The sequence below is a fragment of the Cydia splendana genome, chromosome 9 (genome assembly GCF_910591565.1).
Source record: "Cydia splendana chromosome 9, ilCydSple1.2, whole genome shotgun sequence".
Classification (NCBI taxonomy): domain Eukaryota; kingdom Metazoa; phylum Arthropoda; class Insecta; order Lepidoptera; family Tortricidae; genus Cydia; species Cydia splendana.
In genome coordinates this window covers 14614514-14686602 of record NC_085968.1, presented here as the reverse complement: position 1 = coordinate 14686602, position 72089 = coordinate 14614514, and the positions used below count along the sequence as shown (strand labels likewise).

General features: G+C 36.5%; 1 protein-coding gene across 1 annotated transcript; it reads left to right on the top strand.

Annotated features, from left to right (window-relative positions):
- Positions 1-30322: 30322 nt before the first annotated feature.
- On the top strand, positions 30323-70076 carry LOC134793647 (uncharacterized). The gene is made up of 9 exons (XM_063765283.1): positions 30323-30629; positions 47566-47821; positions 57738-57946; positions 62057-62192; positions 65360-65493; positions 66139-66477; positions 68313-68436; positions 69006-69072; positions 69982-70076. The coding sequence occupies exons 2-9, from the start codon at positions 47779-47781 to the stop codon at positions 69992-69994; spliced, it is 1065 nt and encodes a 354-aa protein (XP_063621353.1). The 5' UTR covers positions 30323-30629; positions 47566-47778; the 3' UTR covers positions 69995-70076.
- Positions 70077-72089: the final 2013 nt, after the last annotated feature.

Here is a 72089-nt window from a genome sequence, read left to right as displayed (position 1 = left end):
CATTGTTTAAATTAACCCATTCAAGTGAAATAAAGTCATTGTAGCGTTTGCCGATAAAACAAATTAATCACGGTTAGATAAGTGTGTCGAGGCATACCAGGGGTGTCCCCCGGGTCGGATCCATCCACGCCCGAAGCCAGCTATAAAATTTTACGATCACACCGTATGAGCATTATGGTTCTTGTCGACGTCACTTGACTCTGTCTATGGTGCTTTGTTAAGGAAATTATTTTGTGAGGGACGATTCATAAGTGCAGTGGAGACGTTGTTGCCAAAAATCGTGTTTGTCTAGGATTTTTTGTTACAAGGAAATGCTTTTGTTAGTTTTTCATTGGTGCGAAAACATTGTTGGCTACGTTGGAAAACACGGTTCGTACATTTTGGAATAACGAATGCATACTTAGTGGAATATTTGAAGTAAGAATTATTAAGGTTAGATGTAGGTAACAGTGAGGTTCTATTCAGCTAAGGAGCTCATTAGGTGTATCTATCGTTAGTATGCGAGCACGTTAGTAAGCACATGCTCAATACGATAGATACACATAACATAACTACAGATTCTGCGCCTCAGGGTAATCGCCGAGTTGAGTTAACGAACTCTCGATACAAATCGAATGTCGGTGACTGGCATGGTAGAAATGTTGTGTGGTTTTATGGGTGGTGTCTCAATACTTTCAATTTTAATATTGTTTAGTCGTATTTTGATAAATCATCGGGTATCCTACATCACGTCTTGTACCTACTTATATTAAAGAAACTATTCCTCTTAGAACATTACGGTCAATATTTATTCATACTTTGGGCATTAACTGTTAATGTTATCCGCAAGTCACGTGTGGTGTAGTGTCCATGGTTGAACTTAATAATGTATTTAAAATTTTATTGTGTGGAGCTAATTAATTGTATTTTGATTTAGTGCTCCGTATCAACCTCTGATGGATTTTTCTGGATTTTTTAAAAATCCATCTCTATAATATGATTAATATAAATGCAACCTGAATGCACTACGAAGTCCACGAGTAGACTTGAAGCGTGTAATTCAGATACCTGATAATGATATCGCATGCCAAATTATAAACTACATGTATCTGTTTACCCATTAACATAAACTATATTACTGCACTTCGACGGTATGTCGATCTTCCTAGTTATATTCCGATTGGTAATTGAAGTCTAACATAATGCTGCAATATTACAATTCACTTAGCGACAAGAAGGAAAAATCTGGGAATAGTCAGTAGGTATTAATTGCTGTTGGATGAATTTACATAGTTTATTTTGGTTTTACCGCTTGTTTTGGTATCATTCAGTACCATTACTATGGGTTTATCGTAGCTGTAAGTAGACACTAGCAACTTTAAGTAAACTCACCTACCTAGAGTTTACTACCTACCTAGTTAGGTAGGCACAATTTTTGTACAGATTTAGGTTTTAGTTTAGAATGTCTCGTGAATCTATGCTAAGATAAAAAAATTGAAATTGAAAGAGACTTGTATTTGATTTCACTACAATTCAACAACTCTTGCCGCTTCCCCTGTTTTCACGTTTGAACCAAGGAAAAGTTAAGTATGAAATATTCACGTTACGAATAAAACTGGTTGGAAGCGGCCGACCGGAATTGGCGTTCAGTGGCAATTAAAACTTCTCAGATCCAACTTTAGCAGTCGCATCGCGACGCCTCGCCACTCCGAGTTAAAGGTGTTTCAGGAGGTATGTTATGACATTCTTTAAATTCCTACAGAGTTTCACTTTAACGGCCGAAGTCTAGGTATCAAAGACGCCTAAGATCAAAGGTTTTCCATTTATAAGTTTTCCTTTTAATTATTATGTCATTTTATGTTAAATTTTTGTATTCCTAATCTATACTTGCCGCAAAACTAAGTAGCGAGTCAGGTAATAATGCCATCTCTTTTACGTTTGGTTGGTCTTAACAAGGGTAAAGGAGATAGCATTATGACCTGACTCGCCACTTAGTTTTGCGGCAAGATAATATAATTATCATAGTTGTATGTTCCCCTGGCTCTTCCATTCTGAGGGCTAAGTGGACATTAGTGCACCTAACTAATCAAATCGAATATTTATGCATTTCGGCATTTGTTTAGGTTCTCACCTTCACTTCTGCTATCATAAGATAAAACATTGTTAATAATTATATTCTACACAATTATTTGATCAATAGGTATAGGTAAAACAAATACATATTATTTAACACATTTATGAAAATTATCAGTTTTGTTGGATTCCTTCCTAATCTAAAGATCTTGTTAACTATTCTATGCATAAATTACACACAACACAGCTTGTATATTATGTACCTATACAACTTGCTTATTGGAATTTACTCAAAGTCTGCGAAAAATACATCGTTATAATACTGTAACTTCGCCACGGCAAACTGCAATCTAGCCAGCGCCATACCTATTGATATTTTGCGAAACTCGAAAAAGCGCAGCTAAAGCCGTTCAAATTCAGACAGCGGCTTTGCTGTTTTGAAAGCGAGTGTTTGCTGAATGTAAACATTTTTACATCCGCTCACTGCACACTTCAAGTATTTTATCACAAAGAAAACCTTGTTTTGTCAAACATGCACTTGTATAGTCTATTATTTGACATACATGCCCTTTCATTTTGTGATCAATATCAGTGGCACAGGCGGCACAGCGAATGTGTTAGATATCAACGTTCATTAGAAGACGTAACATAACTATGTTTCATGCAGTTGAATACTTTAGGTGAAGGTGAAATAAAAAGGTTACAATGATACACTTATACTTAGTGTTAAAATATTCAATAAAGGTGAAGGTTAGATAAATCTTAGCTTAGTAGTGTTTAGTGACACTCAAGACTGAAGAATGCGAGAAGTCTAATATTTTTTTAAGACAACAATTTTCTTTTTTAAGAAAGACCGTATTTTTGTATTTTGTTAAGATCCAACAACCTATTTAAAAGATTTACGCCGGGGACGACTCGATGGGGGCTTTTTGACTAGGCTTAAGCTATATAGTCTTAAGTTATACCTAATATTGTTGTTATTTTGTACATTGTTGACATGATTTTATTTGAAATAATAACTTATATTATTCTACTTAAAAAAAGAACAACCGTCCCGTATATTATATACCTACCAGTAAACCTCACGTTCTCAAACCACGCATGTTCCCGAGATTCATTAGATTGATTAGGGTCGTGGTTTAAAATTGAATCGGGGCATGCAGGCGTCACAGCATATACGCAGCGCACCATCAGTCAGGACTGACGTGCCGGTTACTCCCTCAAATCCTTGTAAGCCGCGGCCGACGTTGTCTCGTAAGACGCAGCAGTGACAGATTACTCGTCAGTGTCTGGCTGTGATACAGGGTGGCGTGTATTACTAGTATTACGATGTTTTTGTAACGAGATTAGTATTGAGTTATCCTGAGTGTGAAAAAAATTGTTGTCTTTTTGGTTTTAGATTACCAGTAAAGAAAGATGATAGAAAGTTTCTGAGACGAGGAATTTTGTTTTTTGTCTAAATGTTTGAACATATAGTACACTAAATCAGTGGAATGTATATCTACATACATACGTCGATACTAATTATTCAGTTCGGTAGTTACTCGTTATCCAACTGGATCAGTTGGATTGGACTACCAAAGTTCTGATTATTTGAATCACAAATCGTTTTTGCTTTGGTTCATAAACTATACTGATTTTGGAGTATTATGTACATAAACATATTAAGCATATCCGTTGCTTAAACTTACGGTGAACAGAGAGATATCTTGATTAAAAACAGCACAAATTTCTTGCGCCTATTCGATGACCGTTAGCTCGTGTATGCGTTTCTGTATAAAACTTTAAGTAACTATATATGTATTTATAAAACTCTAGAAGCAGAAAATGGAGCCGATGTTTTAAAAGGCTAGAACGCCGGAGCCAAGTTTTTAGATTTGATGTATGTATGTACGTGGGCGTATAACATTTCTAAAAAGTATGTCAGGCATTAACTACTCAAACGAAAAGAAAAGGAAAAAAAGACATAAGGTAAACGTACTGGTGCTCGACGCGGTCCCAGTACATGCCATCTTGAAACTTAAGTCATTGTCAATAGAGGTGATAGCAAGGTGTCATCTATTGGGCATTAACATGTCGAGCACTAGTACGTTTACCTTAATACGAAAATGAAAATATGAGTAGGGTATTCCAAAATTTAAGAGCTTCATGTTAGCTAACACTTACTATAATATTACATTAGTATATGACAAATAATTTGGGGATAGGACGGTTGCACCGTATTTCGAGAAACAGAATGTGGTTCTTATTACCCGAACATTGCGGAAGGTAGACATTTATTTCGTCGGTCTCCGAGCCAACTAACTATATACGGGATATTTCAGATAAGAAACCCTTTTCGGTCTACCTGCCTTCATGCCCGGTGAACGTCCGAAGCGCTAACGCAGGTCCAGATAATATACTATTCTTACTACTGGCATTATGTGTTCTTTTTTTCACTTAATATTTTTCCTGCTAAAGGTCCCCGGAGGCGATTACATAAACAGGATTCAACCACGACCTTAATGCGGCTAATAAAGTTTTACGAGGGACCCTCGGCAAAAACGTAAACGCTTCAAGGCGACAATGCTTTTATCTTTTCTGTTTTACTGATTGTTTTGGTCTCCAAGAATTAGGGCTAGTAGGTACTGTACTTGCGTAATTACGATGTTCTACGTCGAGCAACTTTGTATCGATAGGCCAGGGGCCGACTCGTGCCCTGGAACGGAATGTTACAAGGACTTGAAATCGTTTAAAATTCCGGAGCGTTCGGGTTTTCTTTTGGAAATCACTTCTTAGCTTCGCCGCGTGGCTGACGTTGATGTATGGTATTTCCCTCTCGAGGGTTAATGCAATCGATTTTGTTTTGCGGATTTTTTATTCTGAGTGTGTAATGGTAAATAAATTTTTAGTTACTAAAAGCGTGCGATTGATGTTGCTCATTTAGTACAAACGACAGGAATATTTATTCGTAGGTTGGTACATAAGGGTTAGTTATTCATTTTAGGTAATCCGTTTTTTTTTGGGAATAACCGGCCAGTCAGTGCCTTTTCGTGATCCCTACTAATAATATAAATGTGTGTGAGTAACTCTATCTGTCAGTCCGTTGTCCGTTAGGTACCTCTTTACGAGACAGGTTTACCGATTTAGATGGAATTTGGGATGGAGATAATTTGATTCCCCGGAATGGACATAAGTAGGCTGATGGAGTATGGAGGGTGTTTTATGACGGAAAACATCATTCTACGCAGACGAAATCGCGGGTAGAAACTAGTAAGAATATATTTTATTATCCGTCTATCAAAGGACGGTTATTTTTTAATACATTCTACCTATGTCCTGTCTCATTCAATAAAATTAAGTATTACGCTTCGTCGGTAGGATATATTTTCATAAGATACCAGGGTTCATATAAATGACCGGTAATATTTTATATAGTTATACCCACTCATAAAAGACGGGGAATTCTTTAGAACTAGGAATACAATAGCAGATTACTCTGCCTCGTAAACATTTCATAGGTTTCATCTGCTCACTTTAAATTCTGCCGGTAGTTTTAGATTCTAGTCACAGAATTTGCCAGTAGTAGGCAATTATGGCCAACAGGAGTCGAGGAATTAATACGATAAATCAACGTCAGGACATGTTTACGAGCTAACAGAGTTAATTCCTGTGTGACATGACGGTTATATTCATTAATAATCGTTGGTTGTTTATAACTATCATAGATCATGCTTATTCAAATAAGATTGCCAGAGCTGAACCAAGTCCAGTGAAAAATGGTTTTTAAGTAACAATGTGCACATTATTATAAAATATAAATGTCCGTAACGATATTTCCGATTATTTAATTCCTGTATGTAGAATGATAAAATTTAAGCACGAACAAGAGCCCTGATTGCGAAGGCCAACATTCATCACATGCATATATGCTGCACGGTGTCGACTATTTAAATTTATTATATTATAATACTATACACGGTGGCCAAAAACTAAGTGCATTCCCGTTGTAGTGGAAGTTTTGGGATTATACTGAGCAAATTTTACTATGGGACCAACCCCGAAATCGAGAAAAAAAAGGCTGCTATTTAACTGATCACCAGATATAGTAAAATTTAACACCAAAAAAATCTATTTTACCACCCTAAAATAATAAATGATCACCAAAATGATACCTCCATTTTAATGTGAAGTGATTGCCAATTGTATTACATTTTGCTATCCTATTAAAGAAAATGACACCAAAATAATAATTGTAAACCCAAAAATAGTAAATTACCACCAAAATTAGAACTCCGTTTCAATGTAAAATTATAACCAAATTTTTAAATCTTCAAATGACTCCAAAATAATCATTGTAAACCCAAAAATAGTAAATTACCACCAAAATTGTAACCACATTTTAATTAAAAATGTGCAAATATTTAATATATCTTTATCCCATTACATTAATTAATCCACTTCGTCACCTTTTTCTAAAAATAAATATAAATAAAATAAATTTAATTTCGTTTCTGTAAGGGTCGCAGTTCAAACCTAACCTAACCCACTTTTCTAGTAGCATTTCTTTTCTGTAAGGGTCGCAGTTCAAACCTAACCTAACCCACTTTTCTAGTAGCATTTCGTTTCTGTAAGTGTCGCAGTTCAAACCTAACCTAACCCACTTTTCTAGTAGCATTTCTTTTCTGTAAGGGTCGCAGTTCAAACCTAACCTAACCCACTTTTCTAGTAGCATTTCGTTTCTGTAAGGGGCGCAGTTCAAACTTAACCTAACCCACTTTTCTAGTAACATTTCGTTTCTGTAAGGGTTGGAGTTCTAACCTAACCCACTTTTCTAGTAGCATTTCGTTTCTGTAAGGGATGGAGTTCTAACCCAACCTAACCCATATTTCTAGGAGCATTTCGTTTGTGTAAGGGTCGCAGTTCCAACCTAACCTAACCCACTTTTCTAGTAGCATTTCATTTCTGTAAGGGTCGCAGTTCAAACCTAACCTAACCCACTTTTTAGTAGCATTTCCTTTCTGTAAGGGTCGCAGTTCTAGCCTAACCTAACCCACTTATCTGATAGCAGATCGGTTCTGTGAGGATCGCAGTTCTAACCTAACCTAACCCACTTTTTTAGTAGCATTTCGTTTCTGTAAAGGTCGCAGTTCAAACCTAACCTAACCTACTTTTCTAGTAACATTTCGTTTCTGTAAGAGTCGCAGTGCTAACGTAACCCACTTATCTGATAGCAGTTGAAACCTAACCTAACCTACTTTTCTAGTAGCATTTCAGTATGCTACAAGAAAAGTAGGTTAGGTTAGGTAGGTATGACTATGACTATGCGGTGCGGCGTACGGTGGGTTGTGCGGGAGGGGCTAGTAATTTTGGCATCATTTTACTTTATTTGGTAATAAAGATTTTTGGTGATCATTCAATATATTTGGTATTTGAATACAATTTGAAGTGCAGTCGTTATTAAAATGGTGGTACTTTTGTAATTTTAGGCCTTCATTTTTTGGTCTTCTGTAAGTTTTTTTGGTACGACAGATTTCTTTATTTAGGGTACTAAAGTATTTTTTGGTGGTCATTATATTTGTAGCCAAAAAAAAACCCCTCGCATAGAAAGAAAGAAATTTTGTACATTACAACAACATGTGCATAGTACGTATAAGTATAGTTATAAAAGTATCAAGATATTATGAAGTATGTAAAACATGTCGTGACAAAGAGTAATTCAAAAACCCAGCACTAAAATAAAAAAAAAGCATTCCAGCCTTACGAAAACCAATGACAATACAATCAGATTGTCGTATCAAAGCTAATGGGAATACTGTATACCGTTCGGCGATTCCGTTCTGTCATAATTATCATACAGTCTGAAGTTTTATCAGATATTTCACAAAGTTCCGGGGTGATATATGACTGTTCGCAATTACTTGCCTCGGGTATAATCGGCTGGAAATAAGCCCCGTTTTGAGGTGCTAATAATAATATTTCAAATTTTGTGATAGAGTTAAAGATTAGGGATTGGTTATATCTTATACACATTTGAAACAGTATTTAAGCTCTAAGCATTTTTATCTTATTTGAGCAGCTAAGGGTTTTTAATTTCTGGCACCTATTACTGCTAGTTCTCGGTTTGACCCGAGGACTAACTGGTAGAGAATGGCTTCTGGCATTAAGGTTGCCTTTTGTACATTTTTTTACTGTGCAATAAAGTTTAAATAAATAAATAATTATGTATTATTATTTCCAGTGTTTGTTTTGGGTAACTAATTAGAGTAGTGTTAAGTAGTGGGTTTAAGAAAAATTTTATTAAGCGAATTTACCAATATTTTTTTCTTAGTATTGTGTTCCGGATTAGATACATTTGATTACTCTAATCCAGTTCAAGCATGGCTTAAAGATATTTATTAAATTCTGTTTTAAAGTTATGATATATATTTATTAAGGTTTTACGAAAAGTATTTGTTGCGATAGTTTTAAGTCACATTTTACCCTTTAATTAAGTTTGTCTTCAGTTTCAAATTCAACGCTTCAGTTGCTTTGCTTCTGATGTTTCAAGGAGGGGCGAAGCTAGGAGTAATCTTAAAGCCACTCACTTGTTTTGGTAGTCGTAGGTACAAGCCGTCACTCTTATTATCTAATTAATAGAGTATATAGTGGCTCAGCTAATTCGTCTGTAGTAATACCGGTTTAGCATATTTAGTGGTTTTGCCTTTTCAAACATCATCACAAAACATCGTAGACATTTTACGTGTAAATAATGTTTCCGTCTTAAATATTCAATAATTAAATGTAATTCAACTTCATAATTATTTATTTATTTATTTAGAAATTTATTTCAGGCAACAAGGCCCATATTACAAATACCTTACAGACTAACATACATATGTATTTTATAAACTATAATATAATTAATAATTAATTATTATATAATTATATTCAGGATCTGAAAGTAAGTAATTGAATTACCTTACGATATATCCATATTTAATGTTTTAAAAGTAATAATGTTACAACCCCTTAAGTTACCACTTTTCATATCTTGCACTTCATAGCCTTGGGAGAGGGAGTTAGCGGTAACTCTGTAGTGGTTTTTCTAAATCGTCTGTAGTCGGTTCAGTCTCTATGGGATGTATTTCATAATATTTCTTTTTTTTATTTACTTAACTTAATTTTTATTAAACACTTACTTGTAATGTAAAGGTACCAACTTAATAATGCAATTTCGCTGTTTCACCTTGGACTTTAAGGCTATGGGAGGCGTAGCGGTAATCCTGTGATGTTTGTTAATTCGAGTGCAGTTTAACCGGTTCAAGCTCTGTGGGATGTATTAAGTCTTTAGTAGAGATGCCACGAATATTCGGCAACTATTCGGTATTCGGCCTATTCGGCCACTTTGCCAAATATTCGGTATTCGGCCGAATGTTGCCTACTATTCGGCCGAATACCGAATATCTGTTGTACCAACCTAAAAAGAAAAATTACACAAAAAAGTAACCAAAAACTAAGCATATTTAATATATATTTAAAATGTATTCTTGGAAAGTAGTTAAATCGAACGTTTTTGAGCATTTGTTGATTACAAAATATTTTATTTTTATCATGGGTCTGATTTGATTGACGCTAACTACATTAATTAATTCTGTTCAACATAAAAATATATCTTAGCAAACATTGTGCTTTGTTGGCGAACAGTTTTCATAATAATTGTGACTCAAAATGTTCGCACGTCATGCCGAATATTCGGTATTCGGCCGAGAGTGGGGCCGAATATTCGGTATTCGGTATTCGGCCAAATTCACTATTCGGGGCATCTCTAGTCTTTAGTATTATTGACATTTTTAACATCATCAATTCATCACATAACATCTTAAACATTTTAACTTGTAGGTAGGTACTTAATACTTGTATTCAATGTCGCTTTTCTCATCTTGTACCTACTTTAGAGCCTTGAGATGCGTAGGAGTAACCCTGTAGTGGCTCATCTAATTCGTCTGCAGTTTAGCCGGTGCAGGCTCTGAGGGATCAGGTGCGACCCGAGACGCTACTCCCACGATCACTCAGGTTTGTTCAGAATTTTAATGGATCTTAATGCAAGTGGTTACAGCTTTTATAGTCTGGCCAAGTCCTTAAAGTGACTTTTAGTAAGTATGTTTTAAATGACTTACGTCTATAAAAGTGTCTTACCTGTATATCTACGGGGCGTCTTACCTGTACTGTATAAGTAGAAGTGTCATACATTGACTAAACAAAAATAAAAATAGTAGCTACTTTTATTTACAATGCAAACAAATGTATCCGTCTTTAAAAACTAAGTGTCCAACAAAACAGCTGCAGACGCGATCCTTGCAAGAAGCCGGTCAAAGAATATGCGTTGTTCAGCAATAACTGACTGTATCTTGCACATGACACGCTTTGCATTTTAGCTCGGTGTCGCGTCGCAACGGAACACCCGCTATAAATTGTAGAAGGAAGCTTTGTGCCGTGAAAGAAATCGGTTTAGTAGTTTCCTCGAATGTACCTGCTAACAAAAGAATTTATGATTTACAAGAATTCCGCTTGGTATTGGTAGGTTGGGCGGATGTGGGATTTTATTTATTTACTGCTCGATACGCAATTTATGATTTACCAGTTATGATTTGCGAGACATTGTCATTCGCAAATTTTTATTCACTCTACAGCAAACCGTATACATATAAATATGAGTGAGTTTATTATGATTACTATTGGCTAGCTTGTTAAATTTAATAATTTCGAAAATAAATAGTTTACCTCTACATATAGACCAGCATTTGCGACTTTTTTAGTTATTGCAAAGTTCCCTATTGATACCAAACTCATAATAAATTACCTAACATAAATTATACTTCGGTAGACTTCATCATAGTTTAATAGGAGTAGGTAAGTTTATTTAAGGACCTCAATAAATTGTATAAGAGGATTAAACTCGAAACAGTAAGAGATGGTCAAACCTACTTACTTATTCACAGACAAAATATTGTTTCATCAATTTCTGGAATATTAGCGTGCTTGAATTCTGTAGTTAAATTAAATGTAGAGTTGCGATGGACGGGTCCCAAAAGGGGATTATCGGGAAACACATGTTACTCGTAACTATCGCTTTATAACGGTCACGCATAACGCGATTACTTTACGACCGCGTACTAGCTACACACAACACAACTATTATATTATTATTATTTAAAACTATGTGGAATATGCCTTATGTTATTATTTAATGTCAACATTAAATACATAGTAAAAATAATCAATAACTAACTTAAGTAACAAAATAAAAATAAGTACTTATCTAGAAAACTTTGAATTTAATTGCAATTTTCAGTATTTAATATGTACTTTCATACTTGTTACATAGCCTGGTGTATTAAAACTCCATTTAAAAGCGACAAGGCTTATCGAAGGCACTTTGGATTTAACATATCGACCTGTAAATACCCGTTTCCAACAAGTCCGATTCGTTATTTAAAGCGTAATGTCACTCAAAAAGTATTTCACCTCGCGCCGTTTCGGGAAAGTTTCAGTATACGAGTATTTTCTCAATTTCAGTTTGCAACAAAATCAGTTTATTTTCCAACTGACAAATTGAATTGAACTAAACAAAGTACAATTCTCCTTTGAGAATAACCTGACAAAGTTTCGAGGAAGGCGATACTGAATAACGAGTATGATATTTTAGTACGTATGTTGTAAGTTAGGTATTTACCTAAGTAAGTACATATTTACCTAACTGTACAGTCTCGCGAGATGGTTTGTTGGAAGTTATTTTGGAGCGCGTGTAACTAGATTTCCGTTTTGCGAAATCGTTTTCCGAGCGGTAATTTACTTGTGCCCGGGCCGGTATGTTTCAATTACAGAGGTAGCTCTCCGGACGTCATTATTTCCTGCGCTGGCTGGACGGCGCTGACCCTGCATTGGCAGTCCGCTCCTCGCGCGCGCTTGCCTCTTGCATTAGGTAATCTACCGGGGCTGTTCCTCTAATAAACATTCATCGACTTGTTACCATGCAGATCTTGTTATCACGCTACCTCGAATGTATGTATTCTACACCAACGCTTTTAACATTGAAGTTACGGTTAATTCTGGTGATTCTTAATTTCACACAGTAAATTAAAGTAAGGTGTGTTTATGCGCCTCCCTAAGACGTGTAAACAAAAAGAATGGAAAGATTCGCACGCTTCTGGTAAGCTTTGGTAGCTCAGTTGGTTAAGAGCGATAGGACCAGTGTGCAGTGTTCTAAAAGGTCGCAAGTCGATTCTTGCCTGAAGCGCTGAATTTTTCCATTTTTCTTTTGATATAATATTTTGGAATTATGATTAAGAATACGGGCGATACACTTTTTTAGTTTTGACACGCATAATATTTGACCACGTACCCGACTCACACAAATGACTTGAGCCTTCATCCGAGTGAATTTGAATATTCGGGCCAACCAAATCTAGAAAACGACTTCAATAACACTTTTAAAAAAGCCAGATTTCATCGCTGTAATTGAATTTAAAGTGGATAAAAAGAAAAATAGTCTAGAGTCGAGACGGTGAGTCGAAAGTCCGTGTGCACGGACCGTTCCAATTACAGAGCGGCAGTCATTATTTCCGCTGCCATGCGATGCTTCTATGCTGGCACTCCGCGCTGCCTCGGTGACCTCCCGAATTTCACCTATGAAACTCTACTCTAATAAAATCTCCCCTGCCCCCTCCGCGTACCTTTCCTACACTCCAAAGAGGGGCATGCCAGTGCAATGCGGGAGACCACATTTGTTTGACGCTTTATATCTTTTTGTTGAATATTGCGCACTGCTAGGCCAATTCGTTGCAATTCCTTCATATTTCAGAAGTACTGATAAGAAGTTACATTCATAATACATTTTCATGGTTAATATTTAGGTACGTAGAGCACAGTAAAAGTCTTAAGGACAAATTTATTCGTAAGTATGTCCTATCCTATTGTTGTCCCAGACTGTTTATGCAGGGGATCTGTAAATAAACCCTCGTCTCGAGTTTACGATAGAAGGATTGCCTTGTAGTGACCCATATAATATTCATTAATTGATGACAATACTTCTCGAGGACAAAGAGTGGTTTGAAACACTGATCACGATAATTTACTACTTAATGATAGATGACTACATCCTGATGTGACTGAATAAGGTCAACTACGAAGATGATTATTAACATGGCCAGAGTCTACGTGCACACTTGAAGGTAATCGGCCAGACGATTGTCTAACCTCATTATTGGAATTCAAGAAGAAGAAGTAAGAGTGCGGACTTTCGCAAGTAAACTTAAAACAGCGAAAGCGAGGCACCTATTTATGTACTTATATAAGCTTAAATATCTAAGTATTTTTGCGGTTACTAATAAGTACGTTCACTTTTCTATTTTGCTATTGATATAACTTATGGTGAATGAAACTGTGTGTTACCGTATTTCGCAATAAATTAATAATCATCATTATATAATAATCAATACGGCCCATATACTTAAAAGTACCATTTATAACAATAGGTCCTAGATATAACTATTAATAGTATTTTAACATATTTGTGACTCATTAGACATTGTTGGTGTGGAAATTATAATGAGTGTGGCCGCAAACAAAGGGACCACAATACGCGCCCACATACGCCATTGTTTTCTGCTTTTATTGAATCCGATGCTCGTTAAAAACTTTCATTATTATGAAGCGATTTCACGCGTTTGTTCGCCTTTCATTTCGAAATAGCAGTCGCAAATGGCCACATTTCATTTTGAAGGTGTTGTATTCAGAGGGGATTGATGGACTGGTAAATACTGGCCATTCGATAATAATCAAATAATAATTTATTTTAAATTCATTCCAAATTAACCCTTCATTTTAAATGCGAGAGAATGATAAAATGTAGAACCTGTCAATTAATAATTACGTGCAGGTACTTATATGATTTATTTATTTATTATAAAAATGTTTTATTGACCGAAGCGAAGCGAAGGTCTACGTTTTGACTCGGGCATTTTGCTTTCGTATGTCCGGATGTTCTCCTCTACAGGTCGCAATTCTTAACCGATTCTCGTGAAATTTTGTGACCGAATTTTATGACTAAATAAAATTTTTTTGTCAATCCGGTTTTTGGAAATTTTTAAAAATGGCGGAGTCGTGATACCTGGCGCCTAAACAAATAGTCGTATCGATATCATAAGACTTTTTTCTTTTTGAAACATGTTTACAGAGTTAATAGCAAAAAATGCAGAAAAAAATTATCGCTGGTTTAGGCGGTATTTAGATATTTAATTTTAACTAATTTTAATTTGAGAAGGAGTAGCTAAATTTCGTCAACCCATCTAAGAACTATTTGGCTCAGTTTGTAAACGTTCGCTTTTTCTGTTTGCACAGAGGGTCTGGGTTCGATCCCCAGTAATTGTATGCTGGGATATTATAACTTTTTGTATTTTTTTACACATAAATTTCGTATTGTTTTTCTTTAATTTACTATACACCGTGTTTTTATTGAATTCCGTTAACTTCGGGGTATAGTTAAGTACGTTTATAAGAACTAAATGGCATAGTTAATTTTCAAAAAAAAAATTTTTTTTTGTTTTCTTTTTTGTTTTTTTTTTTTGTTTAAAAAGTAATTAAATGTAGCATATAGCGTTGTTGTAACACGGGCATTACATTTAGCTCAACCAAACAATTGAAATCTGTGACATATCAATGTCATTTCGTACATCAATCGACCGAGATTGTACTTAAGTTTAGTAGCAAATGTATGAACTCATTCTAAACACTAATCAATATGTAAGCCGGCCCTAAGGCAAGTGTACACGCTTGTAGAGGCCTTATAGTAAAAAAAAATATGGATTATCTCCGAAATGGACTTAATTAGAACATCGGTGTCTTTGAGAAAGTTACTTGATTTAAGCTCAGGAATGCACCCTTGAAATTAACGGAAATCAAAAAAAACACGGTGTATTTAAAGCTCTTAGCACCATGTTATTTCAAGCTCTGCTCGCGAGGTCTACAGCTCACAGAGCCACTAGTAGTACGTCGGTGCCAAACAAGCATAGTAATATGGACCCTAGTAGGTATGTGTCACAATCATGCACTTTTCCGAACTCTTTTTACCCGACCGGAAGGGCTAAGATTATTGCCATACAATACTCTTATAATATAATAGTAAGTTATATGTATTGGAGGAGTATGTTCCACAGCAGTGTTAAAGTCGCTAAGCCGATTTTAATAAATGAGGTATCAATCAATTCTTTATTGCGGCGCGCGTGACATACTCGTAGTTTCCATTTTCAACTGACTTATAAAAAATACTCTTTACGAAGTAAACTGTAGTGAGGTTAAAGTATTTACCTACTTGTACATACGTACTTGTAATACGTACCTACTTTGTTCTAAGAACCCGATATTTTAGGCCCTCGAGAAAAACTCACCAAGGACTTCATTCCGCACCAAGTTATTACTTTTATTGCTTCCGCTGAATGTTTATCGACGTCCATTAAGCATTTCAGTCGGGTAAGTAGACAATCATCGATTTCTACTCGAACCTGAAAGCAAGCGGCGACACAATGGCTCTTGGAACGCAAATTACTGGTGCTTATGCCACAGTGCGTACTTAGGTACTGCCACGGTTAATGTACCATAGTCGATATCATGTATTTTCAAAATATGAGTTTTTAAACGATATTTTCTACAAATTCTACAAATAATTGCCAATTTAGATTCTCAAGCAATTGAGATTTGAGTAATCAATAATCATCAAAGTACTTAAATTAAAACATTCACTTTAGAAAGGTAAAAAAACACGTTTTATTTTCAACGGTATTAACTTATTATTATAAAACATCGATATTATAATTCCGAATAGGTTATTATATCCCTCAAATTGTACAAATTGTACAGTTGCTCTTTAGTCGCGCCTAGACATGCGAGAGATGTGCGCATGCTAAGAAGTTCCCGCACATCGAAAGAAAAAGAGACAAGCTTATGTTTTTAACAACGAGTGTAACAAAGATGAACGGATATTAATCAACAAAACAGATTCATTTGTAGGTAATGAAGAAGTATTATTTTTGCTATAATGCTAATTGCTAATTGCTATATGTATGTGTATAAGCTGTCAATTTATACCTATAATAGGTATAATTGTTATAAATGGCACTTTGTTTTGCATATGTTTACGTTATTGATCCACATGTCTCTGCGACTGACATGAAAACATAAATGGAGATCTACCGGCCCATATATACCTTTTTCCGATAGCAGGGATCCGTTCTCAAACAAATTAGGTGGGGGTGGACCCTTAAAATTGATTGACAGGTCATAAACCTGTACGGAAACAGGAGATTGGATTTTTACAAGGAGCGGGGAGTGATTTGCAGAATTATGTGACACATTTTGATGCATTTTGGACGAATTTAACGTTAAATGAGAGTCACAAGAGACAAATTAGTTTTGATACACTCTGGTTTAATATTTCGCATAAACTGAGAATTAATCAAGGTATTGAAATCAAAATCGAAGATAGACATCAAACCTTTTGAATTAAATTTCGAAATTTCTCGGAGTGAAGGTGCTTTTTCATCACACCTAGCTCGTAATTCTTTTTCCGGCGAAGTCAACAAAGACGCAAATTCTTAATATTGAACTTGGCTCTCATTTCACATTTATGTTTTTGATGGGATTTATTAGTATGCTTTTAACGATTGCAGAGGAAAACGATAAAATTCGATATCTATCCCAATTTTTCTTTATGGACAAAATAAATCGATCACACTTGTTATTTCATAATTTGATGAAATAACAAGTATGATCGATTTTTTTTACGTATTTACGTATCTATTCTATTTAAATTTTAACTTGTTATTTTAAAAATGTTTCAAATAAAATAAAAGGCTTCAAATATAATGACCACCAAAAAATACTTTGGTACCCTAAATAAAAAAATCATGCTTACCAAAAAAAATTACTGAACACCAAAAAAAGCCTAAAAATACAAAAGTACCACCATTTTAATTACGACTGCACTTCAAATTGTATTCAAATACCAAATATATTGAATGATCACCAAAAATCATTAATGATCACCAAATCTTGAAGACCAAATTAACGCGATATTTTCACCTAAATAAACCACTAATGATTACCAAAAAATGTATACACATTACCAAATAAAGTAAACTGATGCCAAAATTACTAGCCCCTCCCGCTCAACCCCCCGTTTACCCGCACCGCATATCTACCTAACCTAATCTACTTTTCTAGTAGCATTTCGTTATGCTACTAGAAAAGTAAGTTAAACTGCTATCAGTTAAGTGGGTTAGGTTAGGTTAGCACTGCGACCCTTACAGAAACGAAATGGTACTAGAAAAGTAGGTTAGGTTAAGTTTCAACTGCTACCCATACAGATACGAAACGCTACTAGAAAAGTGGGTTAGGTTAGGTTTGAACTGCGACCCTTGCAGAAAAGAAATGCTACTAGAAAAGTGGGTCAGGTTAGGTTTGAACTGCGACCCATACAGAAACGAAATGCTACTAGAAAAGTGGGTTAGGTTAGGTTTGAACTGCGACCCTTGCAGAAAAGAAATGCTGCTAGAAAAGTGGGTTAGGTTAGGTTTGAACTGCGACCCTTACAGAAACAAAATGCTACTAGAAAATTTTTTGTGATCATTTACTATTTTTGCGTTTACAATTATTATTTTGGAGTCATTTGCTTTAGTAGGATAGCAAGATTTAAAAATTTGGTTATCATTTTACATTAAAATGGAGTTCTAATTTTGGTGGTCAGTTACTATTTTTGGGTTTACAATGATTATTTTGTTGTCATTTTCTTTAATAGGATAGCAAGATGTATAAATTTGGTTATCATTTCACATTAAAATGGGGTTTGAAATTTGGTAATCATTGACTATTTTTGGGTTAATAATGATTAGTTTGGTGTCATTTCCTTTAAAAGGACAATAAAATGTAATAAAATTGGTAATCATTTCACATTAAAATGGTGTTATAATTTTGGTGATCATTTATGATTTTAGGGTGGTAAAATAGATTTTTTTGGTATTAAATTTTACTAAATCTGGTGATCAGTTAAATAGCAGCCAAAATAAAATACGGTGTAATTTTTTCAAGTGCATTTAAGTAGTTAATTTAAGCAATAACTTTGCAAAATTATATGTACATACATTGTTCTAAGATGTACATATTTACATTCCTGTGTGCATACTTGCCACCAATATGTCTACATTTACAATCAACATAGAAGAACACCTAATGTTATGTAATATGTTTGCAATAAATGCTTTTGATTTGATTTGATTTAAACAAAACAAAACACGAGCGTTTATTCGCAGCGCATCCGTGCAACTTAAAAGTTGTTTTGTTTTCAGTTTTCAAACAAGTGTAGCCATCAGAAAAATGTTAGCAAGTGTTGCTTGTGTGAGTTGTGTGCAGCAAAACGTTAGGAAGAGGCAGTGCTGTGTTCGTCAGTGGGAAGCTCGTTACGGCGGCGGCGAGGCCGCAGATCGGCATTCTGGCCGCTTGTCTATGCCCCAGCCTCATTAGGCCAAACACGCAAGTAAAAATTGGAGCTGCGAATGAATGGACAGATTTGACGCTCAAAATGTAAGTGAATGAAATTTTTTTCATGCAATTTGTTACAATTGAGGCAGAAACTTCACAATATAAAATTGATATTTTGTTTGAAGTATCTTTCTACTACTTAGTCATATTCTTATTATATCTAATTGTAACAATCTATACAAGTTTTAAAGTGTTTGAGAAGTTATCATTTTATTGAAAATAATTAAGGTTAATTTCCGTTTCCAGTATGTACTCAGAGAGTAAATAATTTTATTCTTCAGGCACGCTGTCTGTGAACGGTGAAGTAATGTTCGATTTACATTAAATTGTGTATTGGTGAAGCAAACAGAAAGATAATAATCGCGCAATTGTATATTATTAAATAATGCAACCTAAATTGGTTTCCCCAAACAGATTTCTGCTACAGCACCGATTGTTTAACGCGTTGTTGCTCTGCTGGAAGAATTTCTTTCCGCTTAACTTCGACGAACGTAATTTTTACTCCCCCAGGGAAATGGCAAACATTCCATCACGTTTTCATAATATTTCTTTGTTAAGTTCTGACCCGGTCCCAGTAGCACGGGTAATATTTTACCGATACATATTACATATTGGATTTATTTGCTCGTCAAGTGGGATTCATAGTTACGGGTTTATTTAATTGGTAAAATTTATTTAAAACATAATAGAATGTGGAACATTATTTTAGCATATCATTTTTCAGTGACTGAGTTTAACCATTTCACATATATGTATATATTAATCAAATCTAACCAATAAAACTTTGGTGCTGACGACTATTTAATTAGACTTATATCGACCGGGATATGAACCGTGATTACCTTTTGTATTGTTTTCGAGCTCCCGATATTTCGAGTGTCTTGTGGCTTGTTGTCTAGTGAAACTAACCGTGAATCATAAAAAACTGTGACTATTTAATTGTCAATATTCCACTAAAATTGTACCTATACCAATACCAAAATTGACATAGATAATCTTAATCACTTCCGCCTTGTTTCTTTTGACTTCACATACGTTTTATTGAATATATTTTACTTTTCAAAAGGTCTTCATCGTATATATAATTGGAAGGCGTTATCCAAAGGTTTTCCTGGTTCCCATGATTGTAAAGTGCACCACGGGGTAATTAGGACGCCGACACACGACGACACCTCACATCGCCCTGTGGCTCACGATACGGTGCAGGCAATTAGCTTCCATTTCATGTCAATCTGGCATTTGACGTAACATGGTTTGGTGTCTGCATGTAATAAAGCTGGCACTGTACTAGTCTACAAATGTAGTACGGTGCATTGGGATAACTTTGAAAACGGTTTAATTTTGAAAACGCAAAAAATTATCTATTAAACTATGTAGAAGCACTTCATACTTTGACAACACTTAATAATACCAAGGAAGTCATCTTGCTTACTGTTCCTACAGTAGAAAGTGCTTCTAGTTTAGAAGATATTAGTGTTTTCAAAATCTACCAGCCTTCGAAGTTATCCCAAATCACCTAATAGTTAGACGCATAAGAAAATCGACTTTATTAAAGAAAAAAGTATATTTAATACCTACATGTAATGCGTGTAAGTTGCCAGAATAATACATACATTACTTATCTTACTTTATGAAATAAGTAGTAAAATATTGTACCGAGTATTACTTAATTACTTAATTAAAAAACAGATATTTCCGTTTGTATTTATGTCACATTTCGGATTTTACTGCCTTACACTGATTTAAACTTTCACGATTATTAAACATTATCAAACTGCACAACGGGACTTAATCGCGTATTTAAGTTTTAAGATTTACCTCCGACGTTTCGAGGACGGCGTTGTCCCCGTGGTCTCGGAGAAGACTGGCTCAAGTTGACATCAACATCTTCTAGCCGCGCGAGTTTTTCGAACTACCCGCACTTGGTCTTGTTTATCAGTTTGAACGTTTTGCGCACTAGGGATGTCACTCTGTCGACACACAACACTAACGATATTCGATTTATCGACTGTCGATATTCGTTTCCGCTTACATTTACTAATGACTGGATTCCATGTGGATGAGATCTTAAAACCCTCGTCCCGATTAAAATTGCAATGTTTTTTGATTTCAATGGCTTCCCGCACTTTTCTACTGTAGAAATGGCGATCCGTGGAGAGGATTTTAGGGTTATGCAGCTCAATCCAGTGGTTTGGTCCTGACTCCAGCAAATGCTCAGCCACCGCAGACTTGTTGACCTGACGATTTTTGACAGCTGCGATATGTTCCTTAACTCTTTCTGCTATGGTGCGCTTAGTTTCTCCGATATAGGAACTACCACAACTGCAATCTATTTTATAAACGCCAGGTGACTGGAACGGAATAACGTCCTTCGGTGACCTTAGGCTCCCTGCTACTTTGGATAAAGGTGTGTACACCGTCTTTATAGAGTACTTTCCAAGTACTGTGCCAACTTTATCCGTTACCCCTTTTACATACGGCAAAAACACAACAGAGCACATGATCTGTGTGACCCTGAATATTTAGAGAGTGAGATGTCGCATATTCAGGAGGTACTAAGGAGGAACGGGTACAAGGTAAAAAAGTGGCAACCCAGACGAAAGGCAACGCGGAAACGTCCTGATGTCTCCAGACAGCCGGCATTTTTGCCGTATGTAAAAGGGGTAACGGATAAAGTTGGCACAGTACTTGGAAAGTACTCTATAAAGACGGTGTACACACCTTTATCCAAAGTAGCAGGGAGCCTAAGGTCACCGAAGGACGTTATTCCGTTCCAGTCACCTGGCGTTTATAAAATAGATTGCAGTTGTGGTAGTTCCTATATCGGAGAAACTAAGCGCACCATAGCAGAAAGAGTTAAGGAACATATCGCAGCTGTCAAAAATCGTCAGGTCAACAAGTCTGCGGTGGCTGAGCATTTGCTGGAGTCAGGACCAAACCACTGGATTGAGCTGCATAACCCTAAAATCCTCTCCACGGATCGCCATTTCTACAGTAGAAAAGTGCGGGAAGCCATTGAAATCAAAAAACATTGCAATTTTAATCGGGACGAGGGTTTTAAGATCTCATCCACATGGAATCCAGTCATTAGTAAATGTAAGCGGAAACGAATATCGACAGTCGATAAATCGAATATCGTTAGTGTTGTGTGTCGACAGAGTGACATCCCTAGTGCGCAAAACGTTCAAACTGATAAACAAGACCAAGTGCGGGTAGTTCGAAAAACTCGCGCGGCTAGAAGATGTTGATGTCAACTTGAGCCAGTCTTCTCCGAGACCACGGGGACAACGCCGTCCTCGAAACGTCGGAGGTAAATCTTAAAACTTAAATACGCGATTAAGTCCCGTTGTGCAGTTTGATAATGTTTTACTGCCTTTTCAAGTTTTGGGGCAGCCAATTAGGAATCAAAAACTTGCCATTGTTATAAGTCGCAGTACATTTTTATTCCAACTGTTGTTGGAAGCGACATTATATCGACATTAATATCAAACGCTAATTAGTTCACGTCGTTTTAATTTTTGTGTTTTACAGCGCGCACAGAAATTATTTACATAATTTGACGTATTTGAGATAATAAATCTTTAATCAAACTTACTCAACGTACCTACCTATATCAAGTAGTAATATAACATATGCGCCAACTCCATTATTTATTTTACCGTACCTCTATAAGCAGTAAAGTTGCAGGTGGCTTTAAATAAAGCTGTTCAGCTCAATATTCACAGAGTTCAGACTTTATACTACCCCCATTTTGACACGTTAAAACGAGTTTACACAGTATTTAATTTCATAAAATGTTCGAACGGTTTCCAGTAAACAGCGCTGGTGAAACAGGGCCGAGTTGTTTTAATATACAGTATCTTTTAGTCGGGTATTACTTATATAACCGGTGCTTAGCTACATCCACGAATTGGAATACCAGAAAACAATGAGAATAAAGAACCCCTTCAAGTGTTCGTCTCTTAGTGCGAAAGGACTTTAACCCTGATAACCCTAAAACTAAAAAAATCTCATCCCTGGATTTTTTATGATTTTTTGATATATGTCAATTAGCCACTACAAAAACATAAAAAAAATAATGTGGTGTTATAAAGATCGGTATTGACAAGTGGGTTAATACCTTAAGTCAACAAGATGGAAGTGTGGTACGACAATGTGAAAGTAACAATGCAATTGAAATCGTAGGAAATATCTTAAAGCAATTTCAATACTAATTTGTGGTTTGGTTTAATCCATTTGATTTACTATCTTAACACAATAAAACTAGTGGCTCTGTGAGCTGTACTCGTAGATCTGGCGAACCCCCATGGCTCCTCCATTTTGAAAATCGTAAACATTGGGTGCGAAATTAATAATTAATAAAATTACGCCACCATATCGTATGATGCTTGTAATATTGACTTTAGGATTATTAAAATATTTAAGATAGAATAAATAAATCAAATATATATCGGGTGGAACAGAATGAGGGCCTTTTATGCAAATGGGGAATTGCTTAGGCTACGTACTTTATATTTCACTTATTAATCACGTTAATATTTCTAACCGTTTTTTAAATACAGATTATTAAACATTAATGCAAAAATCTGTATGTTCCAACCCTAGCAAGTAGATCCTATGAATGACATGACGTGTCAATTTAAAATGTAAATAACTTTGTAGGGTTGTCACTTATATAAAAAATATTTATTTTACTGATTATGTTTTACTTTTTAATCCAGCTTTACGATTATAATAACTCGATTGTATAAACCATTAACCACAAACTAAAGATACCTACTATATGTGACGTGGTTACCCGGGATCATATTACTAACCTCCCTCGTATTTTCTATTAACCTTAAATTAATAAAATGAAACATGGCTACGTAAGTTACTTACTCGAAGTTTTCAAACAATGTTAGATTAGTTTTCGAACTTTCTCTCAAAACAAATAGTTAGCTGCTATTCTTCCATGAGCTATAATATACTATGTATGTAGTTATAGTATCATTTTAAGGTTTCATATAAAAGATTTGACTTAAGAAATAATAAATTAGGTACTTTAGAAATATAAGTTTGTTGTTCCATCATAATTATGTATAGATAATGGAATGCGAATATACATCATCGATCAAAGTAATAATTTATTTTGGCATATATTGAGATCTAAATGTGATAGTATACGTGATAGTCAGTAAACTTATTTATTAAGATGCATTATTAGATTTGTACTAATTGTATCTTTTAGTAAAAGCCTTTTGTTTTATCCTTTTGTGTAAAATACTGTGTCTTTTTCTATAAGAAATAAATATATCGAATCTAATCTATCAATGTTAAATTTTTAGCGATGGTTTACATTAACTCATCGAGACAATTCTAAAAACCCCAAACACAATTAGGTTGCGTTGTTTTATCACAGTGTTCCTATGGCCACCTTCTGTCTCCATAATCAGATCAGCTCGATGGTACCATAATATTGCATTGTCACCCAACTTATGAAAATTTTCAGCTTCATCGGAAACCGCGAAGTGGGTCAAATTTAACTTGCAAGATTTGACCCGTACTAACATAGTTACATACATATGTAGGTACTTAAATACATTGCAAAAAGCATAACAGTTTTGTGCCATCCAGTAAGGCGCCTGATATTTAAGACGTATCTTGAAAAATTTATTTAGAAAAAAATTGGAAACAAAATGTAGTAGAATTTCAGATCTTGTGTGATACGAAAATTTTCGTTATATTAAATAAGGATTATAATAAAATAAATAAAGCAAAATGATGTCTAATCTAAACTCCCTAGGGTTCATAACTATCTAAGAGAAAAAACCTCTAAAACAAATAAAAAAGAGAAGGCTTTATGGCAAGGCATTATTGTCCCTTTCCTGCGTTATTGAATTCCCATACTGCGAGCAGGGGGTTTATACCAACTGCATGTCGGGGCTACTATTAATGCCGTCACCGCGTGGCGGTTTCTATAGTTAACGAAGTCAACGAATAGCCGGTTTTAATGAAGCGGACCATGAACACAAGGTTGCTTTTGTTCTATGCTCGCTCGTTATATTTTAATAACGCGTGAAGCTGTGTGAGCATTCAGCGCTGAAAAACAAACTCTGAGGTCAGTTCGAAATTACGTTCTGATATCAAAATTATGACATCTTGTTATCATTCGCGCGTGCATTTCGCTCGTAGGGGAGACCAGGAAGAGTTGTGACTGAATTTGTACGTTAACCGGCATATCTCAGAAACAAAGCATACCATCGCTATGAAGTTTATAATCATGTGTAGCTTGATTCATACTATTCTGAAACCTGTTACGAACATTAATAAAAGTATTACAGTTTTTGAGAAAATCTACGAAAACCAGAACAACTTCCCGTGTCACAACTCTCCTAAGACCCAAGTATGCGCATTTCTAAAGGGGTTTAAGGGCGCTGCTTCCAGCTCGCTAATAGTTTTCGAAAAATCTTCATTGTCACAACTCCCCTCTGTCACAGCCCACCTTAGTTTCCTCTATTGGTGCGAGCAAAACGCACGGCCGAATGAAAATCATCATTTTCAACTTAGAAGAGGATGTGGACCGGATTGAGGCAAACGTTATTTTCATTATAACGTTTGCCTCAATCGAGAATTACACGAGCGCGCACGAGTCAGTAGGCGAATCAAGGGACCTTGACCTTAATTTTTTTACTTGAGCGCTTTTACCCCAGACACGGTAAACTTCGAACGCGGCATTTCTAAATCGGAGACTATGCAAAAAATGTGTCTTTATACTTATATTGTTATGCTGTTAAACCTTGAGTGAGTTGTAAGTATTCGAGGACAGTGCTATCCTACAATTAGATCAAAGAATAATATATAGTGCTAGAGCGAACAAAAAGAGTGAACCTACACTGCTACAAAGACATCTGTTTTGTAAACAAGTTTGTGTTTTTTTTGTGACGGAGTGATTGTCCTATATCTTTCTACTTGCCCTTGTCTGGCAAGCTGTTGGATTAAGTCTACTGATCTGCACCTATATACCTATCATGTCTTGTAAAGAGGTCTTGCAAGGCTTAGCCTGATCCGAAAGACAGGCCCAGGAGACTGGGGACCAATCCATTATTTTATGCAGTAATAATGTATTTCCCTTCAAAATATTAAAAAGTGTACTTTCTTATTTTCATACAAAAAAAAAACAAAACAAGTATAACAAGACTAGATTCAGACCAAGCTCTCTGCATGGAATTTGCGTAGACAAAGTTTAGTGTGGAACTGTAATCATTAACGTCAAAGGACCATGGGCAAATTTGTATGGGCACTGTCCCCACCCACCAACAGAAATGAAACATGTCTCATTTAATAGATCTTGGCAAACTGATGATTTTTTACTATGACGAGAATCGCCCTATGTATGGGGTTTTTTTCTGTCCCTAAGCAGTTATGTTTTCATGGCGGTGTTCCGGTTTGAAGGGTGAGACATGGCAGTGCAATTACTGGGTATTGTGGCATAAGATCTTTACGTCACATGGTCGGTAACGCGTATTACGTGATAACCATGAGTTGTTACATCCGTCTATAGGCTGCGGTGACTGTTTACCATCACGCAGCCCCGCATGCTTGTTTATCAATCAACTAGTATAATAAAAAAACAAAAACTTTCAATGAAATGAGCAAAAAATATGTAAAAACAAAACACGGTTTTCCAAGAAAACCCCATACATATGGCGATCCTCGTCATAGTAAAAAATCATCAGGTTGCTAAGATCTATTAAATGAGACATGTTTCATTTCTGTTGGTGGGTGGGGACATTTCTGCCCATGGTCCTTTATATGAAAACGTGACGTTTACAATGACACTTCCATATTTTGTTCTGTCAAAGTTGGTGCATAGTTTGCTAAGACGAAGCATAAGTCCTTAATTTGAAATAGTTTCTTCTAGTAAAGTATAGCTGGGGCTCGTTTCTCAAAACCTGGAACTTGTAATATAAGTGGAGTCCCTATCTAACAAAAGCTGTCAAAAAGTGACATCCGCTTACAAGTTACAAGCTTTTGAGAAACGGGCCCCTGGTAGGTGTCCAAATTGTAATATTGCTATGGCTGCTATTTAGATACAGGTTTGTTTATATTGATTTAAACGTATTTCTCATTAACAGACAGCATAATTGATGTCATTATTTTGAAAATAAAAATCTAATTTAAAATAAAGTGTAGGTATACCTACTTTAACTGTTAAAACATCGAGTACCTAGGCGAAACACGTCTTAAAAATCTAATTAAGAGAAAGTTCGCGACATAATACTGTTTGTCATAAAATATCCGAAGGGAAACTTTTATTATGAAATTAGCAGCGCTGCAGTTATGCAATTAGTAGGCGGTTAAGGGCCCGTCACACTGCGCGAGTCAGCCACCGGTTATTTTGCATTATTCATGCATGTTAAGGTCACTCAGCTCGCCACTTGCGTTACAAAATGCTGTGATCTATTTATTTCTATGGGAGAATTTGAATTATATTCTGCAATTGTCGTGACAATGCATTCTGCTTTTAATGATGATGTGTCTACATGAATAAAATATAGTATCAAGACTGTCAACTACGGGGGGGGGGGGCGATTTTTGAATTTCGACCGCTCCATTTCGTCACTCGAAAATCAGTGGGAAACGGCGAAATGCTAATTTTTGAAATACGAGCAATAGAAACTGGGAATCTAGTGCTATTGACCACTATTGACCACTCGTTTTCAAATCTATTAGTAGAATTTGAATGCCTAGTAGTGGAGATATTATTGAACGAATTACACGAAATCGAGCTGTCGAAATTGAAAAATCGGCCCCAAGACTTAATGAAATAGAAAATGAAATGAAATTAAAAATAGAAATAAGTGAATATTAAAATAAGTGAAGATATGGAAAGTCAATACTAGTAAAAATCACTTGCATACCGACACTCTCAGTGTGTTTAGGATTATGTTTTTTAACATTTTAAAGATATGTAGTTTACCCTTATGAAAGCTGATTTAACTCCCGTTTTAATACCTCATACCTCATACCTTTAATACCTCATGGAATAGCCAATTTACTCCAATGAGCGTAATTACTGGGTACAGAGCCCATGGTTTACTAGTTTGACGACCTGTCTGGCCTAGTCAGTAGTGACCCTGCCGATGGTCCTGGGGTCAAATCCGGGTAAGGATATTTACCCGGTCGACACTATGAATTTAAATGCTGACTACTTATAAATAAATATTAAAAGTGTATAAAGCCCTTAACGCAGAGTTAAAAGGGGAAAGCGGGGAGGTAAAGCGCTGAACACTTCGGATCAACCTACTTAGTTACTAGCGTGGGGGATGTTTCACTACATATTTACTAGATAACAATGTGTAGCGCGGTGTTTGCGGTCGAGATTTTCTAGGAAACTAGTGTTGGTATTAGGTTTGTATACGAATAACATAGTGCTTAGTGATGTAGTACATAGCTGAGACAGCCAGACAGCTCTTCATTTACCTCAGAGTCTTAACAGTGCCTTGACTCTATATTTTTGTGGTGGGTAAGTACGTGAGAAAGAACCCAGATGAATTCCACATAGTAAGAAGTAACTCCGCAGGGAGACCTGGGCTGGCTGTCCCCGCACACAGGCTACAGAAAACCGGCAAGTCTCTCAAGATAATGGGTGCTAAAGTTTATAATACGATTCCTGAGGCAATTCATAAACATAAACATAAACATAAATCTTTATTTGCAATAGATATAGTATTTTACAGATCTTAGGCTAATACAGATATACAGGTCCATATATCAAGACTTAAATAAGTCATGCAAATCTTACTTTTTTACTCGCTAAAATAACTTAGATGTTAAGTACTTACATTATTAAAATATTCAGTGGTACTATAAAAACATTTGTTAACCAGCCAAGTAAATAATTTGTACCTTAATTTTTTGAGGGGTAGTTCTCTTAATTGCTCTGGTAAATTATTAAATATTTTAATGCACATGGCGTAACAATTTCTACCCCTCATTGCAGTGTGCATTTTTGGGAGCACGAGTCTATCCGGATATCGTGTGTTGATGTGTGTTACCTCTCTTTTCTTTGTGAACATTTCATTGTGTAGCTTAACAAATATACATTGAGTGTACTGTTAGTAAGTTTAAGCTAACAAAATATTCCTTGCAGGATGTTGGTATGTGAATGTTGGCAATTGCTCTTACACATTGTTTTTGCGCTAGAAAAGTACGATGAATGTGTACAGAATTTCCCCATATCAATATCCCATATCGCAAGTTGGACGCTACAAAACCATGGTATGCTCTTAAGGCGGTGTTTTTATCCGCTACTCTTGTTAGTCGCCATAGGACATATGCAAACCGATTAATTTTAGAGCAAACCTTGTCAACATGCTGTTTCCAACTACAATGATCATCTAGGACGAAGCCAAGAAAAGTAGTACTATCGCATTCTTTTAAATAAATATTCATTTATAATTTATAGATAAGCTTAAAATGTATTGTCTAATGAAAGCTTACTACACAGTAAACGAGTTCTTTGATGAATGAAAATACCTAAAAAATACATATGTTGTTTTTGTGTCAGATATTTTTGCGGCCTTCGTTGTGTAACATATTATTGCAGGTGATTGGACTACGTTTGTATGAAAAGGCGATTTCGCGCGGCCGCGGTGTATCCTCTTAAGAGCAAGTAAGTGAATAAGTTTGGAGCAGGTCCCCCCCTCCCCCCCCCCCCCCCCGCACCTCGCGGACAAGCGCGCCACGCGCACGCATCGCGCCCTAAGATTATCTCTTTTTCATCTCCTCGGCATTTCGCTACCCTTAATGAAATCCAGTCAAAGGAATGAAAGAATTTAATTTAAGACGAATCAGAAAATATTCAGCTGCTGCTCGCTAGTTATAAATCATTTGAATGCTAATAAATTCGACTAGCCCCAAGCCTCAGGTGGGAACGGAATTTCTTTCGGCTCCGTCTTTGTTTTCAAGGAAAATTGAATAATTTTCTTCTCTTTATTATAAAATTCTTTCATAAAGCCACCGGTGGCTTCGGGGATTTTCTTTAATATCATAATGGTATATTATTTTTCATGTGGTTCCGTTTCGCTCAAAGAAATGTGTAGCATTCTTTATATAATTTCTCCATTTTTATCCGTATGGTACTAAACATGTACCTACTTGACAGCCGCGTCGGTAAACCTTTGCTCTGTAAAACGCACTGGAAATAAATTTCGATTTAACGTGAAAGCTAAACCCTTTTTAATGTATGGCGATCAAAGCGGAGCAAATACAGCATTTTTAAATCGTATCTGTATCCCAAATAAAAAATAAATAGCCCGTTAGGTTTGAAACTAACTGCCGTATTCGAACTTCAAGATATTCACAAGATACGACACTTACTAGAACCATTCTAGATACGTTATAGTTTAGATATCAACTAGTTCTCTTTTGCAGCACAATTCGGGCAACCAATGTCACTTTTACGTTAGATAGAGTAAGATATCTATTGGATGTCAATTGGATCTCTAAGTCATATCCTGTAGAAATCGTTCAAGAGTATCTCCAGAATCGCGCAAATGTCAAATTTGACAGGTTAGATCTTAAACATATCGTTATCGTATCTTGGTGATGTCTAAAAGATATCTAATAGATGTCTATTTCAAAATCCGAATCGGGCCCATAGTATGAGGTAGGTCGCCTAGTAAAAATGTTTTTCAGTTTTTAAGTGAAAACTTATATGTGTGCGTGAGGTTGGTAATATTTTATGAAGTACACATTTCAAATGCATGAGCAATTAAGAGTGAGTATTGGGTGCAGTTTGAAGGAATAAAGAATGTCCGCGCCGGGCTTGCACCGCGAGCGGCGAGCGAGCGATGCGCTCAGTTGCTCGTAGACGCCCGACCGCGCCGGTCCGCTACGCCGTAGGCGTGTCTACGCCGCCGTAGCCGCTACGATCACAAGTTTCACCGTGGTTTTGTTAACTGACTGAATTAAAGTGTTAACTAAATATTTTTGTGTTTAGACTCTGATTTTGATTAAATTGGATGCATGTAAATTGAATGGTAAGTTTGTAGTAATACTTGGTTCTAGTTTAAAGCGTACATGATTATCCTCCTGAGACCCAGAAGCAATTGTTTTGTTTTTGAAATTTGAACCATTAGTTACATAATAAAAGTTCAAAACAGACTTTGGAATATGTACAAAATATTGTACGCAGGGACTTAGGAGGTTATAACTGTTTTAGATACATAAGAATTAAATAATTTATTCATTGGTTAATGAAAATAAACTTTAATTTCTATACTATTACTAGACTTTATTTTTTCATGTTATGTCCTTTTTTTACATTCTCTACGTCAAGATTCGAATAAAAAAATATATTTTACATTTAAAAAATATTTTTAATTTTTTTTTACTTTTTTTTTTAGTTAAACAATTATTAGCTATACAAAAAAGGTAAACGAAACATACCAACATTTGATATGATACTTTTGAAGAGAATATAATATAGTGTAGTAAATGAAGCAAGTTGTTGTATGGAGACCCATGCATTAATTTCTCAGTCGATGAAATTTAGCTTGGTTATTGTATAGTATGAGCCGAGACTAACATTATAAATATCCAAAAAAAAAAACATTCCTAAGTTGGGTAAAAACACAAATCTGATTATATATTGAACCGAGTAATTCCTCAGTCCAAAATTATTTTACAAAATAAGTTATTTGTATCAGTATGTGATACTAGAAAAAAATCTAAAAGTTTTGTCAAACATGAGAATATTTTTTTATGATACTTCCTTTTTTTGACGCTCATTTTCATCGGAAAATTGCTCTGTCATTTTTTTCTTCTTATATGATCTTAGAATATAATTTGGCGCAGTGGGTAAAAAAAAAAAAAAAAAAAAATGCGTATCGAAATGTATCTATTATAGAACTATTAAAAACTGAGAATGGTAAATTTTTAGATTTTCATTTTGTAGGTATAAAACGGCAATAAAATGGCATTCCAGTGAAAAAATTAGACTGAGCAATTTTCCGGTCCAAGACACGCCAAAAAATTTTATTTTATTAATACTGGTATTTCTGCTGGGATATTTTTTTGATATTTCATATATTGTTGCAATACGTTACATGAATATGTCTGGTGAAGAAAGTTTGAACGGAGCATTTTTCCGTAAAAGGATATTAACGATTTAAGACTTTAGGTATTTACTTTAATTCTATTATTATTATTCTTTGGAAATTTACACAATACTTTTTATTTATTGATACTTTATCATACTGTAAAGTTTTTTCTGGCTGAGGAATTACTGCGGGGTCCACTACCTTTATTTACTACACTAATATGGTTATACGCACAACCTACTGAATGTCAGTTCTAGATTCGGCTAGTTAGGGCGGGCGCCTTCACCGCGCAACTCTATTTTGACAAATTAACAATATCCAATTGGAATAAATAAATTGGATGTAATATATTACGATCGTACAAAATCATTACTCCGTAAAGTTGTATAAGTGCTTCCCGAATCACTTCATAACAGGAAAATTGTCGTATTATTACCCGTATAAACTACAAATTATTACGCAGTAATACGAATATTAATGACAAAAAAACAGGTTAAAGAGAAAGGTTTGTATTATTTATTTATTAAAATGTGGTAAAATCTAATCAAAATATGCACAATATACATATATACCATATACTTCGGTATATATGTTTATGTGTGTTGATACATTTCACACATGTATGTATTTAAAAAGAAGATAAGTATCCGAATTCATACTTTTAAGGCCTTATAATTATTTTTATGTCAACTTAGTACCTATGTAGGTACAGTCGCCATCAGATATATCGGAGCGGCCAAGGTGTTCACAATATCTGAACACGCGCTCTAACGCCCTGACAATAGAGGCGTGTTCCGATATTTGTGAGCACCTTGGCCGCTCCGATATATCTGATGGCGACTGTACTTTGTTTCGGTCTGTGTGTCATCCACCCACTAACCAGAGAGCGTACCGCGAACCACGTTCGACGTGTTGCCTCTCTGTCGCACTTGTAAATTCGTAAGTAAGTATGGCAGGGAGCCAACAAATTTTAAATCGGAAGCGCTGGTGGCCTAGCGGTAAGAGGGTGCGACTTGCAATCCAGAGGTCGCGGGTTCAAACCCCAGCTCGTACCAATGAGTTTTTAACTTATGTACGTAATATTATTTCATTTTCGGTGAAGGAAAACATTGTGACGAAACCGGACTAATCCCAATAAGGCCTAGTTTACCCTCTGGGTTGAAAGGTCAGATGGCAGTCACTTTCGTAAAAACTAGTGCCTACGCCAATTCTTGGGATTAGTTGCCAAGCCGACCCCAGGCGACCATGAGCCGTGGCAAATTGCCGGGACAACGCGACGAAGAAAAAGAAGAAGAGACTTGAAAAAAAAATTAAATAATATAAATTAAAAAGTGTTGTTGTTTCTCCTAAATGCGACGGTGATCGATCAATTATCAGTTACTGAGTGTGCAGGATTAGTCCTGCTCACGTCTCATGAATCATCCTGTATATTTACTATAAGAACAAAGATTCAAGTCTCGCCGGCCTCACCGCAATAGGGGATATTACTGCAATGTTCTGCCGCCAGAGTGCAGCACTACTGACTAGTAAATTCATAGACTAACTTATACACACTGTACCTTAAACTGTTTTTTGACAGACAATAAAATATGACATTGATGCATCAAGGCGGTTTGTTAACAAGGGCCTACCGGTAAACGCGAAAATCGAAATTTAGTTATCTGCCTCTTTATCGCTCGAATATGCAAGGGTGATATAGAGAGGCAGAAACCGAACTTTCGATTGTCGTGTTTCACGGTAGGCCATGTGATTGACGTAGTGACGCATGATGTGTCATTGATGTTTGTTTACTGTATGTGCTAGTTGTGCCACCTACGCAGAGCTTTGCCTAATATTCCCTATTATGATTTGACAGCAAATTACCATAACCATCGCCATATAAACTAAGTTACACCATTAACCCACTAAAACAAACGCAAGCGAAAACAGCAAGTGTCACAATTACATCTAGATTGACATTTGAATAGCAATAATAGATACTTTACATACAAAGCGGCACTCGAGTCCCGCCGCCATTGTCACGTCCCCTCGAGTCTCCGCGCGGCAATACCGACGCAATGATGGCTGACGAGAAAATGTTAGTGGTCCTTGGAGGGAACGGCATGTGACAGTATTAGCTGAGGATATCAAGGTTTATCTCAAGGCTATGTGTTTACCTGAAGCTATACTCTGTATCTTAAGCACAGAATAAGTAATAGTACTACCGTACAGAAAGGACACTTCCTACAAACCCGAAGTTTGACAGCGGTTCAGCCGGCCTAGCCAAGGTTACAATCGCTATCGCTTCGACAACGAAAAGCTTTATGTCTCTCTGTCACTCTTCCATATTAGTGCGACAGTGACAGTTGCGTTTCGATCGCTACGGAGCGTAAGCGTATGGCATCTTGGCTACGCGGCCTGGGTCGAATCATGCTATCCCTTTCTAATATATGGCACTATCCCTTTCGACTATTCAAAATTCAAGGGATTATCTTATTTGTGGTCGTGCACGCAAAAGGACGTCAAGTGGTTCCAACCCTAATAATTGCTCGGGCTGAGCCGAACGGAGCCGAGTTCGACCGAAGTGAAGAGTGTCTCCCCACTGTCTTTAGGTACTTAAATAAAAGTAAACAAATAATTTGCACATTTTCGGGTAGTTATAACATTTATTGATTAACCAACCAAATACAAAACCACCTGGATGTGTCACTGAACGACCTGACTTTAACCTACATTATTTGATCATGTAATGTTTTAATCTACCCTCAACTGGCTTAAGAAGCCGTTTGAGGGTAGATTTTGTTTACTCTTTTTTAAATACCTAAAGATACAGACTATAGTGTGGGTAGTTGATAACTGACAAAAGAATGTAACAGTCCTTGCGACGAGAATACATTTATGTTTTCTTACTAGCGACCCGCCGCGGCTTCGCACGGGTTAACCAAAACCTTAATAAATTATATACCTAAACATTTCTCAAGACTCACTCTATTGATAGGAGAAAACCGCATGAAAATCCGTTCAGTAGTTTTCGAGTTTATCGCGAACATACACACAAATAGACAGACGCGGCGGGGGGCTTTGTTTTATAAGTTGTGGTGATTTGAGTCTCAACTACTGATAAAGATAAAGATAAAAAAATAGTTTATTCAAGTAGGCATATTACAATTCGCTTATGAACGTCAAATAAAGCTACACCGGCTCCAACCCTACACCTCTGCCTCGAGAAGATTTAAATCCCCCCTCAACTGGAGGAGGGTATCCCAATATGGGACCGGCAACAAACTCGGCGGGACACTTTTCAAAACATTACGAGTATTACTTAGATCTTATAATTAACATGCATTACGAGTAAATAAGAAAAATACAGTTTAAATTACTATAGAATTCATGCAATTATACGCAGTAGGTATATTAATTTATGAAAATTTGATAAAAAAAAAATATGTACATGACATCATACAAATGCGTAGCTATTTCAGAAAACATATCAAATTCAACAGGAAAAGAGACAAAATACAAAAGGAAAAGAAAATAAAGTCAATAAAGAAATGAGAATACATATTATATGAATCTGACTGATTGTTATGAGATGCCTTCATAAAATTTGATGTGCTTTCTTACCTGAGCTGTGTCACCTATAACTCTACACATAATACAATGCTTTTAATTGCTACTTATTCTTATTAGTTTCTGGTTTGGACCATGCATGTTTGTCTGTCAAGTAGTCCTCGACTCTGTAATAAGCCTTCAACATCAATGACTTTTTTAAGTAATTCTTAAGAGCTGGAAAGGGTAATCTTAAAGCATCCTCAGGTAACTTGTTATAAAAATGAATGCATTGCCCAACGAATGACTTTTGTACTTTACGAACACGAAACTTTCTGATAGCAAGCTTATTTTTATTTCTAGTGTTATAGTTATGGACATCAGAATTCTTAGTGAAGGAGTCTAGATTGTTAACAACATAAATAATATTATCATATATGTATTGGGCAGCTACAGTTAAAATATTTATTTCTTTGAAAAGTTCTCTTAATCATTCACGCGCTCTTAAGTTATATATAGAACCAATGGTTCTCTTTTGTAAGACAAATATAGTCTGTATGTCAGCTGCTTTGCCCCAAACGAATGCAGAATACCACTGAAAAAACGTATCACGCCTGCAAAGGTGCACCGCGAAAATTCTCTTAACTTTCCAATGTCTACAGGAAGGACGCGAACGAGTCATAAAATGTGTATCAATCATATATATGTACATTGTACATCATATTTAGACCACGTCCGGACAAGGGTGTGACAACTACGAAGGACAACAGTTGTTTTCAAAATTGGCCGTATAGCATCTGCTACTCTTTAATTATATTACATAAGTATATCTATATAAACATATGGAAACATGTCTCTTATTGTAAAGTTTTTCTAATATATCAGATTTTATTATTTAATTCGTTTTTAGCACGGTCACTGTCAATGGCCAGTGTTAATACCTTCATTGAAAAATTGTATTTAGTTTTATCTAGAGCTTTTTTATACTCAAACGAAATGTAATAAAATTTAATGAAACTGTATGCAAAGGTAAATATAAATGATCTTGGTTTATTCATAAATCGATTCCATCAGGTACCTACATATTGGAACGGTAAGCTCTACCGCCAATATTAATTTCCCGTCTATCCAAGCTTTGTAATATCATAGCATTCAATACTTTTCCCGCATGTTATCAATATGGAGATATTATATTGATACATTTATTAATCTCTTTGAAAGGTTCTCAGAATTTCTATCATACAAGATTCTATATTTTGACCCTTTCTGTTTTTGCAACGTTGACAATATTTATAGATATTTTGTAAGTAGGTACATCTTACTAATTAAATATTTACCACTCGTATCTTTTATTAGGTACACACACCAATATTTACTTTACTTGTAACTTTAATGAAAATATGCGCATACGTCAAACAACACGGTTCGATTCGAACTTTAGGATACGTCAATTAATAGATCTAGAAACGATATGGATTAGATATGTCAGTGTCAAATATGACGTTTCTTCAAACAAAAACGTCCCTTTTGGCACTGAGACATCTAATCCATATCGTTTCTAAATCTATTAATTGACGTATCTTAAAGTTCGAATCGGTCAGTAACAATGTAATAAAATCGATAGTATCGATCTAAAACTTTGAAGGTGCAATATAAGTACGAATGAGATGCTCAGGAGAATCATAACGAATGACATCAATTCGACATTAATTTCCAAGTTCGAATCGGTCTCAAGCTAACCGATACCGTTAACTTAACGGGACAAAAGTTATATTTAAAGATTATTTAAAGTAAGTAACCGTCCTTTCACAGTACATTTCCTTTTAGAATTAGAATTAGAATTGATTTATTCGTAAGCACAAACAGTCGGTACAATACATTATATAAAAGAAAACACAAAATAAGATTAAATTGCCACGAAATGGCCCCATCTCAGCATGTTGCTGGTGGCTTCCAGCGCTGATCTTCCGATGAGACCATCAAGTGAGAAGAATCACGGGAGGTAACAGACAAGAAGAAAAAAGACATAGAAATAACATACAGTAAACAAATAGTTAAATAGTTTTGTTGACAGGAGTCGAATTTACTCCGGAGACGTGTATAACATGTCACAAAGTTTCGCGGGCCACGTCAAGATGCTCGAGTTACGCAAACTTGTAATATAATAAAGTTATCCGTCGAATTGCTGACATCGGACATATGGTGCACCGTGCAACTTGAAAAGTTTTCTATTCAATTTCAATGTACGTACAGTACATATTTATTTTACTTTTAAGATAATCGACTTGTCTGAATATTTCGTAGATAAACGGTAGTATGCTGTGATTCTTAACAAGATGTTTTATAACGTGAAAGACTACGTTCTCTAATTAACCATTTCATTATTAATAATTGTTTTATATTTATTTTTGTATCATCTTATCCTCACTTTACATTTAATGATTGTATTGTACACTTATGTATTTTAATCAGATGTTTTTTTATCTTTTAGTATTGTAAAATCTCTGAGCTCATAGAGATTTTACAATACTAAAAAATAAAAAAACATCTGATTAAAATACATAAGTGTAAACAAAACAAAATTATATTTAATGTGTGAGTGGTTTCCAGCATAAGATTGGTTTTACTCTACCTATCGAAAATAGAAGCTGCTGCAAGACCCTATAGTAGTGAGTAAGCCTGACTCGGCATATTCTCGGTATTTTTTTAAAGTCATCCGAAAAAATGAATTTGGCTGTGCGCTTAAGTATTTAATATCAATCATTCGCAACAAAACACTTTTGTATTTAATGAAACTTTGCTAAGCTCCTAAACAAAAAACAAAGCTAAATCGTTAAGTATATATGTTGTGTATGTAGCTACTTTGTTCACGTCCACTGCTGGACATAGGCCTCCCCCAAAGAGTGCCACAATGACTGGTCTTGCGCCACCCGCATCCAGCGGTGACATATAACAAGTCCAATTAGGATACTCGTATAAATAGAACACTAAATTTTACTGTCACATTGTTTAACCCGTTTCCTCCTTTTTTCCAGCGTATAAGCGGTTAAGCAAATAAACTTCGTACGCCTACACCCCGTCGCAGACGCTTTAAATACTCTTATCTTCTAGAAATATTGTTGAGATCCTGTAATAGTCGCATGTTTTCCTATCTCTTAAATCTTGAGATATTGTCTGCAATTTCGCAGAAGGTTCATTGAAGTGTAAACGAGGGGGTGATAAAGTAAAGTGTCAAGTGACGTATCGACGGGGGAGAGGGGTCAGCGCTGGCCGCCATTGCTCTGCCTGACACGTGACAACATGTGGCCCTTGCTCGGCGAGCGATTTAAAGGTGGCCACTGATGAGCCTTCCAACAGTCCAAACAGCGTGGCTGCAATCCAAAATCGGTCCGTGAATGTCAAAAACGTACAATGTTTAATATTAGGATGCCGTCCATTTGGATGAATCCATTGTAACGGCATCCATTTGGGAGGCTCGTCAGTGGCCTGCTTAATAAGACTAATCAATGAAAGTCGATATTCGTGGCTATTAAGGCTTGTATTAAAATAAATGCAGGTTGGTGTTAGAAAACGACACCTACGTATTTACTTACCTTAGATTGTGGTGTAAAGTTTAAGAGAAAATTGTGCCCCGGAGTTTGACAACCGAAGGCGGCTAAATTATGTCTAATGATAGAGTCGGACCAAGAAAAGTCTGCAGTGGATTTGACATAGAAGTTTGACGTTTAAAATAACACTTGCACTGCGTGGGCTATCAAATTCGCTGCAGACTTTTCTTGGCCTGACTCTAAATTGCCAAACATCATCTTCTGACAATAGAGTTACCGCATAATGAACGAAGCCGTACAGCGATATCTACTTTAGCTGTCACATTTTTTCTTAATCTTTACTCATGTATTTCATAAATCTATGGTATTTATATGATTACCTACACGAGAGTAGGGTTTAATGGCCGTAACACACTATCGCACCGCACCAAGGTCATTGTGCGACGCACCGATAAGTAAGAGCGAGAAAGCGATATCGCTTTCTCGCTCTTACTTATGGGTGCGTCGCACAATGACCTTGGTGCGGTGCGATAGTGTGTTACCACTTTAAGGCGTGACACACTAACCCCTAAAAACGCCATCGGAATCGTAGTTTTAGGTTACTGCGATGTTTCTACAATATTCATAGGTTAGATAACATTTCATTCCTACATATAACATGTCTATGTTACAACTGTGTTGAATCACGATCGATTCAAGTAAATCCCGCTGCAGTGAGTGCAGTAACGGGCAGGTAACAAGTAAGTTGTGAACTGTTTGCGGCTCGCCTTCCAACTGAAATTGACGCAAATATTGAATTACTTGTATTTGAGAATCAAGCCAACTTAAATTGGAACACTGTTAGAATTGCTTAGAGGTAGCGAATTCAAAAATGTTATATATCAGCTTGACCAGTATCTTGACTTGCAGGCCAATTCGAACGTACCCATATAACCATTCCAGTCGCAGAATCACAAAGTGGTAACTAAATGTCAGATGTGTCGTAACAGAGTCCACACAATGTGTCTAGAATTGTTTCGAAACAAAGTGTCGTCGCCGTGTCTACACTTTTCCGTAACAAGGTGTCGACACATTTGTGTGCACTTTGCGTGCGGTTTGCGACTAAATCTGACAGCAAATTTGTGACAGCAAATGTCAATATAAAATACCTCTTGAAAACCAAGGTTTGTCAAACTACTATTAGTGTCTCGTGTGCTCGTAATTCTAGTAAGTCATCATGGGCAATGCAAATGATAATAATCGACCGAAACCATATAAACACCCAACACCCGTCAACCTTTTACAGAAAAGTTTTTAAAGAAATTCAATAAGCTACTTAGGTCAGGCAACGAATGCTCCAAAAGTTGTAGAGGGAAATGCTCGGAACACAATTTTTGACTCCGTAACTCGGTTTGACAAGTTAGGAGGTGAACATATCAAAAGTCCCCGGCCGTAGCCCTTGAGCGGGGGGGGTGAGAGGGGGCTTTGAAGGTCCCATTTTCCCGTTTTTCGATTATATCTCGGAAACTATGCATCTCAGCGACATGGCCACTTATACAAAATGAAAGTTAATTTAATTTGTTACAAGTTTATTCAGTCAATTTTTTCGATATGTTGAATAGTTTTTGAGATATCCGCTCTTGAAAGTTTATTTAGGGCTCTCAATTTTATCTTGATATATCTATATCAGTGAAGGTGCTAGGCCGTGTTTGGTATCGTTTTCGTATAAATCTGGGGTGCTGAATCCATTAAGATATCACATTGACACCATTCCACAAAATAAAAATAAATCTTTTTAGGGTTCCGTACCTCAAAAGGAAAAAACGGAACCCTTATAGGATCACTCGTGCGTCTGTATGTATGTCCGTCTGAATACACAAAATAGTTCTTTACCTATAGATGACAGGAAAACCTATTAGAAATGTGCAGTCAAGCGCGAGTCGGACTTAATGTACGGAACCCTTAATACGCGAGTCCGACTCGCACTTGGCCGGTTTTTTTGAAACTCTTCTTGACGCTTAACCGCTGAACCGATTTCGTTGAAATTTGGTATAGAAATAGTTTGCGTCCCGGAACAGGACATAGGATAAATCTTATAACCAAAATCATCTTTTGAAGGTGTGAAAAGTGGCGTGGAAATTTGTACGGGAAATCAATAACCGCTGAACCGATTTATATGAAATTTGGGATGGTCTACATCTTTGATTTTGTTAAAAATGATGAAAAAACATGACTTCAAACCTAAACTTAACAGTATTAACTTCAAGAAGTCAATTCTGAATTCCCCCCTACACCTCATTTCACACCTTTAAAGGATGATTTTGAGATAACTTATTATATCCTGTCTCGGGACTCAAAATATATGTGTACCAAATTTAAATTAAAACTGTTCAGCAGTTTAAGCGTGAAGAGGAGTTTATTTTAATAATTTGGTACTGCGAATTTATACGAAAACGATACCAAACATGGCCTCGTAGCTTTACTGTTGTAGAAGTCAAAATAAAATTGAGAGCCCTAAATTCTTATTACTTGGCCAAACTTGTGTAGAAGGAAAAGGTAAAATAAAAGTCTTCGGCAGGAATATAAGACACAAATATTTTTTTTTTGCGTTACTATTTCATTCATCAAATATAAACATACCTTGATTATACTATTCTAGTGAGATCCTCATAGATAAACAAAAACATTTACTTAAAAAATTACAAGGTCGAAATGTTACGGAACTTGTGAGAGTAATATGTGAAAAATAAAAACTTTTATGACAAAAAAAATCTGGACACAATTTAAGAATCACCCAATTGCGTCGAGGAATCATCTGTATTTTTGCTTGTTTCATTACCTCCTCGCTTCTTTTTTGTCCTTTGTATTCTGTAAAAATTTGTTAGATCTGAAAATAAAGATAACTTGCGTCGTCACGGATGTCGATTTATAGGTTTTAGGGAGTGCAGAATTCGAAAACGATGATCATTTTATAATCCAAGATGGCGGCTACGTATTTTGTCATAAAAGTGGAATCCAAAATAGTCATCATTTACGAAATCTGCGCCCCCTAAAACCTATAAAACGATATCCATGACGACTTTTATGACATAGTGCATTGCCGCCATTTTGAAATTGAAAATGTTATCATTTTCGAAATCTGCGCCCCGTTAAAACCTATAAAACAACATCCATGACGACTTTTATGACATAGTGCATGGCCGCCATCTTGGAATCCAAAATAGTCATCATTTTCGAAATCTGCGCCCCCTAAAACCTATAAAACGATACCCATGACGACTTTTATGACATAGTGCATGGCCGCCATTTTGGATTCCAAAATGGTCATCATTTTCGAAAGCGGGGCCCCCTAAAACCTATAAAACGACATACATGACGACTTTTATGACATAGTGCATGGCCGCCATCTTAGAATCCAAAATGGTCATCATTTTCGAAATCTGCGACCCCTAAAACCTATAAAACGACACCCATGACGACTTTTATGACATAGTGCATGGCCGCCATTTTGGAATCCAAAATGGTTATCATTTTCTAAATCTGCGCCACCCAAAACCTATAAAACGACACCCATGACGACTTTTATGACATAGTGCATGGCCGCCATTTTGGATTTCAAAATGGTCATCATTTTCTAAATCGGGGCCCCCTAAAACCTATAAAACGACATCCATGACGACTTTTATGACATAGTGCATGGCCGCCATCTTGGAATCCAAAATGGTCATCATTTTCGAAATCTGCGCCCCCTAAAACCTATAAAACGACACCCATGACGACTTTTATGGCATAGTGCATGGCCGCCATTTTGGATTCCAAAATGGTCATCATTTTCAAAATTGGGGCCCCCTAAAACGTATAAAACGACATCCATGACGACTTTTATGACACAGTGCATGGCCGCCATTTCGGATTCCAAAATGGTCATTATTTTCGAAATCGGCACTCCCTAAAACCTATATATCGACACCCATCTCGACTTTTATGACAAAGTGTTTTGCTACCATCTGCATGCAAGACATTTCTATTATTTTTACGTACAAAAATGGCCCCCTGTCAACTTTCAATCGAGATTTAATCGATAATTTATTCGATTAATATTCAGATTAATTCAATTTCAATCTATGTTAGGTCGACTAAACTAATCGCGATTAAAATTTGAGAATTAACTTTTTTTATTCCATTAATTAGTCGAATAAACAGTTAATCGATTAATGCCCATCTCTGACCACGGCATTTTTACACTTTGAGAATATCTGAAAACAAATCAACACAAGGAGCCATTTTGCAAATCCAGTAACATACCAGTAACTTTGTTATTACTTTTGACAGCGCGTGTCATGTGTCAACGCAGAGTCGACACAAAGTCGAAACATTGCAACTACTTTGTGACTGCAATATTTCTCAGCCTTAAACCATATTTATACATCATAATTAACAAGTTTCGTAGTATGTAAAGCGTTATTTCTGTTATTTAAGTATAGTATACGCATCGAAGTACTAAAAATGCTTCAAATAATATAGTTATGAACACAGGCACTGAGAAGTAAACAATTTCATTTCCGGCTAAACTAAAACAATGTGGTGGCGCGTTGATTATATTACACTTAGTTTATCAAATCACTCGAGCAGTTTAATTCCCCATAATAATTTAAGTCCTATTGTAATATAAATGCAAACAATATATAATTACGTCTTGTAATCCGTTTTAGAGATGGCGTATTAATGTCACTTATTTTTATTTAAGTATTTTTCCATCTGACAGTTTCCATTTGACAGGAACAAAATGAACGAATGAACGAATGATTTTGGCATAAAGTAGTCGCAAACCCGAAACAATGTGTGCACACGGCGACCACACTTTATGTCACTTTGTGTCATGTGTCGACCCTTCCCCATTTCTGGTAACTGTGTCGACACGGCGACGACTCTGCGACTGGAATTGTGACCGAAACAGACGGTGTCGACACAAGATGTGTCAACACCGCGTCGTAACGGCGACTGGAAATGGTTGTATGGGTAGATACACTGACATCAAAATTACATCTAAATGATGTCATTCTGTTATAGTAAGATCGATTAATTCATCATTCAGACATCAGTGTGATGTCAGTGTACGTTCGAATTGACCTATTGACCAAAGTTAAAGGCGAAACATTTTTTAAGAAAAAATAAAAACCACTATGATATGTATTGAGAAGTAAGTAGATCTAGAGCAGTAGCTATTAAAATAAGGATATTTTAATGACAGCGTATATAAACATATACTTATATATCTAAACAGGTACATATATTCGCAACTTATATTCTTCAGCAGACCATTGTTAAATGTGTTTATGAAAGTGAAATATACCAGGGTTAATTTCAAAAAGAGAATATTAATACGTGTTATGTTTTATTTATGCTGCTGCCTTTAAACTCTTGTTACAAGGTATCCACCTGTAATGTATCTGTTATTATAGGTACAGGTTCTTACTGTATAATATAACTAACAATAGCTCACATCACACGTAGTTACGTAACAAATAAAGTTACGTGGCAAGACAATGTAGAAACATCTTTGCCTGCAACGGCGCGAGTACGTGAGCGATCTGCAAAGTGGCAACTGGTAAAGTTTAGAATACTATAGCCACCATACGTTGTGCGATCGAGGCTGGGAGCACCTGTTCGAGATCTGTTAACTCCTTCACACAACTTTCAAATGCAGCAAGCTGGGCCCCGGGTGCGCTGGCGTAAGTAATAAGCAGATAACTTAATGTTGGTTAGGAAATTATGTTTTTTTTAAACAATACACATGTAAGTAATATAAATAATAAAATAAGTCCAGTAAACATGTAAATAACCAGCTTCTACTACTAATTTATTTATATTTAATGTACAGTCACCCTCCTTGTTGCGCCATTTAGTGTTCTAGCAAAATTGGACATTCTATATCGTAAGTATGGAACAACCAATTTAGCTAGGACCCTAAATGGCGTAACATCGCGGAGCGTGATGGTACAACGAGCTGCAAAATTCCATTCATAGTAGGTATGCAATTATGCAGCTGCGTGTACATACATTTTCATACATAATCTACAATTGTACTACTTTTTAGGTTCATATACCAGCATTCCAGAACTGTTGAAAAAGAAAGTAACACTTGGGTATTTAAAGGCATGTTAATTGTCGGTATGAGTAGGTATGTACTCTGATTGCCTTATGGATTTACATATATATATTATTTATGGTACCCACATCCTAAATTCCAAAAACCACTGATAACAACAAGTACCTACCTCTATTCTGATAATGAAACTCAAGATTCTTGTAACATAAAATTATAATCGCTTTTCACTTACAGCCGTAATCGCCGAGTTACTGGTGGCTGGGCAATTACTTAGACAGCTTGCCAAACAAGAACGCTTCGCTACGTTACATGCGTGTAAACTTACCTAATTTTAAGTGATGTGTTTGAACAATGTTAATACAAGTATTATGTGTATAGCAGTGTATTTTTTTTAGTTAATAAAAAAACGGTAAAATTGTAAATCGCTTTTCACTTACCACCGCACGCGATAGAGCGAAGCATGCTGGTAGAGCGGCAATTAGTTAGACAGCTTGCCAAACAACGACGCCCCACTCGGGTATTTGCTGTACCGCGCCACAACGCAGGATCTAGGTGGCTCAGGTGCTTACTTACAACTTTGCCGTAATGGAAACTTACTAGCACATCGCGGGGTAGCGTTAATACGGTAAACTATAATGAGGGTAAAGTGTGTTGCCAATTTCTAACACAACGTGATATACGAGTAAATGTGGCTGAGCATGGGCTGAGCTAAGCTGTTACGGGTATTGCCTTGTGTATCAAAGATGAATATACATGTAATATTTTTTTATGTTATATGTATACACGGTGTAACATGAGGAAACCGAATAGTTTTAACCACGCCTTTCTGAGGTCAAAAGAAGGAAAAACTGTAATATGAGTTTAGGTCAATTTCGCCAAAAAAAATTTTTTTTTTGTTTTGTTTTTTCAATTTTTTGAATGTATTTGTACATAAAAAATAAATGTTATTGGTAAACTTGTCACTTAACACACTTTTACATGTTTTTTTGTAAAACTTACTTTTTGCAAAGTGTTACTTGTCACTTTTTGACATCTATCAATAAGGATATTTAGACCACGTCCCATAGCAGCAACATCACCATCAAAAAGGCCTTTTACACTATGTATCAATAAAAACTTGTATTTTTTTAAATTAATATTATCTCTGAAACTCGGCGAATTTCAAAAAAGTTTATAGGACATTTTTGTTTCTAAATATGATCAGGAATACGCTGTTAAAATTATTCGGTTTCCTCATGTTACACCGTGTATACCTACGTTAGTAATAAAACATTAATCTATGGGTATTTGTTGCCTTATGAAATACCCATCTATTTGGACCTGTCTGGTCTAGTGGGTAGTGTAATGACCCCTATGAAGCTGATGGTCCCGGGTTCAAATAAGTTACTGAGTGAAGAGTGTGAAGACTCTTTCATTATAATTATTTATTTTGTATTCAAATATATTTTTTGCTTACATTATAATGAAATAATTTTCAATAAAAGCATTTTTTTCTCCCGCGTTAAAACAAACTACAAACAATTAAAGTTCAAAAACGATCGTGAATTAAAAACATTGTTCTTTCTTGGATTGCTTTATTGCGCTTTGTACAAAGGCGATACTTACAACCGTTTACATTATAAAAGAACATAGACGTAATTCGCAATAATACAAGCGAAAGCAAAACAATGTAAATCTAAATTCAAATCGCATTTCTTTAAATCACTGAAAAAAAGGAAGTTCAGACATAATTTCGGGAGGGGGAATAGATTAGCGTGGGGACAGCGCGGAGCATTTATTGAAAGTCGGGGCTAGCGCGGCCCATTAGTCCTCTCGCTGCCTGAAAAAGTGTCGCTTCCCTGAAACATAGCACCGGGGTACGCCATTCAATTGGCGAACGGCGAATGTATTTTATTCGGAGCCAATCGATCTCGAGACAACAAAACGCAACGTGAATGGAGTGTCTCGCGAGGCGATAAATCCTACACGTCCACAATACGTTTAATGAAAAGATCTTTTTACTTTTATTGCCATTGAAAACAGTTCGCTATTCTTTGGCGGCATTAACCGTGCTAGCAATTTGTTTTTTATGGTTTATAGGTTAACTTGGAATGGTTTTTGAATGTGTTGCTTTAAAATGAGGGATGCAATATATTTATTTACGAGTAAAATGACCTCTAAATAAATTAACGAGCGCTGAGAATGATTTACTAAAAAATAATTGAACACAAATTAATCTTATCTTGGTATTAATACGGTTCGCTATGGCTAGGCTATGAACTTGTGATGGTAATAAGTGAGTTTTGGTTGTCACCTGACGATTTATAGTAAAATAAGGAAGATCGTTAAGTAAAATATTTTTAATTTAATTAAAATTTATCATTGAGGTACGTTTTAGAGTAAGAACCTGCTCCTGCATACATACATTTTAAAAACTTTGTCTAGTACCATGAACCCTAACAGAAGGCCAAAATTATTGCGAAAGTTTAAAATTCAGAAAATCTGTTGTATCGACTAGAATTACGTACCTAATGCAATCCTGAAATAAAACTACAGTCGTAGGTAGTATAGATAGTGTCATTCACGATGACGGGCAGATCTGACAAATCTAACCTTTAATAATATGACAATACGAACCAAAAAACGCGTCTTCATGAATGAATCGATCTATAGTCACATAAATAAAGGCATTTCATACATCTGTAAAATTCCAATTTTCTTATTGTTTCAGAACTCATGGTCACCTGAGAACACGGAGGTATCGGAGGTGGTTCAAGCGCGCACTCAATAGATTGTAATATTTCACGATGCCCGAGAAGTTTCCAATATTGGCAAAGTGGTATTAAAAATGAAGAGGAATCGGAAGGGGCGAAGCCGCCACGAGACGGTGATGACGTGACGTGTGAGCGCGGCTTAACGCACACACTACACACGCATCAGGATCATGGCTTCCATTTTTGCTGCGGTCGTTTTATGGCTTGGTGGAAGTATGTGAAATTCACTTATTATTTACTCGTATTGTCGTCATGATATGTTTCAGTATTCAGTAATGTTCTTGCATTATTATGTTGAGTACCTACCTACAATGACGTGGAAGAAAATTCGGCACCACCTTGATTCCATTAAAATTATAGGCAAGAAAAGGTACTTCTAACTTAACTAGTGACCCACGACCACGGGTTAGCAAATTATACACTTAAACCTTTCTAAAGAATCACTCTATTGATAGATGAAAACCGAATGAAAATCCGTTTAGTAGTTTTTAAGTTTATTGCGAACAAACACACGAACAGACAGACGCGGCGGGGGACTTTGTTTTTTAAGGTGTAGTGAAGTGATGGTATGACAATTCGAACCCAAATTTATTAATTCTATGTTTCATTGTACAAAAATAAAATATTTGTTGTATCGATATAGTAATTAAAGCGTAATAAATATGTGGTTGGCGTGGTGGGTATAGGATTGAAATTCAATGTATGTTGCAGAATTAAAAACAAATGATTGAGTTTGTTTGGGTTTTGGGAAATGGTTAAGCAAACGAATCAAATCCCTAACCAACTTATTATTAATTAGGTATTGTATCTGTTTAATTAGTTATTGAAAAATTGCATTCTGAATTAGGTATTATTCTATGTAATGTGCCGAAATAGAAAGTCATGTTAAGGTCGGTTTTGTTCCGTAATCTTCATTAACGATTGCAAGCTTACAGATGAAATATCGCTCGTACCTATCTAGTCCTATTTTTTTTAAATTGACTTATTGAATGTCTCTGTGGTGTGGCGGCGCATGCTCCGAATACCCTGGACGGCACGCCGCACTAATGTATCCAGATTAGCGCAGCTCAAATTGGAAAAGGAACCCAGACTATCCACCATCTGTCTTCAACGAGTACTGAGATATTTCGGTCACATAGCGCGCAGAGACCCTGACAACTTGGAGAGACTAGTGGTGATGGGAAAGGTGGACGGCAGACGGCCTACCAAATATCCGCCCAGATCGACATCACACTAAGCAACGCTTTCCACAAAGCAACCGACAGGGAGAAGTGGAGAGCTGCCATAGGAAAAATTAGCAAGCGGAGTCACGATCCTCAGCAGTGAGGGACCGACTTAGAAGAAGAGAGATTGAATGTCTCACTTCTTATATTCAGTAAAGATCTTTTTCCCTAAATAAAGTTTTAAAAAACTTTTATATTTTTACGTGTATATTCTAATTTGTAGAGATATAAAATGACGGCCTGATTAATAGCCCACGTAATTGATGGTTAACTAGTTGTGCCCCTGCATACGAAACTGATGGATTTATCTCGAAGACTGCCAAGGGAATGTGTTTAACATAAATATTTGTATTAAGTCATGGATGTTTAATGAAAAATATTTAAAAAATCTAAGTGCCCATAACAAAAGCCTCACGGCCGGATTAGAACTTTATGAAACGTCAATTAATAGATCTAGAAACGATATGGATTAGAAGTGTCAGTGTCAAAAGTGACGTAGGTATTTGTCTGAAGAAACGTCACATTTGACACTGACATATCTAATCCATATCGTTTCTAGATCTATTAACTGACGTATCTTAAAGTTGGAATCGGGCCGTTATTGGGCTTACTAGATTTGTATAAGTAATCCCTATAATATTTGTCGAACAAAACATAAGCTATTAAAATTACGTTATTTACATTTTATTTAGATTGACTAATGCAATACGTTTTCTCAAAGATTGGCCCTTTCTTACTTTAAGGCGGAATGAATGTACAGGGTGATGAATTATTAAAATCACTCCGGATACAATCGAGTTTTCGAATCCAATCCCTTAAGTAAAGCTGATTATCGGAATTCCCTGAGGAGGCCGCAGTTCTCGCAAAATTCTGTAAAGTGCCAATCTCTCTCGGCCAGAGTAGAGAATTATTGGTGCGAAACACGCAGGGCGATTCATTTATTATACATGGTGCAGACGCGTAGCGCTGACACCAAGTCAGCATATATTGCTATTGTTGGTACACCTCTAGTATAATGCTCTATAATATAGATATGCACTGCAATTCCATTCACTGCATGTGAATCACTGGGTATAGAAATAATGGAATGAAAAAAAGTTTCAACAGTACATTTTATTCCAACCAAAACTTGGTTCATACATTACCGAACTGGATATTAGTATGTTAGATACTATAGGTATTGAAGGCTAGGCTACGTCGGGAGCTCGAAAGGCAATATTCTACGAGACCTACTACAAGCTGCATCTGAGCTATAGGAATAGGATTTCGGTCGATTCCTAAACTGAATCAAAACTACTTTTAATTTCATGTAGGTACCTATAGGTGAACCAGGATCTATTGAGGGTGCGCCATGTTACGGAAATTTGTTGGTACTAATTTCTAGCAATGGCAACAACTTTAATAATAGACAACATCTACCCTTTATGATAGTTGTCAATATTGACAATGTAAACATTGCTTTGTCTAGTTTCGTGTGAATTATTATTAGACTGCAATAATCATGCCGAAAGTTTTAGATTTTACAGAGAAAAAGTTGTAAATAGTGTATATAGTTATTTATTGGAAAAAAAACGTGCGGGAGAGAAATTTCTTCCATTAGAAAACATAACGAAATTACCACCTGAATTGACGGGTAAGTTTCAAACTTATGGACAAATGTCACTATAGTCAGGTCGTCACGATTTGGTTGATGTCTTGTAATAATTTGATTTGTGTATTAGGTGTATCGCATGCATCGGTATCACGGATTGCTAGCGAAGGGCGTAAGGGCGGAATTAAACGACCAAACCTAAAAAAAGACAACAAAAAAAAGAAAATAGATTTGGATGATTTTGATTTATGTGTCATACGTCGTAAAATTCACGAATTTTATAGCGTAAAAACCGAAGAAATATCCAAACATCAAACTTCGCACTTATTAAAGTTGTCGGAATAAAACAAAAATCATCTGCCAATTTCCATTGTCCCCACTATACAAATTGTTGCTATATAAAATTCAAAACGAGCGCCCTCTTGACAATACTCCCAAAGTTCTGGTTTACCTATACATTTCGAAAGTAGTCCATTTCTATTGTAAAAATATTTTTTATAAATCATTTTATCTTATTCATTTTAAAGAAAATTTATAAAAAAAAAATAACACACTTCAGCATTTCTGCAAAGTCGTATTCTGAACAAAAGGTATATTTTCACAATAAAATTACATAATAGGTACAATTTATCGGTCATGACTTTACAACCACAATCGAAATCGCCACTCTGTAGAAAAAACTTTCCGTGAATTATTTCTATCACGACATTTATGGGAGCCAAAGAGAATAATGTGTTTGGAAATTAAGTATATTACGGAAGAGGTTTTGTTGATGAGACAGGAACTACGGGCGATAAACCTATTTTAGGAAAAATTTATTACAAAAAGGGTTGGAACAGAAATGAATGGAATGTGACGATAAAGTTCAAAACTAAAGTATTAACTAAGTAGGTCATAAAAAGTGTCTGCCATCGCCAGTGGACATATAAAGCTGAGTTAGTTAATGTAGTACTGCACTTTGCAGCAGTAAAACCGAATACAGCGCTTTAATTAAATAAGTTGCTTTTACTTTACTTTCATTAGTGCAATATTTTTTTAATAGACGCAGTTGTATTCTTTGAATGTATTTAAACTTTTGAATTGTAATTTCGCAGCATTCACTAACTTATATACCTACTCAATTCGAAGCTCCATATGGAAAATACATGTTGTACAGTCACCTGCAATAACATCCTCCTCTTAGAAAACCGCATAAATATGTGACACGCTCTTATGGCTCTACAAATAAGATCGTGTCAGATATTTTTGCGGCCTTCTTTGTGTAACATACTATTGCAGGTGACTGTACCATCTGAAGAAAGGAAATAAAACGACACAATACCCTACTGTCTCCATCATTGGTAGGCCTGCCATTATTATTTCTACTATTCAGATACCTACTTATATTTACACATTTCATTGTTGACATTGCGATCCGTAAGAGGGGTTAGTTCGGGATATTATATTCGTATGAAGGTAATTCAATTATTGAGACCCCAATTTGCAAATATAGGAGATGTTCCTAATTCAACTTTAACCGTATATAACATGCCTGATGAATTTCTGATAAATGTTATTAAGGGCAATTGACTATGACAAGCATTTCATTAATATCAGGGCAACAAGTTCAATTTAATCAACATATAATTAGGTTACTTAATTGTCATTAAAACAATCGTTTCACATACATACATAGCTATAAATTTTCAACGTTACCACAAGCCCTAGTAAATACCGGACAGGTACATAATACGTATTTTCCCGCAAATCATACCAATATATGATACATATAGATTCCGTTTGCGGAGAGATCATATTCATAAACATAATATGTCGAACTCAAATGGCGCATATATTTTTATTTGCATATAATACAGCGATCAAATAAATGCTCGTCATACGAGAAACTGGCTACCGAAATGAAATATGTGATATGATGTGGTCGGAACAGTAAATTGAATTTGGTTACAGTGTAATGAGTTCATGCCTACAGGATTGTGTATTGAGTCGATCTTGAATTCGATCACGTATCTCTGGATTTATGTATTCCGACCACCTTTGGTACCCACAGATGAAGGCCAGGATTTGATTACTTACGTGAAATTCTGGTCGGGACGGATAACGGATCAACAGCAAGGTTCCACCTTATTTACAATAATGTTTTCTATCCGAGAGGTAAAAACAAGGTTCGCTGAATTTATATGTGCGAAACGGTACGTGCTTTCAGTCCGCTCGCCTTTTACGTAGGTAGGAGGTAATAGGAAATGCTATTATTAGATTTTAGTGGACGGCAGTCCACTATTAGTTAACCATATGCGTGTCTACAGGGGCATGAAAATAAATTGATATGAAATATAACAAATTTGGAGATTAGAAGTTAAAAATAAGATTTTTATTTACCTACATTTCTTAAGAAGTCGATATGCTAAAGTCCATTTCAATAGAACTTGGGAACTATGTAAACAAACCGCCATATTGAAATTGTCTCTGAATGATGAATTTACTAGTGATGGGCAAGAGTCTCACTTAGTCCTTTACTTACGGCCGTAACACACTATCGCACTGCATCACGACCTTGGTGCGTCGCACCCATAAGTCGTTTTTTTTGCATTAGAAAGAACTTGAAAGAAGGTAAGCCATCTTGACATGTCTTTTAATTACGCTTATTAAAAATCAGTAACTATTACTCATGAAAGCAGAAGAATATAAATGATCGTATTGGATTCATTATTGTTACATATTTGCCGTAGGTAACTTATTTTTAAAATGTGTTTTTCAATCAAAAACAAAGACATAAAGATTGTTTACCTTATTTTTAATGCTAAAATAAAACGAACTATACAGTGTGGAAAAATAAGTCGGGCCCTGGAGGGAAACTATCTTAAATCCTTAAGCTGGCTCATTTTACTTAAAGGAGACCATCCTTTATTTTTTAAAAGAAACAAAACTGCATTCAAAGTATGACTATACTGTGAGTCGGGTAGTGTGTAGCGGCTTTACGAGTATATCACCAACTTTAGTCACAACACTGCCCATCATAGACAATTGTAGAATGTAAAAGAAACAAAAACGTCATTACATGAGGGCCTAATAACCTAACTTATGAAACCATTTTAAACTTTTATTGAAATATCCAAGATACAGTTATATATTGTTGTATTTTACGGTAACGACCGCTTTAATAGTGTATAGTGTATGTGTTTCAATGGTGTTTGATGAGATGATGTGAAAATTCAAGGAGAAACAGTGACATAACAAAGTTACGTCCTTTGTTTACATAGTTTGCAAGTTCTATTGAAATGGACTTTATATTATATTTGCAAACGGGTTACTCAATGACTCTTAAGGTGGCCACTGACGAGCCTTCCAACAGTCCAAATCTCGGAGTAATTAACAATGGAGCCGCCATGTCTAAAATTTTCGGTACAAAATAGTCTGCCGTTTTTTGCGGGGGAGGGGCACATCAAATGTATAGGTACGTCATGTCAGATAAACGTCAGTCCATACATATGGTTGACATGTGGTTGACCATTGGCCGCCTTTTTTCGACAGAGGGGAACGCCTGTTAATGGCGGCTCCATTGTTAATTACTCCGAGGTCCAAATAGCGTGGCTGCAATCCAAAAATCGGTCCGTGAATGTCAAAAACGTACAATGTTTAATATTTGGATGCCGTCCATTTGGATGAATCCATTGTATCGGCATCCATTTGGAAGGCTCGTCAGTGGCCTGCTTAAAGGATAATTATTATCCTCGGATAAGTGTATCCTGATATACAAATCTACCTACCGACCGCAACGAAATTCATATCCCTACCATCAAAACAACTTTTGCTGATGTCTACGTTTCACTTCCCAAAAGCCGAAACGTTTAGTAAAGTTTAGGGTCCGCGGCGCGTGACGCGCATCGGCGAGCGGCGAGCGATCGCGTTCGAAATGACGCGATGTACCCGACATTATTAGCATTTCAATTATCCGTCCGTGTCCCAATACCATGGATCAACAAATCAACACTACACTATTCACGAGGGTCGAACAATTAAATTCTATCGATATATTTGTATGTATAACGTCGTTCGTTGCTTCCTACGCAATTTCATATTGTTTTTGACGGTTTGTGACGTGAACCAGAGGTTTTGCGACATGACTGATGTTTTATTTGCCATGTCTATTTCAATATTTTTGTAATAATTTTTAATACTTTATCGTAGCATTTAAATGTGGGTACTTAACTGTATACGGCTGATGATAATGGTACCCTCATTTTAGGGTTCTGTAGCCAAATGCCAAAAACTGAACCCTCCTAGTTTCGTCATGTTCCTCTGTCTGTTCGTCGGTCCGTGCGTCTGCCTATCTGTATGTCACTGCTACTTGAATAAACGTTTTTTTTTTTCAATGTACTTATGTATTATCATAGAGAAATATAGTAAGAATAGAGTGCTCACTCCATACAGCAGTTTTGATGCCAAAACGACTATTATTTTAAGAATAGAATAGAATAGAAAAACATTTATTGCAAAAAACATCTACATACAGCACCACACATATAAATTTTCGCAGTCGACATCTAGCATCGAGTAGCGGAATTATCAGTATCGCTACTTGATACTAAAATTCTCTAGTGTCGCGACTCACAAAAATTGTATTTGAATAAATGGTTTTTGACATTGGAAATGTCTTTTCGTTCGCTCCAGTATAGGGTCCGATTTCACGAAAAAGTGCGATCCCCTTATATCTCGGAAAGTTGTGAAGATATGGTATTAAAAAATAGGCTCAAAAGACGGATAATCACGAGAGCTGTAAGGTGCAAAAATAATTATTCGAGAAAGTCAAAAACGAAAAAAGTTATGGTCGAAATAGTGAAAATAAAATTAAATTTTTTCGGAATTTTTGATTTTGGTGCTCGATAATTTGGAAACGAAGAATGATATCAAAAATTTGAGAAAAACGGCTCTGGACAATTTAGTCAGCTACAATTTGAGCCTAAAACAAAGACGATCAAGTTAAGGGTTTGCCCTGTAGCTTAACCTTAAAATAGTCAAAAAGTCAGAACGCACTATTCGACAATCTATGCATTCTTGTGGTGGTAGAAATAGAGATAGAGATAGAGGTAGAGGTAGAGGTATAAATAGAGGCAGAGGCAGAGGCAGAGGCAGAGGCAGAGGCAGAGGCAGAGGCAGAGGCAGAGGCAGAGGCAGAGGCAGAGGCAGAGGCAGAGGCAGAGGCAGAGGCAGAGGCAGAGGCAGAGGCAGAGGCAGAGGCAGAGGCAGAGGCAGAGGCAGAGGCAGAGGCAGAGGCAGAGGCAGAGGCAGAGGCAGAGGCAGAGGCAGAGGCAGAGGCAGAGGCAGAGGCAGAGGCAGAGGCAGAGGCAGAGACAGAGACAGAGATAGAAATAATTTTATTCGTGAGCACAAACACAAAATAAAAACTTATACAGAGAAACAAAAAAGAAAAAGTGCCACGAAATGGTCTCACCTCAGCATGTTGCTGGCGGCTGCTAGCAGATAGCTGATGCTGAACCCTGGCAGTACCTAGTGGAGCTCGGGTTTAATACAACATAAGCACACGCTGCTTTGGTCATCGGACTCGTCTCGATGAGCACTTAGGAGAGTAGTAGAGCTGATGCTTAACCCTGGCTGTACCTAAAGGAACTCAGGTTTGTTGCAACATAGGCACACGCTGTTTTGGTCATCCGACTCGTCTTGATGAGCACTTAGGAGAGTAGTACCCAAGATAGAGCTGATGCTGAACCCTGGTTGTACCTAGCGGAACTCAGGTTTGGTGCAACATAGGCACGCGCTGTTTTGGACATCCGATTCGTCATGATGATCACATGGTAGAGCATTACCCAAGATAGCTGATGCTGAACCCTGGTAGTACCTATTGAAACTCAGGTTTGGTGCAACATAGACAAACGCTGTTATGGTCATCTCTCGTCGCGTCAAACTGCTGTCAAGAAAATTTCATATCTTGCAGCAAATGGGCCGCTGCCGATCAAGACTCGAGTGACGATAACGACGATGTGGCTACCACTTCTCGAGTTGACTACGGATTTGCTGTGTAATAATTTTCTTGTACTTTGAACATTAATATATCCTGCTTATTAATCGAAAAATGAAATATGTACCTATACTAATGCGCCACGGCGACAATTATTTAAACTTCGATACGCGTGTGGAAATTTTGCAATTTGTTTGTTCACGTGCGTTATGTCCAGGATACTTGTGTTAATCTAAGAATATAATATTTTTTTTTTTTTTTTTAGGTTCAATCATTTATTTACATACAATATATACAGTGGTACTACTAAACGAAATTAATAACTAGCTTGAATCTAAAATAGGCCCTTGAGGCATTGTACCAAGGATGCTGGCGGCATTTCCTCGCTGTATAGCAATGCTTATACGTTGTGCGAGGTAGCCGCCAGCTCTTCGGTCACCAGTTACGTCAACCAGACGCTTCGCGATTTCTGCGAACAACTTATGCGCGCTGGGACCCCTTGGACCTATATAATAATTATCATTCAACGTTGTAGTTTTATTTTGTAACTTTTTCCTTATCCAGACTTTCTCGTCGCTCAGCGACAATATTTTTTCGAATTCCGTAGATTCATTTCCAATGTGCTCGATAGTCGTGTGAAGCACGAAATCTGTGAATTTTTACTTATTTATTCCTTCATTCACCAAAGTGGTAATTTTGTCGCCATGTCACGAGTGCCATTGCCTTTTGCACGTGTTCCGACATGAAAGATCAACAACACAACACTACGCTTCAGAAGGGTCTAAGTAATTAAATTCTATCGATAAACATTGTTGTTCAATTCCCTGATATCATTTTAGGGCTGTTTGTTACAAATTTAACAGAATTGATAATTTAATAACAAAACTTCCGTGAAACACAGAATTGATATCGAGAGGTTGTTTTGAACTGGTATTGACGATCGTATTGGTAATTGACGCGCGTCTCACACACGACTCATTTCATTTCGCATGCACCAAACAGCATGAGCGATCTTCAAGCCTGTATCTCTTTCTTTTTACTTTATTAATACTTGTTAATACTATGTTCTGTGGATAAATGAAATATTATAAATACCAGGCGTGGCTCACTCCGCGATTTCGTCGCGTCGCTACAAGTACACACCAATTTTGGTGCCTAGCAATAGTAGTTGCCGCGCACCGCTACGGAACGGACGCCTGCTCGCGCTTGCGCCACCTTGCGGTCATATCTGACGTAATAGACGCGTTTTGTTAGAAAGTGAACCTTCTGTACCTAGTACTATTATTTATTCTGTGGTATATGATTGTCTCAATAATTATTAATTTATTTGCTACCCAGGTGTTCTATGCCTGCGCGACATTCACCTGAGCGTGCCAGAAGCCATCGGCGTTGGCGCTGGCACCACGCTCGGCTGCCGCTGGACCCTGGACCCTGGCGAGCAGCTGTACACGGTCAAGTGGTACCACGGTGCGCAGGAGTTCTTCCGCTTCGTACCCAAGGAGCTGCCTAATACGAGGGTCTTCTCGCAGACTGGTATCAGCGTTGACGTAAGTGTTTCTACTTATAGAATATAGCATCAGTATAAAACACCACGAATAAACTGCGTAGGATAGTTGATCACCCCTTTACAATATTCTGCCCAAAGCACAATTTACGAAGCTATAGTGGAACTAAGTGCCCATTAGATAAGGATCATGATGCTCGTGTTTATTGAATACGATCGGGTGCATTCCACAGTTCACGCGGCCAATCGCAATCATTCCTGTTTCTGTCAATAAATCGACATTTCAATATTGTATATGATGCTGCAAATAACGCAGCCGGCTAGTCAGCGTAAACGCTTCGATAGTGACATTCGAATTACGACCACAACAGGGTTACTGTTTCATGTTACTGTTATGTTCACATCAACGCTGCAGCAGTAACGTTGCAACAGTAACGGCTACTGCATTTGCCAGCTGAAAATAATAATTATGAACGTAACCATAATTATGTCAAACAACGGTCATCGTTGCATAAAGCAAAGAGAATAGATAGTATAGAGGAGTCCTGTCATAGTAAATTTTGTAGTCACAGTAAATTTACTGCCATCTATCGACACACGACTATAACTCAAAATGAAAACGTATAAAACTATCGAAAAAATTTATATATATATATATATGGATAAATGATTTTATTATTTTTATATCATTTTGACCCATGTTCATTCACTGATACCTATGTGTTAAAATTGTTAAATATGAAACGGTGTCGTCAACGCCATCTAGCCGACCATAGGCCAAAGGTGTGTGCGCCACCTATCCGAGAATGACTTTTTCTTGATTTTCGAGGCACGTTTTTTTCTTAGACTTTATTCTCTTATACGGATTTACATATGTCTTTGCATAAAGTTAACCAAGTATGTACTCATCCCAACTTTGCTTCGCAACCAAGCCGAAGGCACCAATGCTTATCTCATCACTAACTCGTGCATTAAGTAAAGTAAACTTTACTGAATTCACTTTAAGTCACCGACCTCCCCCGGGAATAACTATTAGCCTAGATGCACATAGTTAACAACACAGAGAGCTAAAATAATCATGAAAAATAAGCAAACTTTACATAAACCAAATAAAACTGCCAAAGTGTTTGCAAAGTGCTTGAGTAGTTTTGCTTACGGCAAGCGATAAACAACATCATAACCGTGATTATATATGGGTCAATGGTTCTGCGACATCTTGCTACTTCGTTAAACTGCCGCCGGCGAGTGCGATGCAAAAAATCACTTAAGAATCTCGCGGAGCAGTGGGCACGTTAAACCTTTAGCTGTTGGCACGATGCCACTGCCGAGATATAACATTGTGCCAAAATAATACATTAAAAACCCTTTCAGAGACTACCGAATACTTTAACTTTGCATCGGAATGGCGTACGGAGCAATGAACGTTCAAACGATCTCGGTACACGTGACGGAGTTCTTACATGCATCGATTGAGAGCACCTCGCTTGTATATTGAAATGCACGACGCTCGGCGGCCCTGTAGTGAAGCAGATCGTGCTATTTGCGGAGGGTACCGGCGAGACGAACAGAGCGGTCACCCGTCCACAGCTCGCCGGCTCCACGTCTAAGGCATACACAGCTTAAGACGAAATGTGACGCAGTCCGGCCCTTGGAAATCGGGTCAGAGATCTCGAACGCGGGACGGGCATGATTTAGTTCGGCGGTTGCTCAAAGTGGACGACTTTCCGTAAGATGGATCGAAGCTTTTAACTCTATTCGGCTACCAGCTGCGTACGCTAAAGTGCACACAGGCTGTAATGGCCGAACCCGCTGACTCGTGTATGAATTACGTGTAGTTAACCTACTGTAAGGTTAATGCCGCTAATAAGGAAAAGGCTACTCATGTCAAGCACACTCAAGGATAATTTGATTCAGTTTAGGTACCTGCCTGTATTGTTTATAATGTTGTTTTTTTAATTACGAGCCAATATTGATTTGATTAACAACTGGATTGTTCTAGTTCTACAGAGTCATCGAATTTAGAATGTAGAATGAGAATACAAATCTTTAGAAGTCTGGCCGCTATTAAACGATGAAACACATTTTAAAGCATTACTACCCCATACTTTCTACGTCCAATTTATCTTATTTTATAGTGCGGCGTACCAGAAAATAGCTTTGCGGTAGCAACAAGATGTCCATTGCATCTCGGTTGCAAACTAATAGATGGAAAATAGAGATATATTGAGGTCACCCAGGCAGAAAATAAGACTTATGTTTTTATTTAAAATTTAACATTGTTATTAAATTTAATTTTTTTACAAAAAAAGTAATCGATCAAAATAACATTACGTACGCATTTTTATAAGAAAATTTTATGTTAATAGCTTTTATGCAAAAAAAGTACAAAAAAAATTGACGCGTTTTAGACCTGTTTGTGCTTTTTCTCTATCAAGCGAAAGTTGTTTTATCAGGGTTAATTTGAATCGATAAAGTTTCTAGAAAAAGGCCTGAAGATTGTTATTCTTTTTTTTTGTAGCCGTTATGATCTACATAAAATAAGCGCTACGACTTTTCACAGACTTTTTTGGATGAACCCACTGCACCTTAACGTCCTCACCTGCACCTTAACCCACTGCATCTTAACAGACCTCAATATTTTGATTGATTTTATGTCGGCCTCGAATGTTATTACATTTCAAGTTTATGTAATGCATTCAGTCTTAATTGAATCCTTTATTGGAATTTGCCGACTTAGCGGATAGTTTGCAGAAGCATTTTAGTCCGTCTCCGGCATTAGGCGGTATTCAAACTATTTTAAAGTTAATCACCCCCACTAGACCTGACTTGGATTTTGCCCGTATCTAACTAACTAGCGAGTTAGCAATTGGCTTGCTTTTGCAGAACCACTTAGTAACGTTCGTTTAAATGTAAATGAATTTAACACGTGTTTAAGAATGCATAGAATTCCTGATATTTCTTGCTCGGTTCGTAAGATCCGTAAACTCTATCTCAAAGTTTGGAATAATCCCCGAAGTTGGAAACTTTCTTGCGTAGTCTTAAAGCTGCTATAGATATTATATTAGCTCCAGTTTTAACCTCAGTTATTTACTGTGTAACAAAATTGTTCGAAACGTTTAAGGGACGTAAATTATTTTACCCTATTTCTGCGTTTAAATTTGATGTACATTTTTCTCCTATCCCTACTATAACGCTACTATAATATTACATATAAATGCGAAAGTAACTCTGTATGTCTGTCTGTTAGCTATTGACGCTTAAACCTTGAACCGATTAATGTGAAATTTGGTATGGAGATAGTTTGAGGCCCGGAAATGAATAGTTTTTATCAATCATCATGTGATCATTAAAATTCCGCGCAAATAAAATTGCGAGCAGAAGCTGTACTCTGTATCTTTAGGTATTTAAATAAAAGTAAACAACAAGTAAAATCTACCCTCAAATGTCTCCTTAAGCCAGTTGAGGATAGATAAAAACATTACATGATCAAATAAAGCAGGTTACAGTCAGGTCGTTCAGTGACAGATCCAGGCGGTTTTTACAGCTTTCGAGTACGTATTTGTCATGTACAAACCAGTATTTGTAATGAGTATAGCTAACAAGCTCGCACCCGGTTAAATACCTAATTAAATAAGTAGCACGTTAGTAAAATATCAATATCACACGAATATGTGATCATATTTCTGTAATATTACTACGATATTCTAGTAAATATTTTTCTCACAACAAGGTCATGTCGCGCGTAAGTCAGCTAACCTGAGTCGTCAGTTCAAGTCATTTGTGTGTCAATGCGCTATTTTCTACATCTGTGCGAGAGATTGTGTACCTCTTAACGTGACTTAAAGGAAGCGGACTTCTATCTATTTAACATACCTATTACGCATTTGAAAAGACAAGTCCTAAGATTAAGAGACAAAAATTCGCGGATCAAAGAGAAAGGTAAAACAATTCCAGTTCTTTTGTAGGTTTTGCCAATAACTTGAATCAACGGATAAAGTCGGCTTATTCTACGATCAATTTACGGAAACAGGGCGTTTCTAAAATAAATCCTAAAGCCTGCGTTATGTATAGTGTACGTACGCATTAAGTAGCGCGAAAACATCCTAAGTCTCGGGAAGAGGTTATTACACTAATATATTGTTATGTTTCACAGGTATATCACTCGGGTGCACATCAGGTGGTGCTACGCGACGCTACGCGCGCGCTCAGCGGACGATACCGCTGCGAAGTTTCCGCCGACGCACCGTACTTCCATACCGTCTACAAAAGCTCCTACATGCGGGTAGTAGGTGAGAAACATGAAGACGTAATTAAGACCGTGTCTGGTTTTCTTAAAATACGCTTACCTTTAATAAGAGACACATTTATGGCTTCCGTGCCCGAGAGTAAGTGAAGCAATGCCCCCCGTTACTGTAATAAAGTGGCATTCTAATCGAGGCTAACCGTGAAAGTGTGCAATTTGGGCCGTCACGTCATAGCGAGGGCGTCGTATTAATAATGCTTTTTGGAAATTATGTAGTTCCCATATGAATTTCGAAAATTGCGTATGATATCTACCTTTTATTTACTATATAGACTGTTGGTTGCCCAGCGGTAAGAGCTTGCGACTTTCAAACCGGAGGTCTCAGGTTCAAACCTCGGATTGAGCCAATGGGATTTCGGAACTTATGTACGAAATTACATTTAGGTATTTACCAATCGCTTTTCTGTGGAGGAAAACATCGTGAGGAAACCGGACCAATCCCAATAAGGCCTAGTTTCCCCTCTAATGATAACGCTAGGAAGATGATGGCCTTTTATGTATTATGTTATGCTAAACTATTCATAGGTATGCGGGTGGGTTATGAAAGTAACATTGTAATGTAGGTAAGTTACTTCTCAATGCCTATAGCTTCACGAGTTACTAGCTAGCGAATAATGAAAGAAGAAAGAAGATGTATGAAACAGCTTATAATAGGCCTTCGAATCAGATTGACAATAACGCAATCAAATATATTCCTCGTTAAATATGCAGCAAAGGCATACGTGCCACAATCAATCATTATTTGGCAATCAAGTTTAAACTCACTCCATATTATTATCACCTCAATACGCTTGGTGATTGTAATTAGAGTCATTCGGGCGCAACATTTAGGCTTTTACTATCAAATTGCATCCCGTTTCAGAGAGTGTTTAAATTATGTTTAAATGGGTTTAAATTGGGAGCAACTCTAAATGGGACAGAGCGCGGAGCGGAAAGGCAATGCAATATAAACTTAACTGCAGAACACGTGATTACGTACGCTATGGGTTATTGACTTGATATTGCTAGCGTCCGCCAAAAGTGCAAGCTTGGCAATATGAATATTGAATTCTTAATCAGTATCGGAAAAAAGGTGAACGTCATCATATAAATGGTAGAATTTAAAAGTAACTAATGGACTGTAAAAAAAATCATTAAGACAATGATGTTCCTTAGCTTCCCCACATTAATTTAAATCTTATTCAATTAATGTTCTCGTAGATCGGTCTTAAACCAAAGCAAACTTGCAAACTAAATAGCAGATAGCAGCAGTTTATCTATTTGATTGATATAACAAAACTATTGAGATAGATAACAAACTAGGTAACTAACTTACATCTGCCATTAGATTAACTGTTTGATTTCGCAGGCAGGAAATTAAATTCGCTACAGTAGCTGTCTACGGCTATAGTTGTCGTTATCGGCTCTGTTCAATACTAAACTGGGCATTAGTAAGTAACTATCGTAAGTATAAATAATACGGACGATCCTGCGGCGGCCTCGTGCAATCCTAAATCGTAAATCAGAACTATTGTTGGGCAATAAATGTGGGGAATCGAACACAAGGGATGTTTGATTAAGGTTTATCTTGGTTAATTTACGGTTATTGTGGAGGCCCGGGAGGTGCGCGTAGTGTGACGCTGCCGCTGCCACGGCGGTCCTCAGTGACATGACATTATTACCCATTTGTCACATATGTGATACTGCCGCGTTATTGTGAATAATTAAGTGTAGGAGTGCTACTTGAACGGGTTTCTCGAAACACGCTTCTAATTGCAATATAACTTTAAATTAGTACGATCTGACATCACGTACCGTCTGAACACAGTTCCTGGCGCGACGACACCTCAACTCAAGGGATTCTGGGACCACGTATTAATTATATCTCATACTACATTATCTCGGAATATTCCGCTTTCATCGTTGAGGAAGTAGTGATGAAATAAGGTCGATCTCGTAATCAAATACTTAAGGCGTCTTCAACGTATACATAGTGTAAAAAAAAGTATAGAAATACACAATGATATAATGTAAACCATCCACTTATTTAAAATATGCGGTAGCAATAATTGTCCTAAAATAACAATTAATGAACGTGTCGTGTTTACACAATTAGCGCCGGCTGCTTTGCTTTGCGTCTTATCATAATTTGAAGCTCAAACATCTTTCGAAACAAAACACAGTTCTTGTTTTCCTAATAAAGTAAGGAAGGCTTTAGCAGACTCTTGATGGATTAAATAAACACTAAAATATACCCACGACGGCCAAATTAAACGAGGTGCTGAGAACTCCCTGCGTTCCCATTAAGTAGAATTGGCAAAAAGCGACAGAACAGGAATGTAAACACTTAAAACTTTGCTCGGCGTCGAGTTCCGCCGCTGCGTCGTAATAGAGGGCGCTGCTGGCAAACAAAAGCAAGTAGAGTTTTAGTTCGGGCGCCATTTTCTCTGTTCGGCGTTTAAACCGCGCTCTGCAAATTTCTGCGGTAAACTAAAATGGAACGAGCGCGTATGAAAGATGAATATGCAACGTCGACGCCGACATCGCGCTCTGAACCCGGTGTGGACTCAACTCGTGTAATTTATTGCGATCAGTATTTTTCCTTCTTTAGTGGCCCACAACTTTGTTTATACGATCCAGTTGGCCGGGCACACGAACAATTCTATTCCGCTTGCATGCTGGGCCCGTAATTTAATTAGGCTTTAGTAGTTTCGTAAAGATTAAAGCTCACAGAGGCGGCTTGCGGTTTCACCGCGGCTGTAGCCATTGTGTGTTGGGTAACTTTTGTATTTGTGCGCTGAACTTGCATTGGTCGTTTAGATCTAATCCTTTAAAATGGGCGGCATGCTCACGTTAATTGTACCTATTTTCGTTTCACTATGGAAATATTTGTCAATAACAGTCATAATCGTAAATGAATGACCATCACACAACTAACGGCCTTTCACATTGTTTTTGTGTCACAATTTAGATTTTAAACTGGAATTAATCGAACATAAATAAATATCCTAGGTTATATTTAGTGGTAGGTATACTGGAACAAACAATAGACTGTCTAGCTTATACGTTTGCGGATCTATTCGTATGGTCAGCATATTATACAATTACACATAGGTACATCTCTTTCCTCTGTGTGAGTCATCAGTCAGTGACTGATGTCTGTATTTGTGGCAGAACTACCCGCGTCCGGGCCGCGAGTCCGAGCGCAGAAGAGCTGGTACTCGGCCGGTGACATGCTGCGCGCCAACTGTACGGCTCCGCCGGCAGACCCGCCCGCCAATATTACTTGGCTCCTCAATGGTATAGAGGTAAGATAACTTTGCTTTTGAGTCGAAAACTTTCCGGAATAAGGGCGTCTTTTCTGTGGACAGTAAAATAATAACAATTTGGGTATACTTAACTAAGGCTTTAATTATACAGAATTTAAGGAGTAAAACATGCCCGTGTTGAGCAAGAAAATTATGCTAAAAAAGTTTTTGACAATTTTGAACGCAAATTTATTGATGGACACAAACCTTGGAAACGTGTAAAACCTTTTTTAATGTATAATATCTCCTACGACCACCTTGATTTTTTTTATTCAACTTATTTTGATTTACAAGAATCTGTACATTTTTTTATTTTAAGTTCCAAGCTTTCAGTTTTATTTTAAAACAAAGTTTGAACTATGTTACCCATTTTCGGCTACACTTCGCGCAGTAGATTTTTTGTTTATGAATATGAATATGGCTCGCATTTCGTTGTTTCAAAATGAATTTTTGTTTGAAAAGATATTACTACTACTTAAAGGTACTCGTAAAATATATAGAGGTTTAAATCTAAAACTCAATCAATATATACATATATGCATCCAATTTACGTTACGTGGAAGCAGAAATTTGAATAAAAAAATCGGTCGATGTACTTTTGCCATTAAAGTTCGGTGCACCCTCTAACATCATTATTTTCCGTAGGTAAAAGGCCTCGATATTCCACCGCACGACCCGTACTTGCTGCGGAGGAACCCTGTGATAACCGACGCATCGCTCGAGGATGCTAATAGAATTATATTCAGCCCGTGGGATGCAATCTCCGGCTACGAAGAAGCGGTCACCGATAACGTGATAGACATTCCGGGAAACATGGACATGCTGGCCGCCACTGATAACAGGAAAGCGGACACCACGACGCGCCAGCCTCGGACTGAACAAATAACCAACAAATTGAACACAACCGTTGAAGAAGAGAAATCTAATAAGTCGAGTTCGTTCAGCCAACTCGTTATGAGAGTACAGTCTGCACATTTTCATAAGGTAACATTTTGACTCAGTTCCAAAAATTTACACACTTTAATTTTACTTCACTGCGGAATAAATTTCTATCATTATTTATGTTATATTTCCTTTACCGTTATAATTTAAACTTGGTATATTTAAATATTTGAGCAGATTTGTGGATGTACTGGAAAACACTATTATTGGAGTTTAGAATCATTAGAAGTGTCTCGAGGAGTAATTGATAAATATGCAACATGTAAATAAGTACGGTAAAATCATCTTCCTGTGTTCTACGAGAGTTAAAAACTGCATCAATCACAACGCTAAATTGGATTTGAAACTAGTTACGGTATGGAACCGTTTTTAGTAACCACTAATTGAATAGGTAAATAGTAGGTACCTATTGCTATCAGTAAATCAATCGCACTGGTCGTCCAATCCAGCTTTCCCGCATTACCAATTCCTAATAATTATTTTGGTTCATTCCAACGCAAAATGTGTCAAAGCTTAGTAAGTGAAAAAAGCATAATAAGCACTAACAATCTGCGCATAGCTCTCTGCGACCACAAGAGGCTAATGAGAGTCAATTTAATTTGACGCTAATATAATCTGTATTATAAAAATCCGCTTCGTACTTTTACAATGCTGGAACTCGTAACAAAAAAATAAAGAAATATTTTCACTACGCTTGAAGAATTACAAAGCTAACTTATAATAAAAATTATAATACGGCCGAGCCGTGGTCGAGTCCGGCGGTGGTCGATTCCCGCCTCGGCCACCGGTGGACTTGGTCACATTTTCTTTACTGGTTGATATCTATTTCAGTTTATAAAATATGAAATGCTTTATTAGTTACGAATATTATATAAAGATTCAAAGCTTAATAATTATTTCATACATTTTATTGTTAGCACTACCTAAACATGCAAGCTCGTAAAATATGTATTCTAGACATTTCGAACTTTGGCCTGCTCTCTGAACAAAGCAAAAATGTATGAAAAAATATTAAGAATATTTGCAATGGCAAGAAAAATAAACGAACAGTACTAATACTTATATACTTTACGGACTATTCAAGGTCAAAATATTGAACAACTCCGCGTGTAAATTTGACCGCGATTGCTGTTCCGAAAATGAATTCCATTTTGTGGCCGCCGCCGAAATTGTGTTTTTCAAAGAAAAGTAAAAAGTTGCTCTGGTTTGCAAGCGTTAATAGACAGCTGTTCGGGCCGGTCCTTTTGCTAACTACTGACTGTAGCAAGCGTGTAGCCTTTAGCTTGCCAAAAAATGGCGGTAAACTATTCCTTTTGTCAATTCTGAAGTTAATAACGGCTAACTTGTTATTGATGTTGACGAATATGAAAGGTATTTAAAGCATGTTTATGAAATTACAGCGTGGTCGATATATGCCTTCGGGTTGTTATAAAAGATTTGTAAAGTATTATATAACTGTACGTGCCCCGAGTTTGATAGTTATTAAAGATGTTTTGTTGAATAAATTGTCAGACGTCAGCCACAGCATGATGTACGGAGAGCGCGATCCAATCCAAAATCAATTCTAAAATCGCAGCTGTGTGCTCAATAATAATAAGTTAAGGGGCAGCGGGTCAATTCCGACTGCGGGATAATTTCAACTAATCGAAATATCTTCCATGTTTTACATTATTAACTAGAGTCACAAACAACACACATAACACATCTTCTTCGCTATCTGGACATAATGGTACTGTAGTTAATAATATAAAACATGGAAGATATTTCGATTAGTTGAAATTATCCCGCAGTCGAAATTGTCCCGCGGCACCTTACAAAAAAATCACATATCTAAATAGATAGCCCTATACCTTAAGTATATATTATTATTGAAACAGGGCCGTCTGAACGTCACGTGCGTGGCTCGCGTGCTGTCCGTGTGGGCGACGAGTGACGCGCTGCTGCTGGACGAGGAGAGGCCACAGATCGCGCCCGTTATGGGTAGCCGGGACTCCAACTCAGGTAACGCGATTATCACACAGGCCCCGTAGACAACATGAACGCAACTGTCACTGTTGCACTAATATGGAAGAGTGATAGAGACACACAAAGCGTTTCGTTGTCGAAGCGATAGCGATTGTCACCTTGGCTAGGCCGGCTGATCCGCGTATCCGCGCCGATTTAGTATGCCCTGAGAGCCTCGGGACGCACGCTCCGAGCATGTGTGCTCAACTCTGACGCCAACCGCCATACATTAGTTAAAACAATTTAATGGCGGCCGGTGCCAGAGCAGAGCTCGGAGCGTGCATTTCATACATAACTGGAGCGGTGTGTGAATCCGTATCAAATGTGAAAACCACCTATAGTGAAATAAATGAGATACAATTAAAGAAAAATACGTAACTGTCCTAACTGGCTGTTACGCACCTATTGTAAAAACATAATGTAATCAAATTATAACAAACAAATTTAAAAATACCATGAGGGCCATTGAGGGCGCTTTGAAGTCAAGGCCGAACCGTAAAGGTAAATACTGGGTATTATTTCACAATCAAGGATTTTTAAAATAATATTTCATTTGTCTTCCTCAGGTCTACGGCGTTCCACATCGCACGTGGGAGTCGTAGCGATGCTCAACTGTTTAATATATAGACACTGGTAAGAATATAACTTATGCATTCCATATGACCCTAAATTGGGCCAGAGGCATATATGTTCTACCTTATTTTGAACTTTATCTCTTTTTGATAAGATCCAAAACCTTTGTAAAAGCTGACGACCCAATGCCCATTTAAGGGATAAGTAGATAAATACAGCGCAATAAAGATTTGGTGGGGCTTTTTGTAATTTGTCCCAGCGTAAGCTAGTAATGAATAGCAAGGCAGTAGAGTAAGAAGTATATTATTTAGTATAATTAACTATTATGTTTATATTTACCGTAATTTTAAACAAAGTATTTCTATAATTTGGATGCCTAAGAGGAAAGGGGACGGTTTACATACAAACGTAGTCTCCATTTTCCGCTCTGGATATTGACAGTATGGAAAATGTTTTTACATGATTTCATGTAGGTATATTGACCATAGCTATGCCCCGACATTTGACTTTTTTAGATTTATTGATTATGGTAAAAATTACGAGCGAAATACAGATTTCATGCAAATATTTAAATGCTCCTAACTCTTATAATAATTAAAAACTCGAAATAATCAAACATAGCTGTGGTTAATATACAACAAACTGTGTCAAAATATTTTCAATAATATTAAATTAATATCCAGATGAGGACTACGTTTGTATGAAAAGGCGATTTCGCGCGGATTCTCTACTTTCGTCTTAATTTCATTCTAAGATGTGATCCTAATTTCTCTCTAGGTAACGTACTTAGTATTTAAATGTAGAAAATCCTATATATTAGTTTGCCTTGAAAAGTGAAAAGCAACTTGATATTCTTAAACCAATTTCCAACTTTTTATATGCTTTGTTAGTAAGTTAGTATACTTACGAAGTTGGTGTTCCAAGCTTGGAAACTTAATAAGCAGTCGTTAACACAGATTTTTGTTCCAGGACTATCCGATGATGAGAGCGCTAACTAAAGCTATAAATTGTCTACATTTTTTCAAATCTAAAATCAGTGTTAGTATAACAAACATTTAAACAAATCGAAATCGAAGCAGGTAAAGCGGGGAGTCGAAAGTTTGTAGTGAATTTTATACTTGTAAATAACTAGTTTTATTGAAATGTCTTCTAAGAAAATAGTGATGTTTTGCTTGACGAACTTTATGTAGGTAAAGTAACCGTTATTACAGCGTAAAATAAACAAGTGTTTTTAAAATGCTTTTAATTTTCTAACCATACTACCAAATTCACCCCCACTGCTACCAAAAACAATTTATTTATAGTCGTCAAAAAGTGCACAAAAATTAGAATCAATCCCATGTATCAAAATGCTTTATTACTCTGTTGTCATGTGTTGGCTTTCTGTGAGCTATGGTCAAATTGAATCCTAGCAGGATTGTGCAGCTTTGTTTTTCGGATTTGGTATTCCCAGCCAAATAGGAAGCAATTCCTGAAATACAGAAACAAGACCAATTTAAACCAAAGAGCACCCTTTTAGTTATAGTATTTAAAATGCTACTGTATTTTTAAGCAGAGTTTTCTACATATGATATAGCGATTTCTGGTTCTCTTTGTTTATATCCAAATAAATGTCCACATATCCGTCATTGTCGTATCGCCGTCACTCGGTGGTGCGTCGGAATTTAATTATTTTAACTCAGTGATACCACCTAATTTATTCACAACTTAAAAAATTCACAAATTAAATTAACTATAAATTCTTAACGTACCCTTAAAGTATGCTGAACAGTTAATAGGCTGTGGCATAACTCTGACATTATTTGAATGACATTAACCTACCTTATATTTATGGGTTTCTACGTCTTAAATATAAATTGTTTAAATGATAGTGGAACAACCAAATTACGTTGTTTGGTGCCTAGCAAGTTTTTTTTGTGCGCAGCCGATAGCCATGTTTAAAAAATTGAAACAGATTTTTGTAAAATTTAATTGCGACCTGAAACTGCATTTAATTTTCTGTCCAGCTAACTTTAAGTAAGCAATACCTATTAATTGCCTGCTATGTATATTTTTGAAATTGCCAAACTAGTTAAAGGAAACTTATCACTATTTAATTTAAATGACAACACCAACAAACGATCGGAAACACATGTAGCACTGACAATGCCTGCTCCTAAACTACAACTATATCGTAAAAACTGTGACTACATGGCGACCTTGATCTATAATAGCATACCGAGAGAAATTACCGACTTATGTTATAATAGGTTTTGTAAAACTCTGCAGCGCTGGTTAACGGAACAGTGTTTCTATTCCGTTACAGACTTCCTCGAAACTAGTAACTGCAGATTTAACAAATATTAGATAAGAATGATGTGTTGTACATAAATGCAAATAATTTACTTACCTGAATGCATGTTGAATAAATTTATTTTCATTTTGTTTTGTGCATGTTGACAATTGTTATTAATTTTTAATTTAATTTTTACCCTTGACATTGCTTCTATTATTATTTATTTTATGTGGGCATTCCAAATGCAAATCCAACTCCAAATGTGTATAGATGTCTTAATGGTATAATTTGCAAGCTTGATAATTAGTGTTTAAGGCTGTAATATTTGCATGCCGTCATTTTCGGCTGAATTATGTCGTGACCTATAAAAACTATGTAACATCTGTTAGCTACCATAATTCACGCAAATAAACGATATCTTATCTTATTAATATTGCCACTGTTCAAAGTTACACACGTTGAGTTCGAGAGATTAAGAAATTAAAATTAAAAGGATGGACCTGGACATATCACGCTTATCTACCTAAAAGGCTTACCTAGTATGTATAACAACGACAATATCGCAAGGTATGTAACTATACATTCTTATCCCAAAGCCATGCCATCATATTTATGTGACGACTATATTTTTTAACAAGAAATCGTCTGTTCGTGTCTTTATATTTTAATCTCTGGAGAATTGTAGTAAGAACCTACCCATAGGAAATATTTATCTAGGATCCGTGCGGTATAGGATTTCACTTATGCGGGTTGTCTGCAAACTACAAACTTTATTGTACGACTTTTAGCGAGGGTAAACAGC

Bases quoted from the DNA above. Each gene is read 5' to 3' on its own strand.
- LOC134793647 (XM_063765283.1), top strand. From the start codon at position 47,779: ATGGCTTCCATTTTTGCTGCGGTCGTTTTATGGCTTGGTGGAA. The intron at 57,947-62,056 runs GTAAGTGTTTCT...TATGTTTCACAG, and splicing joins AGACTGGTATCAGCGTTGAC to GTATATCACTCGGGTGCACA. The intron at 62,193-65,359 runs GTGAGAAACATG...TATTTGTGGCAG, and splicing joins CTCCTACATGCGGGTAGTAG to AACTACCCGCGTCCGGGCCG.